At 37.6% G+C, this 68,270-nt stretch overlaps 2 long non-coding RNA genes and 1 pseudogene across 4 annotated transcripts; all 3 read left to right on the plus strand.

The window, feature by feature from the left end:
* The first annotated feature begins 7,779 nt into the window (after window positions 1–7,779).
* Window positions 7,780–16,948, plus strand: LOC121749045 (annotated as a pseudogene).
* A 16,701-nt stretch (window positions 16,949–33,649) lies between these two features.
* LOC121749059 lies at window positions 33,650–57,285 on the plus strand. 3 transcript variants are annotated; one of them, XR_006039627.1, is made up of 4 exons: window positions 33,650–34,019; window positions 34,110–34,208; window positions 55,903–55,977; window positions 56,161–57,285. It is a non-coding gene; the product is annotated as an uncharacterized LOC121749059 (long non-coding RNA). The 3 variants fall into 3 exon arrangements; XR_006039626.1 differs by lacking the exon at window positions 33,650–34,019 and having other exon boundaries at window positions 34,053–34,208; XR_006039625.1 differs by lacking the exon at window positions 33,650–34,019 and having other exon boundaries at window positions 34,053–34,208; window positions 55,903–57,285.
* A 558-nt stretch (window positions 57,286–57,843) lies between these two features.
* Window positions 57,844–60,161, plus strand: LOC121749052. Its single transcript, XR_006039624.1, has 2 exons — window positions 57,844–58,332; window positions 59,380–60,161. It is a non-coding gene; the product is annotated as an uncharacterized LOC121749052 (long non-coding RNA).
* Window positions 60,162–68,270: the final 8,109 nt, after the last annotated feature.

The raw sequence follows: 68,270 nt of genomic DNA on the forward strand, positions 1-68,270 counted from the left end.
TTATATTTTTTTTCATCCCTGCCTTTTTAATGATTTATTCTATAAAAGTTTATCTATAGCTATGACTCGTCGACTAGTCTACTAATGTAGTTGTACACATATCTTCCTTTAAAATAAAATGTCCATGCATGCATTCACTCACACACGTCACTACTTTTTTTTTCTAATCAATTTTTTTTATTTCAAAAAATAAGCTCTTTTGACAATATATACTCCTGCATATACGCTTCAAAAAATAAGCTCTTTTGACAATATATCTACTTATGTAAATATTTCCTTTACGCTGCATATACGTAATAACAATGAACTATTCTATTACTTCAATTAATTTATAAAATTGCATATATATATATAGGGGAGTGATCAAGATATAACTAATCTTAAGTGTATAACTAGAGAACAAATCTCAGCCACACATCTTAATGGAACAAATATTATTTATTTTAATATTATAAAATAGGCCAAGGGTATTTTTGGAAATTACATTATCAAATTCAAATTTACGTGATTTCCTTTCTTTCTCCTTCCAAATCTGCGATCAAATTTCCTTCGATTTGGGGCAGCGCTGATGCAGGCACTGGCGACGTGGCAGAGTTGGGGCGGTTGGTTGTGATGGGCGTCGCATCGTGTTGATGTTGGTGGTGGTAGCCGTGATTTGGTGACAGCGGGAGCAGAGCTGCGTTGGTGCGCCACGGATTGTGTGCGGCGGTGATGTTAGTTGAGAGAAACTCCGTCCAAGGACACTGTTGTTGAGAGCGATACGGCAGCGGCTGCGGTGTGTTAGTGATGGATGATTTCTTAGGCTTGTGTTTTTTGGATGGCATTGTTGGAAGTAAGGTTTGTGGTATGAGAATGTGGTGATGAAAGGGGATGTATCATGTATGTATATTGGTAGGTGGCCCTTGGTCCCAAGCTTGATCAATTATTCATTTTATGAAATGTAAATTGTTTAGTTTGAAGAGATTTTCAAAAAATAATTTCGTTCGGTGCATACATAATTAGTATGGATAGAGTTGAATGGTGGAAATATTATACTAAGAAAAAGAAAGGATGGAGCTTGGGGAGCAAGTACTTATAATTGTTTTTACTTTTTAGAGACCACAATGAATTAAATATGGCCAATTTTACTTCACTGTTGTTAACAAACACATCACTATTAGCATGATTTTACTTCACTGTTATTAACAAAACGCGTCACTATTAGCGTGATTTTACTTCACGGTTGTTAAGAAAGCACATCACTCTTAGACTGATTTTACTTCACTCTTGTTTACAAAACACATCACTCTTATTCTGATTTTACTTCACTCTTGTTAACAAAACACATCACTCTTAGTCTGATTTTACTTCACTCTTGTTTAGAAAACATATCACTCTTAGTCTGATTTTACTTCACTCTTGTTTACAAAACACATCACTCTTATTCTGATTTTACTTCACTCTTGTTTACAAAACACATCACTCTTATTCTGATTTTACTTCACTCTTGTTTACAAAACACATCACTCTTACTGTGATTTTACTTCACTCTTGTTTACAAAACACATCACTCTTATTCTGATTTTACTTCACTCTTGTTTATAAAACACATCACTCTTACTATGATTTTACTTCACTCTTGTTTACAAAACACATCACTCTTACTTGATTTTACTTCACTCTTGTTTACAAAACACATCACTCTTAGTCTGATTTTACTTCACTCTTGTTTACAAAACACATCACTCTTAGTCTGATTTTACTTCACTCTTGTTTACAAAACATATCACTCTTAGTCTGATTTTACTTCACTCTTGTTTACAAAACACATCACTCTTATTCTGATTTTACTTCACTCTTGTTTACAAAACACATCACTCTTATTCTGATTTTACTTCACTCTTGTTTACAAAACACATCACTCTTACTGTGATTTTACTTCACTCTTGTTTACAAAACACATCACTCTTATTCTGATTTTACTTCACTCTTGTTTACAAAACACATTACTCTTACTATGATTTTACTTCACTTTTGTTTACAAAACACATCACTCTTATTCTGATTTTACTTCACTCTTGTTTATAAAACACATCACTGTATGAGTAAGATCATTTTCCCAAGATTGAAATGTTCAATATGCTTTTAGCTAAACACCCCTTGATAAAACATTAATTACAATCAGCGAAAGTTGAACTATCAATTAGCCTTTAAATAAAGTGACATGATAGCAAAAATATTTATAAAAGTAGATCATCAAAAATAAAGTTTGAATCCATAAGACACTTGTCTCTCCTGTCATTAATGATAATTAAGTAAACCTACTGATTAAATAATGCTTAATCCAAACAGTGAAACAATTTATGTTGACAGATAAGTGGCGTCGTTTGCATATTGACGACCATGACGCCGACGTGTGCCTATTTTCAAATACTTCCCCCTCTCACAATCACGCTCCTCCACTTTCTCACCATCACGGAAATTGAGAGACAGAATGAGAAAGGCAACCCGGAAACTCAGAAATGGTCTCGCCGGTTCCGGCCGATATCGACATAGCCAACTCCATCGACCCTCTTCACATCTCCAAGATCGCTCAGGATCTCAATCTCAGCCCGCAACATTACGATTTGAATCGGACGCGCGATCTCAACCCCCAAGAGTAGTATGAAGCGGGAAGATGAGGGAATTTGCAGAAGAGATTGAGATAAAAATTTACGGAACCTATTTTTTCTGTGCAATGACCATTATACCCCCTCCTTGTTATTGTAAAGTAAATATGTGATAGATGGAACTAATTTCTCCTTTAAATTCCAAAATCACATGTATTAATACTAGCCCTTGATTTTCTTGATCTTGTGCCTATGATTTGTTCTCTAGTTATAGGTTTAAAGGGCTCTTGCTCTAGATCACTACCCTATATATATATATATATATATATATATAGGGTTTTGATCTATGCAAAACTGGATTTAAATACAGAAACGCAGAACAATATCATAATTAGGGCACTTTTAGGTCATAATTAGGTAATTTGTAGGTCATGCTAACAAAGCATGATCTAAAACGATCTTAGTATGACATTAAATCCAAATATTATAATATGACCTAAAATTGCTTAATTATGACCTTCCGTGTTTTTGGTTAATTATTGACCATTAGATCATCTAATCCTAGGGCTGAGATTTGGTCTGCATTTCTGGATTTAAACACATACTTATTTTGATCATCTCCCTATATATATATATATATATATATATATATTGTACGTGTCACGTATATATATGGATTTAACTATATTTTATCACAATCACCACTTATTAAATATTATCCTCTATGATATATTCTTAATATATCCCTTATCAAAATAACAAATATAAAGCAATAATAAATAAAATATATAAAAATATTAATGACATGGTTTAGATTAGGGATGTTACAAAACCTGGGACGATGCATAGCAGTTTTGAAACTCGGTTCGCTTGGCACTTGGGTCGAAGTCATACCCGATGCAAGTTGATAAACTACCGAGGCGCTGGTTTGTGTCATCGTTCATCTTTGTAATCGCCTCCAAGATCGACACTAATGTAGCCCCTGACTTTTTCTGATTGGTTGTTCAAGGCAGTCAGGCTTCTGTAAGAGCTTTCAGCTCTAATATCCGGGTTGAGGCTTTCTTGGATCTCCTCTTGGGTGTACAGATCGTCTAGATTGACATTGTACACATCAGAAAGAGACTCTTGAGTGGAAGAAGGGACAACACCCATTTTGGCATATGCTTAGGTCATGCCCTCGCCCCGCAATCTGACTGCACTATCCTTCCCGTATACATATTTCCAATCCTCGTATTATGGCCAAGCCTTGTAACTCATGTTACGTGCATTAGAGTCAACCTACAAGGCGAAAAAAATAAATCTTCAAACTAATAGAGACAATGGTGCAAACCAATATGTAGAATAACTTTTGAGAGATGGAACGAAGTTAACCTTCATAATTTGGGCCTACTGCTCGTCATTGTATTTTATCTTCCAGTCTCCGTCTGAGTTGAACCAGACGCTGCTACAGTTAAGTATCAGAGACAATGAACGGTAGCATCTCTTCCAAGTGTTGATATTGGAGAAAATATGAGGCTAGGCTTTCATAGACTGTAGCTAGGAGTTTTGTTTCACAAATTCTTCAACACGCGTGAGGTAACCAACTTGGAAGCCATTATCGGACTTCCAACGATTAGTCACGACTCACAAGGTCCTTCAGCTCTAGTATGAGGACTTCATCCTCACGAGGGGACCAAGAGTGCCTTTGACCTGTCACCCTTCGCTCCACCAAAACGACCACCAACACCCAACACTTGAACGATGACGACATGCACATCAATATGTTACCAACAAGCTACACGGTAATTGCAGGGCATATCTTACCGTTCATGTTGTGGCTTTTCTCTTCCGGCATTCTTTGATGTCAGACATTTTTCACGCAACACAATTGGATTTCAGACTATAGTATCATTGAAAAAAACACAAAGATCGTCACAAAGAAGTGTCGTGAGAGGGAGAACAATATAACAAATGCTCGACACCAAATCATGTCCGGCTACTGAAGGCATGAAAATCATACATTGGAGAACATGAACACATCACAATGTCTTCACAACTGTAATAAGAGACGCCAAGCCTACTCTGACCAATTTAGCAATATATGAATACAACACACAACATGAATCAGACGCTCAGTTAACCACAAAAATCTAGCGATGAAGAGAGTTAGCAAGTCCACTTACCTTGCCCGTGTGCCCTGAAAAAGACCTCCCGATGTTCTCGCCGTCAACGTGTTTCCACGCGAGAGATGTTCCCTCGGTGTGTTTCATGGGTTCCTTTTTCAGATCCATAGGGGAATGCATGCAGGAGTAAAAATTTGGAGGAAGAGGGGAAATATAAATGCCGATTTGTAAAGGGCATGTTGGGAATTAATACATTATATTAAGGATAATTGTGTCATTTATGTAGCCCACATAAACTAACTGTAGACAACAAATCAAACACAATTTTATAAAGTTCTATACACTAACATAAACATTGAGCTAACATTACATCCTCTTGAAAAATATTTATTAGCGACATTGATAATCAAGCACACCCTTAATACCCAAGTGCATCTAAATTTGTGGAATTTTCTTTTATCGATTTTAAACCTTTTTTCACTATCCTATTTTGTTCGGAAATAATTATTTTTAATTAATTTCATCAATTAGTTTTTCATCTCTTACAAAAATAGATTGTCATTTTATTACAATTATTATATATTAATTATTTTAGTTTTATTTTATAGATTTGAAAATTATTATTCTGACTATTCGCAATATAAAATTAATTAAGAGTAAGGATTGATGATAAAAATATTGAGATTTGGATAATCTAGTTTAACCAAATTCAAATACAAACTATTGTATAAAATTTGGTTCATTTTTTATATCAACACAAATTTTGTTTTCTCAAAATTCGAATTATTTGGACCAAGTAATATAACTTTTTAAAAATAAAACAAAATTGATTAGAAGAAGACATATGTTTATAATATTAATTTTATATAAATAATTTATTATAATTTTTAAAATAAAATGTATATATTGTTTATGTGTAATCATTAATAGAGATTCAATAATGTTCTGATCAAAATATGATTAAATATATTTTCTTATGGTTAATTTTATTTAATTAATAATTTAAAATTTGTACCATGAAAATAGGGTGTTAGAAATAAAGGGATAAACTTCGCAAGCTGTACAGGCGGTACTCTAACTATTACAATCGAATGGAAAATAACAACAATAAATGGAATGAAAATTACAACGGAAATAATAAAACAAACCAACTATAAGTCGAGTCGAGGGAAGCCCTATTTCCGCAAGACAAATTACGCCCCCGGCTAGTGCTCACGGAATGACGTATTGCCCCCAAAGATAAAACAATTTCCTCCAAGCGTGTAGAAGCACCTCAAACCCGCTAGGCACCGGCGAACTTGATGGAGTTCCGAGAATCGAGCTATGCAATGTTCCTAGAATGCACACTATAATGTAGAGAGCTAGAGAGTTTAGAGAGAATGCTTGTTGTTGGTGTATCTTCCACTCCAAGATCAAGCCTATTTATAGGTTAGAGAAAGCACTTGAAAGGCCTTGCAATCAAAGATCTCTTTATGTATTTGGCCGTACATGCGGTACTCTAACTATTACAATCAAATGGAAAATAACAACGATAAGTAGAATAAAAAGTACAACGGAAATAAAAAAAAAACCAACTATAAGTCGAGTCGGGGGAAGCCCTCTTTCCACAAGACAAATTACGCCCCGACTAGTGCTCACGGAATGACGTATTGCCCCCAAAGATAAAACGACTTCCTCCTAGCGTGTAGAAGCACCTCAAACCCGCTAGGCACCGGCGAACTTGATGGAGTTCCGAGAATCGAGCTATGCAATGCTCCTAGAATGCACACTATGATATAGAGAGCTAGAGAGTGTAGAGAGAATGCTTGTTGTTGGTGTATCTTCAACTCCAAAATCAAGCCTATTTATAGGCTAGAGAAAGCACTTGAAATGCCTTACAATCAAAGTATCTCTTTATGTATTTGAGGTTACTTAAGATGAAAGGCCATAAGTCTTGGCCACATCAAAGGTCTCCCATATTTTCCACATGTTTCCAACACATTCTCCACATGTTTCCAACATATGGATGTAACACTCGGTATAATATTAGTTATAAATAGTAGTACTAGTATTTTATTTTTTTATTCCATTTTTATATCTCGGTTTTGAATTTCCTTCGTCCTAAGAGCATCAGTAGTGACACGAAATTCCCGGTGGAATTCCCAAAAACATCTCCTGCCATATCATACGGACTTCCCACTGCACTGCCACGTCATAAGGAATTCCAACTACACAGAGGCGGACATCCCCAAGGACATCCCGAAGGACTTCCCACAATTAAAAAAATTCTAAAATTAAACAATTTCCGGAAGTAAGAAATTTACAGAATTAAATAGTCGACACGGATACAGAGAAAATGCAACCACTTTATTTAAAAAAAACATACTTCATTATAAAAAAAATACATAATTACTAAAAAAAATTACTTTATTAAAATAAAAACTGGTTTCTCACTCCTCGGATTCCTCGTCGCCGTCCCTGCCGTCGCCGTTACCGTCCGACATGTCTCCGAACCCAAAATCGCGCCACATACTGTTGATGAGGGGTTTAAGCGACCGCTTGTAATGGGGGTCGGTCGTTTGGCGCCATTCAACCATTGCACGTAACAAGGTTTCATGTGCCGCGATGCGGGCGAATGAGGGGTTTTCGGGATCGTTTTGGGCGGGTACTGCCGAATGAAATTTAACGGGACGTATTTATAGAAATTAAAAAAAAACATTTAATGCAATAAAAGGGAATTCCGCTCGGACGTACGTGGGAGTCAACGCAATGATGGACGCCCGTGCGACGTCGCAGCGGAATTCCGCATAAACGCCGCGGAACTGCGGTATCCTCGGCGGAATTCCGTATCCGTGCCACCATGCACAATGGTGGACGTCCGCCGCGGAATTCCGGTACGCCGGTCGGAATTCCGCCGGGACGGACGATATTGCTGACGCTCTAAAATTGGCAGCTAGCCCAAAATTAATTCTTATCTAAAATAAAATAAACTTTTCACCCAAAATCACACCGCCCCCTCTACCGATAAGTCCAAAACGGTGCGTGCGACTTCAACGGCGGTCGTCCGTACGGCGAGCTTGGCGCGAGCGCGGTTGGTTCGCGCGTTTCCCCCCTTTTGCTTTACGATTTTCCGGAAACTTGAATGCTATGTCTATCACTGTAGCAAATGTGTTTCAGGGCTGAAACACAACCTGAAAAACGAATTATATTCACATGCGAGATAAAAATAATTTAGTGAGATGTTCGATTTCAAAAATCACCACATTCTGCATGCTGTTAGTAAACTTGCTGCTTGCTTTAACTTCTGGCTGACGCACTTGCATTGAGTTCCATGCTATCGTTTGTTTATGTATTCATCGATATTATCGATTGCTCCGTTTGGTTTCGTGTATACTGCCCAAAGATCCGAGGGAACTGGTTCGTATAATATCTACTGTTATATAAATGTTGTGTTGGTTAGGGTTGGTGGAATATAGTTTGATTTTGTGTATTTTGATGGCTATAAAATGATCAGTGGAAAGAGAGAAAACTGAGTGAAGTTGAGTGTTCGCTACTCCTTATGCCATCATTTTGGGGCATGATTTTTTAAATTAACATGTACTATATTGTGCCATCTATTGATAACTTTAAACAATCCGATCATACATTGGTATAATTCTTTAGGTCCCAAATTGATTGTAGAAGCCTTATAACAGTCTATAAGATTTGGTTGCATAACATTCTTCACCGTTTTTGTGACGGATAGTCAACTTGTCCATATATGCTTTGACTATATCTATTCTGCCTTATCCTGTCTTTCTTCCTAGTTTGCGCATCTTCACTGCTGTTTACTTTTATATTGATTACCACTTTTCATGCAGTTGCACCTACCGATCCCTAATGTGTAACCTGTAAGGTGCAGTGAATACACAGCTGCATACTAAATTCAATTAGTCATTGCTTGTATCTGATTTGAAGTTGCATTCTTAACCTGAAGTTCTTGATCTATTTGTGAATCTAGTTTCATTTAATGGAAATATGATATATGATCATTCTCCTGTTGTCTATTTACTATTAATTAGCAAGAACATATCTATACTATTATTGTTTAGCCGTTTAACATGCCTTTTTCATTTCATGTAGGTTTTTCATTTCTTTACTCATGGGAATGGACGAAAAACCAATACACAGGCAAACCTCAATATCGAAGCATGCTTTTTTTGATCTCTCTCATGTTTCTCCGTTGGTTTTCTTATATCTCCTTAAAGAATGTTATTCTTATGGTAGGTCCTAAATTCTATCATTGTTCATATCCAAATTCTATGAGTATGCTTATGCCATAGGGCATATATCTGTTGGTCTTTGGCTATACAGAGTGCGTCATTATGTGATCAATTTGAACTATGGCATAAACAAGGACTGGAATATTCTGGACTTCTGGTCTTATAGATTTGTAAGAAAATCTAACTTTGGAGTTTGGAGCCTTCGCGTCTGGCTTTTGAATATGGAACTTTGTTTTGTCTATATACTTTGTGGACTGATTATCTTGTTTTTCTCAGAGTTCATTCTATTTTGCCTCAAATTGATTTTATGATCATTGTTATTTGTTCCTATTCATTTTCTTTTTGGTAATTAATTGGCTTTTGATTAGTTGGTCATGTTTCATTTGAGCTAGAAGATTATTTCAATTTCAACTTAAAAGCTTAGCATTTTATCAACTGCTCTTTTTTTACGTTTCTCAGAGTAGCGATGCAAACAGCATATGAGGAGAGTTGTATGAACCTGATTTGTCCTGAAAAAAATTAAATGACCTGAGATTATTTTATGGTGCAAATTATTCCTTGGCTGTAAATTTAACATGGGAAAAGGGGGGATGAGAAAATTCTCTCTCTTTTGATTCCTCCTTTTCCCCCTCATTTTCTAGAAAAAAGAATTTAACCCTTATTCCTCCTCATTAGGTGTGATAATATTATTCTTATAATTGGAGTGAATATTATCTTTCGTTGGAGTGAAAAGGATGAATAAGAAAGGGCAAATGCACCCTTACTAGTTAAAGTTTTCCTTATTTTTAATATAGTTATTTATTGATGTGCAGAAATGACAGTATCTTTGTCTGAGATAATAAGGTGGTGGTACCTTAAAATTCTTGATATCTTTACACCATTATTATTATTGTGTTACTATGCAGTACTCCCCCGCCCATGAAAAATAGTCTCATTTTGCCATTTTGGTATTTTCACAAAAAATAGTCTCATTTTTAAAAATGGATATTTTCTCTTTCATACTTTACCCACTTTTTCTCTCTCTTCCATACTTTACTTACCTTTTCTCCATATCTCTCTTACTGTTCCTACTTTTTCTCCTTCTCTCTTACTTTACTAATTTCTCATTAACACACGTGCCCTCCACAAATGGGACTATTTTTGCATTTGAAATGGCATGAAGATTATTCACTAATTCAAGCTTGGACGTGGTTCATCTTTACCCAACACATTTGAGTGTGTATTTAGTCAGGGTTAATTTCTATGTATGAAGAATAATTAATTTTGACAGGAACTTGCAAAGCAACCACGAAGTTCCGTGCATTACAACAACAATTGTGTCTAGTTTTACTCAACAATTGCCAAATTGGACCAGCTACTTGGATTGCTCACTGCCTCTGCATGCTGCCTATGTTCCAACCATACTGTGAAGGCTTCAGCCATTTGGTAATATCTGCTCTTTGTCGTTTCTTAAAAGCGGGCAGCAATGATGAAGATGTAGTGGAAGCAAAAGAGTGTGCTGCCAAGTTATTTCTGGACATTGTCAATGGCACTCTGGGACATGACAATGGAGTCCTTATCAAGATTATTAAAGTTTTTCAAGTCAATTTAACAGATATTGATAATGTGATGTCTGATGGATCAATGAAGAGCAAACCCAGAGCTGATTCAGCAAAAGAAGTGGTTGAACAATATGTTTGCAAGATGGTGGAATGCCAATCTTATATGACTGCTGTTGATCTGTTAATACACTTCTCCATCCGTGATTCTGGAGAGTCATATTTAATGAAAATGATGGGGTGCCGACAAATGAAAGCAGCAGAGTAGTGGGCAACATATTTGGGTAAGCCAATGCTGTATTTGCTCGTCCAGGAATATGTAGACCAGAAATTGTTACAGCCTGCATGTGATATCATAAAGAAAAACAATTTGCGCCAGGAATTCCCTGAATTGTATCATCAGAGTAAAGAAAGGTGAGAAGCTTTTGTTTATTGCTGTGTCCTTTACTGTTATCTAGTACTATTCACCATTTTAATTAATGGGTTCCAACTTTCAAGTACCCAATTAGAATCTTGCTAGAATAGCCATTTTTTACATGATTGCAGCTCACTTAAGAAACTAGCAGAAAAAGGTGTCTGGGAGATAGCAGAAGTGAGAGCTACTGGTGACAGAAAACTTCTTGAATATTTGGTATGTGCAAGGTGTCCAAATTATTCTATGGACTTTGTTGAATTTTTTTTCTTATTTGCTCTAGATGCATATCCCTTTGTTTTTTGAAGTCGTATGATACTTTGTCTAAACTATTTCCTCGTAAATATTTTGAGTTCACATATATACTTTTTCAAGATCAGTGAAACAAGAAAGGGAGAAGTAAACACATCGTGCTTTTCAATAAGGATATAAAAGTTTTGATTCACTTCTCAATTTGGCTATAGTGGTATAAAATAAAAAGAACAAATTAAATGAAGGGATGATTTATTTAAGTTGTGTATACTAGGTCTATTTAGCAATGGAAGCTGGCTATTTTGAAAAGGTTGAAGAACTTTGTGAACGCTATTCCATCAAAGGTTTCTCTAATTCTGAAGGTATGCTACAAGAAACATCCACGTGTGTTATATTACAATGATGTTCATTGAGTCTCAGTTAAGTAATGAGGAAGACCAAATGTTTCTGGGAAGGGTAGACGTTGTTTCTTGGAGAAAACAAACACCACTTCTGTATTTTTGAAAAATCAAAAGTTCTTTTTTTGGAGAAAACAAACACCACTTCTGTATTTTTGAAAAAGAATAAAGGCCAAAACTGGTCCTGAACATAAGCCTATTTTATGATTTTGGTCTTATACTTTATCTTTTGAATTTTTGCATCCTGAACATTTCAACTCGGATCACAATTGGTCCTACACTAACAATTCCGTCAATTTTTAAACGGTTTTAACCCGATTTTGAACAATTTTGATGGTTTTAACAGTCTCATTCGGGTTTAAATTGTTTAAAAATTGGGTTAAAACCGTTTAAAAATTGACGGAATTGTTAGTGTAGGACCAATTGTGATCTGAGTTAAAATGTTCAGGATGCAAAAATTCAAAAGATAAAGTATAAGACCAAAATCATAAAATAGGCTTATGTTCAGGACTAGTTTTGGCTTTTACTCTTTGAAAAATCAATAAGTTTTTTTTCTCCTCTACTGACTGATAAGTCTTTTGCGTGCTGGCTCAATCTGGTTATGTCCTTCTGATTTTTAGAATTAATACTCAAGTTGGTATATTCATGGGCGGATCCAGGAATTAAAAATGGTGGGGTCGGACGAGAAAAATAATATAATAATATTTAAATATATAAAATAGTAGTAAAAATACATTACAAATGAAATATCCCTATTTTATATTAAGCACGATAATTGACTTCTATGAGTATTCATATTTTGATGCTAACTTAAAGTTATTTCATTGGAAATAGTTATGAATATGTATCTTTTAGTCGTGTTCAACATTAGTACTAGAAAAACAGACGAAAGCGCAAAATCTTTATAAAAGAAATGTATCCATTAATCTTAATGAAAAGTAATTAAAATCAATGATTAAAAGCAATTATTATATTTATTAAAATTAGATAAAAAATTTATTAGTTACTACTAGTTTAAAATAAAAGTAAAAACTAATACATGATTAAAAGATAATCAATAAACTACTGGTTTATAATAATTCGAATTTTGATTTCAATATTCAAATTTAATACCCATTTTCAGTGGAATAACTATTTTCCACTGAAATGCCGCACCTTGATACAATATTCAAATTTATAATAATTCGAATTTTGATTTCATAGTTAACTCTTTAAAAAACGGGGTACTACTTTAAAAATGTGCATACATGTACATTTTTTTAATCACGTTCATCAAAGTATTTAAAAGTCAATTTTTGAAAGGGACAATGCTAATAATTAATTTTCCCTATTTAAAGTGGTTGTACTTAAATATAACTCTAAATTTTGTACTGAGGTATCACTTGCTTAGATGATAATAACCAATAACCAATAATAATATTAATAATAATAAACACATTTGAACTAATATATATTAGTTCAAAGACCTCACTTTACTAAAAGAAAACTGTATGATCTTACAAATTAGAATGTAATTACGTGGAATTAAATCATATACTCCTCATATAGAAGAAAAAGAACTCCATTGGAGTAATAAATGTATGTTGTCCTCTCAAAGTGGCGCATATTTTCGCATCATAAATCAAAGCACGCAAGTATACCATTTCTTCCCATTAAAATAAAAACACAAAATTAAACCAAATTACCATAACCTAAACAATAACCATATCAATTAATATTCTAAAAAAGACTAAACTAGCCTTCTTCTTCATCATCATCAGCACATCTTCATCAGAAATCCTTGAGCAACTTCCTCACCTGCTCAAGCGTCACAAACAGCACCACCGTAAACGGCCCCTGCCTCGATATCGTCGGAATAAACCCCTTGTAAAGGGCGAACGGCCCCTCGGCCTGATCGTCTTCATCGGAAAAGCTGAGCTGCTTGAGGTCTGAGGATGAATCATGGGGCAGAGTTCCGGATGCCGTGGGGTCGGGGGCTGTTGGGAGGAGTCTTCCGGCGGTTCTCCGGGGACGGCGGTGGGGTTGGCCGACCCCGCGCGACCCCACCTGCATCCGCCGATGGGTATATTAGCCATTTATCTTTGTTGTCTAATTATGAGTTACGACTTTTATACTCCATTTTATACAGAGCCAGAGTCAAATCTTCCGCACCGTCACTATTTAAATCTTCACAAGTTATGTATTGAGGATGTTTTGTGGGTTGATGAAGTCAATAGTCTGCGAGAGGCAATAAACTACTTTAAGAATTGCAAAGTTGTTGGTGTTGACTGTGAATGGAAACCTAATTATGAAAATGGTAGCAGACCCAGTAAGGTAACTTAGCTTTTCCATAATCGTCACATGGTGGGAGGTGAATTTTCCTACATTTTTCTACCTTTTTTCCTCTCCTAAAAAATTACAAAAAGTAGTTTCTCGCTTGTATTACTGGTCAAGATATCCATCATCTTTGAGCACCTTCCTGCTGGCAAGATTCTTTTAGTGTATCTGCTTATTTGTTATCAGATACTGCAGGTTTCCATCATGCAAATTGCATCCGAGAAGAAGGTTTATATACTTGACCTTATCAAGCTGTATGCGGATGTTCCGAGTATTCTGGATGAGTGCCTTGGCTGCTTATTTCACTCTTCAAGCATTTTAAAACTTGGTATATAGTAAAGTTTTTATGCTTTAATCAAAATCTTGAGCACTGAAATGCAAATTGGTTTTGAAGTGACACAACATAATTATGAAGTTGCATGGAATTAAAAAACAATCTGCAATAGTAATGTAATAATACTAGGTGAGCTGTGAGGAAAACACCACATTTTCTTTTTTGATGTCTCCTAACCAGCTGCTACACCCTGAAACAGTCATCTTGAAAAGTTCCCTAAGGCTATTTTGAATTTGATATGTGGCTAAGAGTTTGTAAGTCTGTTGAGTGTACATGTACACAAGATTCCCACAGATATCCATTTGACATGTGGCTAAAAATGGACCTCTACCTATGTCATGAGTCATTACATCTACCAATTGATGTGTACTTTCTCTTGTAGTACTAGGTTAGACTAGGATCTATTCTGCCTTTGGCCTAGGAATTTGAATGTAATTTGCTTAATGTTGTGACATAGAGCTAGGCTGTTTGCAATTCCAATAGCAGTTATTTTCTCACAAATAAGCACTACAATGTATCTCCTAGGTATAACAAATACTGCCAATGGGAATACCTGTACAATTTGGATACTGCATAATATTTTTTAGATGCCCATGCCTAGAGAACATCGCTCCTTTGCCTGGATAAGGCTTTAGATGAGTTGGGATAAGATCTACTGCATTCACCCTACAGAAGCTGTGAATCCAATTAAGTAGTTCTTGCATCAGTGACACAGACTCAGCTTGAGTTTCTCCTGTCACCCGGTCGTCAAAACTTGGGTTATTTGCTGCAGCCTTTCTCTTGTATTGCTTATTTTTTCTTGCCAGAACTATACATCTACACAGATCTAGGCTAAAAACTATCTTCCACCATCTAACTCATAGGTATTGTTGGAATCTATGTATGGATAAGAGGAGGTCAATGGTTTAGGTTCAGCCAGGAAAAAGAGAGCAGAGTAGCTTTGCATATTGATAAGTTGGCTGAATTCACAGTCGATAATTTTTCTGAATGAATAATTTCAGATATCTCAAAGAGACAGATAACTGCAGGATTGATGTGACTATTCATTTGTGCAACTAGAATCAAGAAAGAATAAGATAGATAAGGTGGAAATTTTTTCAGGGATCTAGTTCAGTAAATACAGGACACGTAATTAATCAGAACAGTAGAAATATCTTCATATCTTGGCATATTTGCTAATTCCAATTGCATTATTTGATTTATCTTGGTGACACTTGTATGCCACTTTGTTTATTTGTTTGTGTTTTTGACTTGCATGCAACAATGCAACATGTAACTATTTTATTGCTCTACATTTTTGTATGCCTTTCCGCGTTGACTAGTGTGGATAAGATAAAATTAAAAATACTGACTGCATGTTTGAAACTGCAGGCTACAATTTCCAATGTGATGTTAGGCAGCTTGCACTTTCATATCGAGATTTAAATTGTTTCAAACACTGTGAGATGCTTCTTGATATCCAGAATGTTTTCAGAGAGCCAAAGGGTGGTCTTTCTGGCCTGGCTGAGGTAACTTTAACCAGCCAGAAATATTTTATCAAATGTATTGAAATGCCATCATAGTCAAGGGACCTAATTTTCCTCTGCTATTATGATGTTGGCCTAAACAGAAAATTTTGGGCATCAGTCTGAATAAAACAAGACGAAATAGCAATTGGGAGCAACGACCTCTGAGTCATTATCAGGTGGGTGCTTCTGTGTATGATAATTTGAATTTGGCTTCATCTTGTGATATTAACATCTTTTTTGGCATAATGTCAACACAAAACTGTTTCCAAGGTATAGAACTAAGTGAGAAGATGAAGATAGTACTAATTTTTACCTTTGAGCTACATAATTCAACCGAAATATATAAAACTAAGATACAATCTGATTGTGTCTTTCGTACCTACAGTAATGCAAGGGGAATATATTATTGATGTTTAACCTAGATAGATAGGCCAGTCCATTGTTTATTAAGATAGAATCTTACAACTAATGCGGTAATTAGAATCTGTCAACTAATATTGTAGAGTACCACACATATTTGTGCAATGCTATTACTTGTTATACTGAATATTTTCATTTTTTGTCAAAGAATTGGTCGAATTGAGCCATGTATCCCATATATTTATGGATTGTCATTGCAGCTAGAATATGCTGCACTTGATGCTGCTGTTCTCCTCCACATATTTTGGCATGTAGGCAGGCACTCCCAGCCTGTAGGCACCTCAGATGGAAATGCCAAGATAGAATGGAAATCACAAAATGTATGGATCTCTCTCTCTCTCTCTCTCTCTCTCTCTCTCTCTCTCTCTCTCTGTGTGTGTGTTAAAGCCAGTAGTTGTGAGAAGGGACTTGCACTTGGATTGTGACGATCATTATAAGTTATTCGGAGTCTTTTCTGTTTGCTCGTTTCTGATCCATCTTTCAATCTGAACAGATATCCCATATGGACAGCTCAAAATTGCCCAGGAAGGATGTTAAAATTGGAAATAAGCCAGACACTCTGATGAACTGAACATGGAGGGTGAAGCAAAACATCCATCAAGTATAGCCAGTCTTGTACAGAGCCATTGAGGCAATTGACAGTTTAAGCTGGTATACACTTGCCATAACGCAGAGAACTTTTTGCGAGAGGAATTGTAAAGTTTTCAACCTTTATGCGAAACAATAAACAAAAATATGACAAATTGATATCAGATTGAAGATCTAAATAGAAGGTCGAATTTCTGTATGCTCAAATGAAAATCTTAATAATTTTGTTCATTTTGGATCTATGAAAAGTATTACTATTGTCCTAATAATAAATGACAACGCTGTGGTATATAAAAATCATGATTATGAAAGAAGCACTGTTGTACCAATAAAACAATTTCATTGTCAAAGGAAACAAAATGTATAAGCGATACAATATTTTCATATACTTATTATCCATTTAGCTGTCCAGCCCTTAAGATTTGGAGGGGACGTCAAACATGCAAGTTAGCTCCTTCCAGATTTTCTTCTTTGAACCATATTTAAAGCAGATTCACAAGAATAGTAAAATGTTCACACTACACAATATAGACTTTATATGCTTACAATAGATTCATCTTCTTACATAATCAACGTTTCTTAGGCCATCCACAACGCTGTTCCTATACCGTTCCTAAACCGTTCCTTAAACCACTATTTGAGGGCCCCACTGTACTTTTTTACTCCATTCCTTAACTAAGGAACGAAACCTGCAACCCTCGTTCCTTAACCGTTCCTTAACCGTTCCTTAAATTACTATTCATTCAATTTCATTTTTTTTTAATTTCAACTCAATTCAATTAAAAAAACAAACACATTTTATTAAAAAACACACAACATTAAAACAAAGTTACAACTTAAACTTAAAAAAATAAAAAGCACACAATTAAAATCATAAAAAAATAAAAGTACACAATTTTAATAATTTCATCCGCCAAAGTTTGCCCAAATGTGCTCAATTAGATCATGTTGGAGTTGGGTGTGGGCGCTAGAGTCGCGTGTCCTTGCACGAATAGATAACCGTTCTTGTATAGACGGATGCGCTCCACTTCGAGGCGGACTACTCGCGTGTCCTTGCAGAATTTGAGCAAGCACATTCGCCCAGTGCTATCTCCGATGTGGAGGTATTCGTCGAACATGTCGGCCGTTTGTCCAGTCGCAAGCTGGCGGATTGCTGCAGTACATTTCTGCAGCGTCGTGTGGCTGGGACGTCCGACCGCGTCGAACCCTTCCTGGAAGAACTCTTCCCGGGCTGCCAAAGTATTCGCGATGTGGAGAAATAACGGTTTCCCCATGCGGAAACGGCGACGGAAGTACGTATCTCCCCAAACCGGGTTATCGCAGAAGTAGTCGCGTACTAACCTTGCGGCGGCTTCCTCCCGGTTACGATGGATGTACGTACGGGAGCGACGTTGGGGCGGAGCGGCTTCTTCCGCCTCCCGTCGTCGATCTTCTTCAAGTGATTGTTCCAATATTTGACGCATTTGTTCATAAGGATCCATTAGTTTGATTAAATTTGGGAGAAGGAAAATAGAGTTGATTTGAGATGAAAATTGGGGTGGAAATAGAGAGAAATAGATGTGTGTTTGTGATTGAAATGAGTATGAAATAGGAGTATTTATAGAGTAAATAAATAAATAATAAAAAAAAAACAAACGGCTATAAAATTAACGGTCTCATTACCGTTAATAAAAAAAAATTTTATTTTTTTTTATTAAATTCGAAATTTTTTTTAAAAAAAATGAATTATTGCGTCATCGGGACGAAGCCCACTCGCGGGGCAGCGAGTGGGCTTCACGCGTCGAATGGGAGTCCGCCACGTCGCCTCGGCGCGTGGCGGAACGTTTCGTTCCGCGTTCCGGAGGAACGAAACGCGGCACGGCATGGGAACGGTGGCGGCACGGAATGGCGACGGAACGCACGCTGCAACGCGTGCCGCCGCGAAACCGTTCCTCCGGAACGGCATAGGAACGGCGACGGCACCGCGTTGCGGATGCTCTTAGAGCGTGTGAGCTTATATTTTCAAAGTGTTTGCTAAAATACTCCCTCCGTCCCACGTTACTTGAGGCGTTTCTTTTCAGCACGAGATTTAAGAAAATTGTGTTTAATGAGTTAAATAAAGCAAAATAAAGTAGAAGAGAGAATAAATTAAGAGAGATGAGAGAAAGTAAAGTAAATAAATAATAAAATAGGTGTGATTAGATGTTTTATTTTTAGCCAAAAAATGAATAATTCAAGTAACTTGTGACAACCCAAAAAGAAATACGACTCAAGTAAAACAGTGTATTCTATAATAACAATTCAGTTATTAAAACACTAAGTTCGTGTCAGGCCATTTGATAGGTTAAATGAGAGCGCTTAGACGCCAATTTTGAAGCGGAAACAAAATAATGTGTTTTATTCAATGAGTCAATATAAAATAGATTTTGAGACGAAAGATAAGTCTAAAAGAATAAAAATTCAGTATTAATCATCGAACTTGCCAACCTACACCTGGACTTGCGGACCAACACTGGGACCTGAACTCATGCACTTATGTCGATCACTTTATGCACTTTTGCACTTCCATTACATTATTATGCTATTAAAGACGGTGTCGATCAAAAAAATGTAAATTGTATTATGCCACAAACTTTGGCCCAAAAATGAAAATTAAATAAAATAATATTTTAATAGTATATTTAAAACTATAAAACTTTTCATGTGTACTAGTTTCTTCTATTCCCTCCATCCATTGAAAATATAAACTTTAAAGACACCCAAGTTTTAATACACAATCGGTAAAGTAAAAGATATAAAAAAAATAATTGAAGTATTGTTAGCGAAAAATATGTCTTGCCACATTAGAGATGAAAAAAGTTTATAAATTAGAAAATTCATAATTTTTAGGAACACACTAAAATGGAAATAGTTTACACTTTTAAGGAATGAATAGAATAATATATAAGGCTTGAGGGCATCAATAGCGCATAGGAGCGATAGTCACAAATTGGCCCTAGGTCGCAATGGCCCATTCCAACATGATGCAATAGCTACACTGATGGGATGGTTTTTGAGGTGACCATACTTTGGATGCGTCTAGAGAGTATTATTATTTCCATCTCCAAATCTATGCCAATACCAAAATTTCTAGTTTATTCCAATTTTTAAAAGTTTGGGTGTGTGTTAAGTGTTGTATTTTAGATTTTAAAATTATAAATTTTTATTTCTAATGATGATTCAAATTTTGCAACAGCAATAGAAAACGACGCTAGAATTACGTGGTTCGATCCACAACGGATCTACATCCACAGACAAAGATGGAGACGTTTATTTCAGATACAATCAAGTAATCAATACAACACACAATCACTCTAGCTCACTACTCAATCTAAAAACTTCGCTCGATTGTGAAGAAACTCACTTAGCTCGCTAATCTTGAATTGTGTAAACTACTCTCTTAACCTCTCTGAATCTCTCAACTCACAGAGATATACAAAAGGGGAAAGAAGAAGAAGTGTAAAATTGTTTAAGTGTTGTTCCAACTGACTTGAGCTAAAGAGCTCACTCAACTGATTCTGTTACTTGGGCTGGTCTTACTGGGCTTCAAGTTGTTTGGGCCTTTAACCTGACTTGGACTCAACTTGGTGATCCAGCCATATATTCCCAACAAACTCCACCTTGGCCGCATCCACCAAAAAACATCTCCACCTTCCTCTAAGTTCCCTCATCTCCGAGCAGTCACATTAACCAAGTCCAAGCAATTCTCGAACTTAGCACTTGACAGAGCCTTAGTCATCATATCAGTTGCATTCTCAGAGGTGTGAACCTTTTTCACTGCCACTACCCCTTTGCCAATCTCATCCCCCACAAAATGTAACTTGATATCAATGTGCTTACTCCTTTCATGAAAAGCTTGGTGCTTAGCTAGGCTAATGGCACTGTTGCTATCACAAAATATTGTAACCGGTTCTTGAACAACCCCAAAGTCATTGAGTATCCCCTTTAACCATTTTGCTTCCTTGACTACCTCTGCCAACGAGATATATTCTGCCTCGGTTGTGGAAAGAACAACTACTGATTGAAGGTTGGACTTCCAGTTGATGGCAGTTCTATATAACTTGAATATGTATGCAGATTGAGACTTTCTACTGTCAATGTTAGCTGCATAATCCGAATCCCAATAGCCAATGAGCACATCTTCATCCTTCTGACTGCAAAATAATAGCTCAAGATCTTGTGTGCTCACTAGATATTTCATAATCCACTTCAATGCTTGTCAATGCTCACTGCCCGTGTCAGCCATAAATCTGCTCGTTAAACTGATGGCATGTGATAAGTCAGGCCTTGTACACAACATCATGTACATTATGCTCCCCGCTATGTTTGCATAGGGAATTCTAGACATCTGCTTCCTTTCCATCTCAGATGTGGGCTTCTGACTGATGGAGAGCTTGAGATGCTGGCTTGTGGGTGTTAAACACTTTTCTGGAATCAATCATCTGAAACTTTGTCAACATTTTCTTTATATAGCTGTGCTGCATTAACCACAACTTCTTGGCATTCCTATCTCTGATAATGTCCATGCCAAGTATTCTCTTAGCATTCCCCAAGTCTTTCATTTCAAAAGCGTTTTCCAAATCCTCTTTCACCTTACTTATCTCAGCCTTACTCGCACCTGCCACGAGCATATCATCCACATAAAGAAGTAAATAGGCAACTGTTGCGTTCCCTTTATACCTTATGTATACACAGCTATCAAAAGCAGATTTTATAAACTCCATCTTCTCCATCTGTTTATCAAAAGCCAAGTACCACTGTCTGCTACTTTGTTTCAGGCCATAGATACTCCTCTTCAAACAACAGACTTTCCCCTCATCACCAGGCTTTACAAAGCCTTGCGGTTACTCCATATAAATGGTCTCCTCCAACTCTCCATGTAGAAATGTCGTTTTGACATCCAACTGTTGAAGTTCCCAATTCCTTTGAGCTACAATTGCTAGCAATATTTTGATTGAGCTGTGTTTCACAACAGGAGAGAAGACCTTAGTGTAATCAATCCCCTCCTCCTGTGTGTAACCCCTTGCAACCAATCTAGCCTTGAACCTCACACTATCATTTTCAGAAGCCTCCACCTTTTTCTTGTAAATCCATTTGCAAGAGATTGGTCTTTGCTGAATTTGTGACCTGAGAACAAGAACCCAAGTCTTGTTTTTCAACAGAGAATCTATTTCTTCATTCATAGCCTTTATCCATTTCTCCTTATCTCTGCTTCCAATGGCCTCTTTGTATGTGTTCGGCTCTGATATCTCCAATTCTTCAGCAACACAGAGTGCATAATAGACAAAATCAGCATCTCTGTACCTAGCTTGTGGTCTGACATCTCTTCTTGTTCTGTCTCTGGCCAGCAAGTAATTGTCAAGATTAGATGGATCCTGACTTGATTCAGCAGGCTCAGTAGGCTCAATTTCTCCTTCATCTGAAGAAAAAGTCTTATCCACCTGAGTAGCAGCCCCATTGTTACTCTGAGGTTGGAGCTGCTCCAAATCAACATCTGTGTGTGGTGGAGTTTCCTCTAATACTTTATTCTGTTCAGTATGTCTGTAAGGCATCACTGACTCATCAAATATCACATCCCTACTGATAATAATATTTTGATTTCCAACCTCCGTGCACCACAATCGATAGCCCTTGACCCCATCTTGGTATCCAAGGAAAACACACTTCAAGGCCCTAGGCTCAAGTTTTCCTTGCCTTATGTGAGCAAAGGCTCTGCAGCAAAAAATCCTCAGTTTTTGGTATCCACCAAGGCTCCCATACCATCTGTTATCTGGTGTATCATTACCAATGGCTGAGCTTGGACACTTATTGATAAGTTTTGCTGCAGTAGAGACAGCTTCTGCCCAGAAACTCTTAGGTACACTAGATGTGATAATCATACATCTCACCCTTTCAGGTAAGGTTCTATTCATTCGTTCTGCAACACCATTTTGTTGTGGATTTCCTGGTGCGGTTCTATGCCTCTTAATGCCCTTCAATTTGCAGAAAAGATCAAATTCCTTTGATAAGAATTCTAGCCCATAGTTTGTTCTCAGGCATTTCAGACCATGCCCCTTTTCAACCTCAACTGCCTTACACCATGTTTTGAACTTATCAAAAGTATCTAACTTCTCTTTCAGGACCCATATCCAGACTTTCCTACTTAAATCATCCACAATGCTCAAGAAATACCTCCCTCCACCAGTTGATTTCTCTGAACTAGGACCCCATAAGTCACTGTGACAATAATCCAATGGCTTACTGGAGTTATGTTTCCTTGAGCCATAGGGTAATTTCTTTCCCTTTCCAAGCAGACAAGATTCACACATTTTTACTATTTCTTGCTGATTACAGCTGAAGACCCCATTCTTAATCAGTTCCTTCAGCCCCTTTTCACCAACATGTCTAAGCCTCTTATGCCATAAGGCCAGACTATCATCCACAGCAGCACAAGAACTACCAATAATTACCTCAGCTTGCAGATAGTACAACCTATTCCTCCTAGATGCAGTCATAGCAGTAGAATTTCCCAAAAGAACTTTCATACACCCCTCATAACAAGTAAAAGAATACCCCTTCAACTCTAACACGCCAAGAGATATAAAATTTCTTTTAATGCTGGGTATGTATCTAACTCCAGGTCCCACTTGTATATTGTATTTGGCCGTCAACAGTTTAACAGAACCATCATTCATTTTAAAACGAATGTTTACTATTCCTTTGATAGAACATACCTCATTGTTGCCTAGCAACATTGATCCATCTGCAGTAATGAGCCCCTCGAACCAGTTTTTGTGAGAGCATATATGAAAAGAACATCCACTGTCTATGATCCAAGATTCTGTAATCTGCTTCTCTGTTACATTCATCACATGCGCTGCCTCCAACTCAGCTGCACAGTCAGCCGTGTTCTGGTCAAGATTGCCTTCAGCCTGCTTCCTTTTCCAAGCAAAGCAGTTTTTCTTGAGGTGGTCAGGCTTTTGACACCAATGACACTTCCTGGTCTCTTCAGTTTCATCCCCCGACTTCTGACTCGCATTCTGAGACTTGTTTCCTTGATTTTCTTTTCCCTTAGAATGCTTCTTGGGCTTAAACTTTTTTACAATGAGGGCTTCTGAAGCTTGATCACCCCCGAAGTAGATGTTTTCTGGAGTTCCTTCGCTTTCAAAACACACTGGACTTCATCAAGTGTAATAGCCTTCTCCCTCCCATACAACATTGCATTCTTCAAATGGTCGTATGACTTCGGAAGAGCATTCAACAGGAGAATGTCCTTATCGTCATCATCAAGATTTACATCTATATTCTCGAGGTCGTCGATGGCCTTGTTGAATTCATCGAGTTGTTCTCCAACCGGCTTCGCTTTGACAAATCTATACGAATATAGCCGCTGCTTCATGTAGAGGCGGTTAGCGAGGGACTTTGTCATGTAGAGGTTTTCCAACCTCGACCAAACACCAGCCGCCGTAGTCTCCTTCGCAACCTCTCGGAGGACTTTATCTCCGAGGCAAAGAACGATAGCGCTGTGTGCCTTTTCAAACATCTCCTGTCTCTTAGCCATGACCTTCGCATCTTCATCGGCTTCAGTCACCGGAGTCTTGGATTTGATCGCATCAGCTAACCCTTGTTGGATTAACAAGGCCTTCATCTTGATTCGCCATAATCCGAAATCGTTGTGCCCTGTGAACTTTTCAGCTTCAGTTCTTGGCGTCGTCATCTTCCCACAGACGGCGCCAATTTGATGATTCAAATCTTGCAACAACAATGGAAAACGACGCTAGAATTACGTGGTTCGATCCACAACGGATCTACATCTACGGACAAAGATGGAGATGTTTATTTCGGATACAATCAAGTAATCAATACAACACACAATCACTCTAGCTCACTACTCAATCGAAGAACTCCGTTTGATTGTGAAGAAACTCACTTAGCTCGCTAATCTTGAATTGTGTAAACTAACTCTCTTAACCTCTTTGAATCTCTCAGCTCACAGAGATATACAAAAGGGGAAAAAGAAGACGTGTAAAATCGTTCAAGTGCCGTTCCAACTGACTTGAGCTAAAGAGCTCACTGAACTGATTCTGTTACTTGGGCTGATCTTACTGGGCTTCGAGTTGTTTGAGCCTTTAACCTGACTTGGACTCAACTTGATGATCCAGCCATATATTCCCAACATCTAAAATCATGTAAAGTTTGAATATTTATTTATTTATATCTTACATATATTCCAGCTTACATAATTATGTAAACATAAGTAAAAAAAATAATGAAAGTACTTAATTGTGATTTATAAAAGAACTTGGGGCTAATTATAGGCTAAAACTACTTGGTAAAAGGCATAGTCAAAATCAGCTTAGAGCAACTATAATAGCGTCCCTTAACCAGCTCGGGCATGTCCCGCCGGGCAGAATGGTTAAGGGATACCGATGCGGGTGAATCATCCCAAAGGGCCTCTTGGTGTTGAGGGAGGAGCCCCCCCTATGTATTATGTTGTGGTGGAGCAATGACGCCCACTTGCACCCCACGAGTGGACGTCGTTTTGACTGTTTTAAATTTCAATTTTTTTAATTGAGAAAAAATTAAAATCAATAATATTTTTTCACTTTCTCAAGTATTATGGTTTTTTCTTTTTTATTATTTTTTTATCCTTAAATTCTCTCAAAATCACCTGTAAATACCATATTCATCACATAATTTTATTCACGCACTCTTACTTATTTCTCTCTCTAAAAATTTTAATTTGTATTCTAAAAATTAAATTATGTAATTTTTATTTTTTACAAATATGTAATGTAATTTTCAATTTTTTATTTAAGTTTTATTAATAATTTTTTTTTATAAATTGTATTTTTAAATTGAAAAACAAAATAATAAACCTCATGAATAGTGAAGATAATGAATGATTAAAGGATGAGTAATTGTAGATGCTATCTCTTAAATAAGGAACGTGGTAAAGGGTGAGGTGAGTCATGAATAATGAAGGAACGATTAAGGAATAACTATTGTGGATGATTAGCTTGACTCACACGCCTACGTTGCCTGTTGCATAACATTGACGCGTTCTTAATCCAACCCAAATATGGAATTAATACTAATTTAGTTAAATTATTTAATCATTCTTTAAACCGACATTGCTTGATCGGATCAATCTGGACCGTCCATCAGACCTCAGGTCTCTCTATAAATACCACACCCTCTTTCGTTACCCAAATCATATCCAATCTGATTTAATCCTTATGTCGCCATTCTCCCTCTTCTGATTTCATGTTTGCTCGAGTTAATTGTTGGTTTGTCGTCTAATTTCCGTTGATGCTTGCAACTTTGGTGATCTGGTTGTGTTTTCCATCGGATTTCTACCAACCTTTCTAACTTGTTTGAGCGATAATAGACGATCTAGCCGATGGTTCAACCTACTTTTGATATTTGTGGTTTTCTTTAGATTCTTCTGCTGATTTGACCTACTCGGTTGTTTGCAACGGTTGAAGATCAAAAGCGGTTATCGTTTCAAGTTTTGATGGTCCATTTAGGTTATGATATATTCAGCCGTGGTAGTTCATGGGCTTACTTTCGTTTGTATCTGTAGGGAGCAATCCCTTGGGTAGCTCGAGCTTGTGATCTATAGGTTCTGATGGACTTATTGGCAATTTTTGGAAGCGCTTATGGTTTTGATGAGTTTACTTATTATCTTGTCTACTCAAGAAAACATTTTTTATCTTCGAGATATGTTCATGAATTTTGTCGGCATGTTAATTTTCGTGATTTTCGTTCGTCAATCTTATGCCAAAGGTTCTGTTTCCTTGACTTGGTGTCTCCATGACCTTAAATTGCAGATTGGAATTGTTGAAGAGGGTTGCAGACATTTTCTGTTGAGGTGGCTAGATTTAATAACTGCTTAAGCGTGCGATTTCTTTCTGTTTTACTTGAACGGTATTTCACCCTGTTCTCTTGTGTGCTGCCCTCATGCCCATTCACTCACGGTGTCTTGGTTTTGCGACCACATATATTTGAACATTTACTAGTTCATGGTGCCATTCGTAGATATGGTGTCACTTTTGATTTTGTCTGTCTATTGAGATCTTTAGGTATGATCAATGATGCACTTTTCTTCCTCTCTCTGTCTCTTCGTTTTCAGTGTCGTTTGGAACATATGCTCTCACCAATCTGTCATATTTGGTTTATTTTGTTTTGATTCCATAGGTAGACCGTAGACCATCCCTCATTCATCTAGTGTTTTATACCCAGGTTGTCTAGAAGCTTCAGTGACCAGATAAGTATCTTACAATTGGTCAAGTTTTGGCTTATCAATTCCCTTTTTCATTTGTATTCATTGCTATTTAGCAACTTCAGGTCTGTATAACTCTGATATATGTTCAAGCTGGAGCTATTTTTGTCTGTTTATGTAGTGCTTGATGTGGGAGTGGAGTAGTGGTCTCATGTCTATACAGTCTATTAGTATATTTTTCTCCATGTTCTCCCCTCTGCTTATATTTGCCCATCTATTTTCAGAGGTTCGACTTTTAGGTGGTTCTAGTTGTTGACAATGGAGAGGTCTGGTTTGACAAGCTTATCTCTTTCTATTTGCCCTCATAAATCCTATATCAAATCATTTTTTTTGGCAATCTAACGTTAGGTGATTGACAATTCTGTGATTGTTCGTCCATCCATCTAAAAGTGTGCAGAGTCCTATGTGGATCCCTAATTATGCTGTTAAATCAGGTATATACTTGTATTAGCTAGTGTTAGTGCTAATGTATCCTGGGTTATGCTTTGTTGGGCATTTTCCAGTGCTAGTGCATGTGCTGATGGCTGATTTTGAGGAATGATAACATCTATGCGAAGGTTTGACAAGAATGACAAGAAATATGGTTGTTGTTTTTCAGTGTGATAATTACATCATTACTGTCAGTTTCATTTAATTTTTCAGTTGACGTCCTGTTATTTGATTAGCAGCTTTGAGCGAGTCATATGGAGCCTTCTTTGTGGTTGTTGCTATTATTTCCCTCTGTTATTTGTTGGGCATGCTCGAGTGCTAGTGCATGTTATTGATGACTAACTTTGAGGGGTCAAAAACATCTACAGAAAGGACTGACAGAAAGTTTGTGGTTTTTCTGTCATATCATTCCAACATTCCTAGTGCTTTCATTTTTCAAGCCAATTCCAGTTATTTGCTCAGCAGCTTTGAGCCAGTCATGTAGGTACCTTCTTTGGGGTGGTTTCGCTGTGCTACTTTGATTTGCCTTGAAGATGGCTGTCTTGTCAGTTGTCACATTTTAACATTATATACTTGTTGTAGTTGGCTGTCTTTGTGAACAGGTTCAATGCGTGCTTGTTTACAGTATGCAGAGCAGTATAGTATAGTGTTTTTTTTTTCTACTACATTCTGTCTTCTGCCTAAACCCTCCTTCCCCTGCTTATTATTATGCTCTTGGATTTCCAGATATATGATATCCGGGGTGGTTTGTAGTCAGCTTTCATCAGAACAGTTTTGACTTTTGCCTGGTTTTGTTCCCTTTGTTCTGTTTCCATCATTTTTTAGTTTTTGTAGATTGGATATTGTTCTCTCTCACCCTGTGACAGGAAATATTAGGAAGAAGTTATATGGTTCCATTCAAGTTGGATCTTATGGTGTGGCTATATTGGTCCTGTTGTTGGAATAAAACTCTCTTTATTGCTGGCATTGATATAGTAGTATTTATGGAGGGTAGCAGAGGGAGTATTTCTACACCATCCTCTTGCTTATTATTGTACTCTTCAATTTCCAGAGATCTTTGAGTAGTTCTTGATCAGTTGCATCAGAAGTCAGTTTTGGTTTGAAGCCTGGTTCCCTTAGCTTTGTATTATTCATACACCACTTATCTTCTTCCACCTAGAATTTCATCTTATTATTATCCTCTTCAATTTCCAGAGATCTTCGGCGGTTCTTGATCAGTTTCAATCAGTAGAAGGCTGTTCTGATTTTGTAGCTAGGTTTTCTTGCTCTGTTTTCTCAAATTTTCTTTGCTATGTATATGGAGATTGTTTTCTCTCACCTTGTGACAGTGAATATTAGGAATAATTTATGGTTCTATCTGAGTTGATGGATCTTATGGTGCGGCTATCTTGAACCTGTTGTTGGAAAAAACATGAACTCTTAAATGCCTGCATTGATACAATGTTAATGGAGTAGCAGAGGGAGTATAGTGTTTGTTCTACGCCATTTACCTTACTCCTAGACTATCCTCTTGCTTATCCTTATCCTTGTTGATTTACAGAGATCTTGGGTGGTTCTTGATCAGTTTCCATCAGAAGGCAGTCTGGTTTGATGTTTGCCTCTCTTTGCTCTGTTTCATCAAGTTCATTTTCTATGTAGATATGGATATTGTGTTTTTCGACTCTGACAGGAGAAACTAAGTGTAAATTATGGTTAAGCCGTCTTTGTCCTGTTGTTTGACAAAGACTACTGTCTGATGGCATTGATATCATGTTTACGGATCGTAGTAGAGGGAGTAGTACATTCTTTTATACACCATTTTTCTTCCATGTAGAATTTCCCCTTGCTTATTGTTATGCTCTTCAATTTCCAGAGATCTTTGGGTGGCTCTCGATCAGTTTCCATAAGAAGGCAGTTCTGGTTTCATGCTTGGTTCTCTTTGGTCTGTTTTGTCCACTTTACTTTTTTCTGTAGATGTGATTGCCTCTTTCTTCACTGGTGACAGGTGATATTGAGTTATGGTGCAATCCAAGTAGGATCTTAAGATATCGGATGCTGGCATCTCCATTATGTTTATAGAGGCTGACAGAGGGAGCATAATATTTTTTCTAATCCATTTATTCTAATATCTGGACTTTCTTGTTGCACATTGTTATGCCCTTTTTTTTCAGTTCTCATCTTTTGATGGGTCTTAATTGGTTTTCACTGGAAGGCTGTTCTGTTCTGGTTTGGTAATTGGTTTCCTCTGCTCCATCTCAACCACTTATTTTTTCATGTTGTGTTGTGGATATTGTTTCTGCCTCAAGCCTGTGAAAGTTGATATAAAGAACAAAAAGGTACCATAAAGTGGGAAGATTAAGGGCTGATATATTCAGTATATTAAGTTACGTCACCTTATTGCTTCAAAAAGTTTGTGAGATAAGCCAAAGTGAGAATTTTCTGGAGGATTAATTGAGCTTCATTTCTTTTAAAGATCGAAGTAATGATTAATCTTGTGCCAAACTGTTCTTCTGGAGTAATGGCTATGCATTTTTCATATGTTCTGGTACTAGCCTTCTTTTTTGCATCTGCCTTTCTACATTCCAAATCACCTATTTTTTTCTAGAACTAATGCTAATTACGTACCATTTAGTATCTTCGTTTTATTCACAATCTATGCAGGGTGATGCATCTTATCTCTAGGTGTCACTTCAATTGAGGATCACTTTCTTAGGAGTCCCTGTATTTCAAAAAACTTTTTACTCTAAGAGTTCCTCTCCTAATTTTTAAACTGTTTCTGACTCATGCATATATCTTTTCTATGTTTTTTGCTGTGTTTTTTTGTACTCTATTTGCAGAGGATCGACATCCAGTTGTTCCTTCCCAGTGACAATGGATATATATCGTTTGACAGTCTTGCCCGTTTCCACTTAATGACAATTTCCATATTAGAATCTATCCTTTTGTTTGACCCTTTGAAGACAGGGATGTGACACGTGACAATTTCCATATTAGAATCTCTATCCTTTTGTTTCTAGGGACGTGTGACACAGTTGATGATGCAAAATTATCACAACTAGTAGCAGCTCTTCTTCATTCATATACGTACTTTTGATTTGCAACTGTGAGTGAGTGAGTGATGATTTACCTCATCTTGTGCTCCCTATGCTATGCTAGCGATGTTTGTGAGTCTGTGAGATCAATGTGCTACTAGTGAAGGACTGATTGGGTTTGCTCTGTTAGGTCTGTCTTTTTGTTCATTTGGAGGTCGTCAGGGGTCTTCCATATATCTCTTCAAGGTGCTTGTTTCAATATTTTCGTACATTTCCCATGGAACATCCTTACATTGTTGTGGTTGTTTGCTCTGGCTCCCACCATATCTAACACTGCTTGGAGGTCTTTGTTTGATGTCTGCACTGAATGCTCAACTAAATCCTCTGACAGGGGGAGTGAAGTAGCTGTTATGCTCCATTTTGTCTTCTACCTTGTCTTTATGCTTATCTATGGTTATGCTCCTTAAATTCCAGAGGTTTGGTCATTGGGCAGATCTCTATCAGATTCAGGGCTTTTTGTGGCTAACAGAAAGTTGTGGCTACTACTTCGACTGCGTCGAATTTAGGTGTTCGGTGTCCTGGGTATCCATCTTTTAGTCTTTCTCCTGTGGGTTCAGTCTTATCTGCAGTGATCTTTTCTCTTGAGTATGTCGTGATTATTTCTTTGCTGCCACGGTTTATCCAGTTTGCTAAGTGAAACTTTTGGACCATGAATAGAACTTGATGCTATGATAGAGTCGCCAAAGTGGTGTAGGACATTGTTTGATTAGAAGCTTCTGTACTTTTTTGCTGCTTAATATGATTTGATTGCGAGGGATTTTGTTGGTCCAGCATGCATGACAGTTCATGGTCGTTTTATGTCTTGTCCTATTTTAGGATAATATTATCCTTGTTACTGTGGAGCTGCTATTTCTGGTTTGGATGCTCTCAATTCAGAATCATGCTTAGGCTGACTTCTAGTAGGCCTTACAACATTTTAATAGTACATCTGTTGCTTGCTAATGGCTATCTTCAAGCCCTATCTATATTGGGAAAAAATGCTTAGGCTGACTTCTAGTAGGCCTTACAACATTGTAATAGTACATCTGTTGCTTGCTAATGGCTATCTTCAAGCCCTATCTATATTGGGAAAAAAATGCTTAGGCTGACTTGTAGGTCTTACAACATTGTAATACATCTTTTGCTTCCTAATTGCCATCTTGAAGCACTATAGTGGAAATAAAATGCTGTTCGTTTTGATAATTACTGTATTTATCTTCAGTCCATTTCTTAACAGCTCCATTGCATACTTGTTCATGTTACATGATTGCAAGCATCTCATGGTATTTAGACTTGGCTAATTTAGGATGTGCCCTTTGCTTGTACGGATTATATCAAGTCTATGCAACTGAACTATAAGGTGACTATTAAGGATTATATTTTTAATACATGATGCTTGACAACTTTTTTTGAGTTGTACATTTGCTTGATAATTATTCTCTGGGGCATGTTTTCCAAAGCCATAATTTTCATTTGTTGTGAAGGTAGTGGCTAACCTTGTTTTGAGTCTTGAAAAAGTATTGGATGGTGGTTCATCTTCTGCATCTACTTGAAAATAATCTTATTTATGAAATTAAGTCAGGGTCAGATTTGATAGATACTGGCTAATCTTTTAAAAGAATAAGCTTGTTTGACTTAACAATTTTGAGCTTATTATTTTCTGTCATCCTTAAAAAAAATCCTAAAATTAGCTCGTTGTTCCTATTGTTGCCAGGATACTCTGCTGAACTGCTAGTATTTGTCAAGTTCTTTTTTCAATACAGTTCATTCTCTTAAACTACTACTTTATACTTTGCATGTTTTCTGCTACTGTACCTACCTACCTACTTGGAATTGTTCTTTCCAGTTAAAATGTTCTTTTGTTTGATAATTTGTGTTTGTTCTCTTTTCTACTTTATCTGTTGAGCAAGTTCTTTATTTTCAAATGATACATGTTTGTTCTAAGTGGCCAGTCGATCCCATCTCTGTGTATGTGATTCTTCTAGGTGCTTGCTTCCTTGTTGAATTCTCTGTCTAGTACTAGGTAGAGTCGTGTAACTCTGCCTGTGATGGGGTATGCCCCTGCGCAGCCGGTCCCAAGCCCGGTAAAAAGAGGAGGGGTGGCATGGATGAGTTTTCAAGTTGTGTAAATTTAGAACATATGAATACAATGTGTCTAAAACGCTTCCTTTGCCCATGCTTTTCGTAGTATCTCATTATTGATATGTGTTCGTTTGGGAAACACATGCACTTTTACAAGTCTTCCTGTTTTAACAAGCTTAACAGAAGAGTAACAGTCAGTGGTTGATGTAGAGTGTGGGAGGGGTTGGCTGATCCCTTGGATCACCAGGACCACCTAAATATCCTTATGATCTGCAAGAAAATCCATGGGCTTACGATCTGCTGGAAAATTCATGGCCCCCCTCCTGATCTGTAGAATTAGGAAAAGAAAAGATGAAGAGAGAAGAAGATGAGGGAAAGAGATGATGATGTATGAACTGCATCATTTGTTGAAAATGGCGAAGGAGAAGAAAAATGTTTTGAGGGTTAACAGAAGAAGTTGCAGGCTTTATTTAGAAGAAAGAGATTGACAGTCAATATTTTGGGTGTTATTCAGAAAAAAATAGAAAGGCAATCATTCCAAAATATGGAGAATTTACTAATTTAGGTATTGTTCTCGGTCTATTAGTTGTATCTACAAAATAAGTAATTTGTTTTTCACATGTGTTTTGTGCATTTGTTTGAAATGAAGACCCTTCATTATTCACCAATTTTCCACAATTTCATGTTCCAACTTCCAACGCTGTAGTATATAATACTATACCAAAACAATTAAAAGGTAAGTTAAATGAATGTATAAAACTGCAACGGTAGATTCAACAAATAATTTTAAAATTACCAGTGAAGAAGAGAAGATTCAAGCATTCTGATTATGGACGGAGAAAGTATAAAATTAGGATCCATTTTTTTTGTTTTCACTATCTTTCTATTCATGTTCTATTACATTTTCTGAAACACGTGTCAAATTAAACTGCGCCTACTATTAGTGACGCAGTAAATACTATATTTTGATATATTTTCAAACAAAGTAAATACTCATTAGGTGAATTTAGTTTGAATGTTAATCCTATTATTTGTGGATAGAGAAGTACGGAGTACTATATTTTGATATATCTTCAGACAAAGTAAATGTCAAGAGAAATTAGTTTGAATGCCAATCTGTTTTTATTTATTAAATAAATATTTGTTAGATATATAATGTTATAATGCTGGTATGGTATGTCTTGTCTTAAGATACTTTAATGTGCAGTAGTAGAATAATAATGATCAAATGATAATTTTGAATTATCTGCCCCCTACCAAAAAGGGACTAATTATAAAAGGTAAAAATGGCATTAAAAAAATATTATTTGAGCCTCTATAATGATACAATCCTATTTGCAGAAGGGAAAAATATCATGTATTTTCAACGTTACCTATTCGGCTCTTCCTGCTAATTAATTATTTTCTACTAACCGACTTGTTTTGATCCAATCAATCGTAGCCGTCCATCTGCCGCCAACTCCAGCTATATAAACTTCGGTAATTACCAAAATCATCAATCTACTTCTTATTTTCCATGTTTATTATAATGTCTTGAGGTTTTGTGCTGCGATTTATATTGGCCACTAGGTTTTGTGTAATCGACTGGATTACTTCCTCCGTGTGGTGCGATTTCTTTTTACTTTCCCCAATCTAGTATGGCGGCGAGGATAGATGGGTTTACGATCAGTAAGCTTCTTTTGTTGTGATTCTTCTTCGATATTGATTATTTGGTTCAAGTTTTGAAGGTGTTTTTATATCTTAAACGATTCGTTTGTTTATGGTAGTGCAATCGATTTGTTAGTTCGTGATCTTTCGTTTGAGAAGGTTAATTTTGTCTTTTTGTCTATGTGAAATTCTATCCATTAATTTACTCATTGTTTCCTCTTCTATGTTGATGTTCTGTATTCGCTCTACGCCGGTGAGCAGCCTCAGTATCATACTTCAATTAAGGTTTTTTGTGATTTCCGCACATCAGTCATATGCCAAAAGTAGGTGATTCCCTGACTTGGTGTAGGACGTTTTCTCCTAGTGTCTCCATAAATAAATTGAAACAGGCTGTTTGTTTGGTATATTGAGTCATCTCTGGCAATGAAAGTATGGTATTTTTTAACAACTTTATCTTCTACATAGACATTCCATGTGCTTATCGTTATACTTTTCAATTTCCAGTGTCTTACCGGTGGCTGTTTCTTAAGATCATCCACAATAGGAATAACCCAGCCATAGCCTAGCCACAAACTCCTCCTGCCACATCATCAATACTAAAAATTCTCCTGCCACATCATAAATAGCCCAGCTATAGCCTAGCCACATCATAAATAGCCCAACCACATCAATAGCCACATATAATAACAATTATATAAAAATGAAATAATTAACAATCACACAATATACATAATTTAATTTACGAGACATATACGAGAAACATTAATAATACTATTAAAATTTTAAAAAGTACAATAATTTTAAAAAGTACAATAATTTTAAAAAAAGTACAATAATTAACAAAAAATACAATAATTCACTCCTCTGCTCCGTCGTCGTCTCCTCCGTCGTTGTCGGCACCATCGCCTCCGCCTCCGTCGCCACCATCGCCTCCGTCGCCGCCGCCTCTACTCCCGGAGGCTTCCCTCCGTGCCGCCTCCAAATCCTCCTGCATGCTCAGGAGCAATGTTTGAAGCAAATTCTTCTCCACGGGGTCCACCGCCGCTCGCCATTCGGCCATCGTCTTGACCATCTGAGCGCGCGTTTGTTGACGCGCGAAGAATTTGAGATCCGCTGTGGATTGGCCAAGGGGGATGCCGACTGGACCTCCTGGGAACCCCCGGCGACCCCCCTCGCCTCCCGTTGAGCCCGCTTGTGCCCAACCGGGCGAGTTCGGCGAGCGAACGAACGAGGGGTCGGGACCTCCTGGGCCGTCTTGGGGAGGTCGTGGGAACCACCGCTGCTGCCGCTGAAATCACCGGTATAGTTCAGTCGTTGCTTCTTCGGCCATCCAGCGTCGACACCTACTCGGAACTTCTCGGAGTCGTTCAGCACAAGATAACAGTTCCAGTAGGTGAAGTCCTTATACACCCCCTTCAGGGGGAAGGCTTTCTCCGCTATCCTCATGCAGTCTTCCTCCGTTTGGCCACTGCTCATCATGCGGAGGGCGTTGGTGTACAAGCCTGAAAATCGGGAGACCGCAGCCCTGATTCGGTCCCACCCCTTCCGGCAATCCTCCCCGGTGCATCGCCTCACCTCCGGGCAAAACCTCTGGTAGGCTGCTGCTGTCTTGCCCCACAAGTTGACGATCCTCTGGTTGTTCGAAACGAGAGGATCGTCGCAAACACTCACCCACGCCTTGGACAGCGCGACGTTCTCCGCGTCCGTCCACCTCCTCCGTACCAAGCTGTCGTCCTCACCCGGCTGCGAGGACTCGCCAACCCTCTTCCCCTTGCTTTTCTTCTTTGGGGCGCCACGACCCTTTAAGAATCAGATACAAACTATCCAAAGCCCATATCTGTAATGATGGTTATTGTTTCAAAAATATTTTTACAATTGTTGAAGATATCACTTACAATATGATTATAGGAACACCTTTCCTAACTCAAATCTATCCTTTTAGTGTCGATGATAGTGACATTACTACCAATATCCAAGGAAGAAAATTAAAATTTAATTTCATCTCCCCCATTTTGAAACAAGAAATCCTTAACCTTAAAAAAAGTTCTATCTTTAGACAAATCAATAAGATAACCCAAAAACAAAAACAAATAAATTATCTTAAAGAAGAAATTCATTTCCAAAAAATTGAAGAGCAACTCAAAATTCCTAGATTTGTTTCAAAAATTAAAGAAATAGAAAATAGTTTTATCAAAAGAGTTTGTAATGAAGTCCCCAATGCTTTCTGGGAAAGAAAGCATCATGTGATTAATTTACCTTATGAAGAAGATTTCCACGAAAGTAAAAATTCCTACGAAGTCAAGACCCATTCAAATGAATCAAGAACTTCTTGAAGTTTGTAAAAAAGAAGTTAAAGACTTACTAGATAAGAGACTTGTAAACCCCTCTATCAAAGACTTAGAAAAAATCCTTCAAATTGGACAGAAGAACATACCAATGTGGTTAAAATCATAAAGCAACAAGTTAAAACTCTATCTTGCTTAGGTATTCCTAATCCAAAAGCTTTCATGATTATTGAACAGATACTCCGAACATAGGCTATAGAGGAATATTAAAACAAAAACTGGATTCAAAAGAACAATTGGTAAGATACCAATCTGGTATCTGGAATAATGCACAAATGAATTATTCTGTTATTAAAAAAGAAATTTTATCCATAGTTTTATGCATTCAAAAATTTCAAGATGACCTTTATAACAAAATATTTTTAATTAGAATTGATTGCAAATCTGCAAAAGAAGTCCTTACAAAAGATGTTCAAAATATTGTCTCAAAACAAATTTTTGTCAGATGGCAAGCCATTTTATTTGTCTTTGATTTTGAAATTGAGTTCATAAAAGGTGAAAATAATTTTCTACCTGATTTTCTAACCAGAGAATTTTTACAAGGTCGCAATGACGGACTCTAGGATGTCCAAGAAACAAAGTATCAAAGATTATGAAATCTTCCCCTCAAATAAAACCTCAAAGGCCTTGGTTTCATCATCGGCTCCTCTCACTCCTAAAAAACCCAATCAAAGACACCTTTCAAATCAAATTATTCCAAACAGATTTTCCCCACTTCAAAATATTCCAGAAATCCCTTATAATACTGTCATTACCTCAAATATTCCAAAGTCCACTAATATTCAAATCCCTAATGCTCCTGAAGAGTTCAAGTATTTTCCCAAAGAATGGCATGAAGATTGTGGGATGACCCCTTTCACTGATTTTCCAGCCAAACTCTCTCAAATTGATTTCATAAGAAACCGTTTTCTAAATTCTTCCCAACTCTGAGAATCGGATGATTGTCTAAAAGATCAAAAGTATTATGAGTTTATTCTGGTTGATTCTGATTCAGTTGAAATAACTCTTAACTACAATAGATCTAAAGAAATTGAGTATTCAAAATGTATTATCAAAAAAGTCCATACTACGACCACCTTTGGTGGCCTTAGTGAATTCAAAACTTTCAATCACCCAGCTCAGGGGTATAATTATATCGATTATAAAAATGCTGGTTCAGAGCTTTCTTACTAAGATATTATAACCACTCCTGGTTCATGGCCTTTCATCATAATTGTGAAAAACAACTTCCAATTTGGTTTCCTGATTGGTGGAGGAAAATGAGATCTTCTATCCAAATTCTCCCCCTTGAAGTTCAAAAGGGTTTCCATGTCTTTGCTGAATGCTCTACCTTCAAAAACTTTCAAAAATTTATTATGTTCCATGCGGAGTTCAAAGTTCCTTGGATTTTTGCCTGGGATTTCAACTTTGAGAAAATTTATCCAGACCATTCTCCTTACTCTTTAACAAGAGTCTTCAAAATCAAATGGTGAGCTAGGTTCCAAAATCATATTGGAGCTGAACTGGCTGTCAAGCAATTCTTTACCACTGGTGAAAATGTGGTTTATCAAAGAGAACATAAAGGAAAAGATAAGGCAGAGAAAACGGAAAAAGCTAGCAACTCAGAATCAAGACCTGATAGTTTTTTGGATAGCCTTCCAGAACACATCAAGAATGATTTCTTTGATTTTATTGCACAAAAATCTGTCTCCACAAAATCCAAATCTGAAGAATCTGTCTCTTCTGACCCTATTGGGGGTCAAGACCCCTTTGATTTCTAAAATGGCAGGTTTCCCCTTCAAAAGAAAGGCCACAGGAGCCTTTGCAAAATATCTCATCAAGGAAATCAAGATTGGGATAGGAAATGTTGATTCTCTTTGTGAAATTGCAAAATTCACCTTTGATGCTCCTCCAGAGGAAGTTGATTTTCCTTACTTAAGGGAGATTATTGATGCAATCATTCATCGAAGAGCCATACTCAATCAAATGAAAAGAGATCTCAATGTCATCCTCATAATCACTGCAGCTTGAAGATGAAGCCTCGCTGTATGATAGAATATGCTATGGAAGCTAGACGGTTACAAGAAGCAATAAGAAGTGAAAAAGAAAGTCTCCAGATCATGTATGAACACAGGTTCCGGAGAAGTCATCACTTTGATTATTACTATGACGATGAAGAATTTAGGCACTGCCAATATATCAAAAGATGTGAGAGAAAACTCAGAATACTCAGCATCGTTCTTGCAGCATGAAGTCAAAATTGTAGGTCACTTTTCTGCTTCCAATTATGTGAATAGTGAATAGTGACTTTTGTAATAATGTTTGTACTATGTAAAATACGTCACTGCTTACGTTTATGTAAATTACTGTACAATTGGAAGTAGAAACCCTTTATTTATAGCCAACAACCCTGGCTAAAAAGGTGTACAGTAATTTACATAAACGTAAGCAGTGACGTATTTTACATAAGACAGCCTTCAAATTGCCTTTCTTTTGAAGGGAAAACCTGCCATTTGGACATTATGAATGGAATGTAATGTCAAAGGCAATTAAGCAGTGACGTATTTTGCAAAGGCTCCTGTGGCCTTTCTTTTGAAGGGGAAACCTGCCATTTTAGAAATCAAAGGGGTCTTGACCCCCAATAGGGTCAGAAGAGACAGATTCTTCAGATTTGGATTTTGTGGAGACAGATTTTTGTGCAATAAAATCAAAGAAATCTTTCTTGATGTGTTCTGGAAGGCTATCCAAAAAACTATCAGCTCTTGATTCTGAGTTGCTAGCTTTTTCCGTTTTCTCTGCCTTATCTTTTCCTTTATGTTCTCTTTGATAAACCACCTTTTCACCAGTGGTAAAGAATTGCTTGACAGCCAGTTCAGCTCCAATATGATTTTGGAACCTAGCTCACCATTTGATTTTGAAGACTCTTGTTAAAGAGTAAGGAGAAGGGTCTGGATAAATTTTCTCAAAGTTGAAATCCCAGGCAAAAATCCAAGGAACTTTGAATTCCGGATGGAACATAATAAAATTTTGAAAGTTTTTAAAGGTAAAGTATTCAACAAAGACATGGAAACCCTTTTGAACTTCAAGGGGGAGAATTTGGATAGAAGATCCCATTTTCCTCCACCAATCTGGAAACTAAATTGGAAGTTGTTTTTCACAATTATGATGAAAGGCCATGAACCAGAAGTGATTATAATATCTTTAGTAAGAAAGCTCTGAACCAAGCATTTTTATAATCGATATAATTATACCCCTGAGCTGGGTGATTGAAAGTTTTGAATTCACTAAGGCCACCAAAGGTGGTCGTAGTATGGACTTTTTTGATAATACATTTTGAATACTCAATTTCTTTGGATCTATTGTAGTTATGAGTTATTTCAACTGAATCAGAATCAACCAGAATAAACTCATAATACTTTTGATCTTTTAGACAATCATCCGATTCCCAGAGTTGGGAAGAATTTGGAAAACGGTTTCTTATGAAATCAATTTGAGAGAGTTTGGCTGGAAAATCAGTGAAAGAGGTCATCCCACAATCTTCATGCCATTCTTTGGGAAAATACTTGAACTCTTCAGGAGCATTAAGGATTTGAATATTAGTGGACTTTGGAATATTTGAGGTAATGACAGTATTATAAGGGATTTCTGGAATATTTTGAAGTGGGGAAAATCTGTTTGGAATAATTTGATTTGAAAGGTGTCTTTGATTGAGTTTTTTAGGAGTGAGAGGAGCCGAGGATGAAACCAACGCCTTTGAGGTTTTATTTGAGGGGAAGATTTCATAATCTTTGATACTTTGTTTCTTGGACATCCTAGAGTCCGTCATTGCGACCTTGTAAAAATTCTCTGGTTAGAAAATCAGGTAGAGAATTATTTTCACCTTTTATAAACTCAATTTCAAAATCAAAGACAGATAAAATGGCTTGCCATCTGGCAAAAATTGTTTTGAGACAATATTTTGAACATCTTTTGTAAGGACTTCTTTTGCAGATTTGCAATCAATTCTAATTAAAAATCTTTTGTTATAAAGGTAATCTTGAAATTTTTGAATACATAAAACTATGGATAAATTTTTTTTTTAATAACAGAATAATTCATTTGTGCATTATTCCAGATACCAGATTGGTATCTTACCAATTGTTCTTTTGAATCCAGTTTTTGTTTTAATATTCCTCCATAGCTTATGTTTGAAGCATCTGTTTCAATAATCATGAAAGCTTTTGGATTAGGAATACCTAAGCAAGGTAGAGTTTTAACCTGTTGCTTTATGGTTTTAACCACATTGGTATGTTCTTCTGTCCAATTTGAAGGATTTTTTCTCTCAATGGTTTTTAAGAAAATTCCTAAATGTTTTATATGTTGGTCAAGATCTTGGGAAAAGATCAGAACATCATCTATGTAGACGATGCTAAATTGACTGTGAGGATTTAAGATATCATTCATGATTTTTTGAAATTCCGAATGAGCATTTTTGAGACCGAAAGGCATTACATTCCATTCATAATGTCCAAAGGGAACTGTGAAGGCTGTCTTATATCTATCCTTCTCAGCAATTTGAATCTGCCAAAATCCAGATTTAAGATCGAATTTGGAGAATATTTTTGCATTGTAAAGCCTGTTTATCAGACCTCTTTTATTAGGAATTGGATGCCTAATCCATTATAAAACATTATTAAGGGGTTTATAATTAATAACAAGTCTGGGGGTTCCTCTTTCTAATTCTGCATGTTTCATGACATAAAAAGCAGAACAACTCCAAGGAGAATTTGAGGGTCTAATAAGTTTCTTATCTAGTAAGTCTTTAACTTATTTTTTACAAATTTCAAGAAGTTCTTGATTCATTTGAATGGGTCTTGACTTCGTAGGAATTTTACTTTCGTGGAAATCTTCTTCATAAGGTAAATTAATCACATGATGCTTTCTTTCCCAGAAAGCATTGGGGACTTCATTACAAACTCTTTTGATAAAACTATTTTCTATTTCTTTAATTTTTGAAAAAAATCTAGGAATTTTGAGTTGCTCTTCAATTTTTTGGAAATGAATTTCTTCTTTAAGATAATTTATTTGTTTTTGTTTTTGGGTTATCTTATTGATTTGTCTAAAAATAGAACTTTTTTGAAGGTTAAGGATTTCTTGTTTCAAAATGGGGGGAGATGAAATTAAATTTTAATTTTCTTCCTTGGATATTGGTAGTAATGCCACTATCATCGACACTAAAAGGATAGATTTGAGTTATGAAAGGTGTTCCTAGAATCATATTGTAAGTGATATCTTCAACAATTGTAAAAATATTTTTGAAACAATAACCATCATTACAGATATGGGCTTTGAATAGTTTGTATCTGATTCTTAAAGGGTTATTATAGGCTGTATAAAGTTTTTCTTTTGTTTTGTCACAATACTTAGTAGGAACAACTCCTTCTCTGATAATATTCTGGTCAGTACCCGAGTCAACTAACGCCATTATGCTGGTTTTGAAATCACTGATAACCAGGGTTACATTAACATGCCATTTTTGATAATTCATTTCTTGGATGATTCTTATGGAATTATTTTCTGAATTTTGTTCCGGATTTTCCCAATTATTAACTTCTGTATTATTTTCAATGATAGAAAGTCTTGTTTCCAATTCAAAATCCTTTTCTTTAAGTTTAAAATTCTTCATTAATTTGTTTTTTAAGATTATTAATTTCACTCTGAAGGTCTTTTGTAGTTATTTGTTTTGATATACTTTGATAAGGATATTTATCTCATAGTTTGTTTAAGCTGTACTGTTCCTTGATATTATTTTTTAGAAGTAGACGGCTCTTCAAGAATTAAGTCTTTTAACTTATTAAGATAATCATCCCTAGTTTCAGTGTCAGGGATTTGGTGAAGGAGATCTAGAATAGCTTCTTTCTTTTCTTTAGAAATGACATTGATGCAAATTTTGCAAATATCTTTTTCATTTTCATTACTACTATGGTAATTACTACTTTCAGAGGTGTTTTAAATTTCTTCAATTTCTGACTCACTTTATGAGTTGGAGGAACTATTTTCTTCTCTTAAAAGGTTATTAATCTGTTTACTTAGTAATCTAATGTTTTTATTCCTTTTCTTCCAACATTGTTCTTCGGTGTGACCCAATTTTTTGCAATACTCACATTTTATTTTATTCCTGTCTTTATCCTTAGTTGGTTTGAATTTTCTTTTTGGTTTTCTAAAATTACTTTGTGGAGTTTTGTAATAATCATACTTTTGAGAATCTTTCTTGAATTTTCTAATTTTCTTTTTGCTTTTAGACGAAGGAGCCTCATTTTTTTCAATTCCAAACATCTCGCAAAAACACCTTAATTCATTTTTGGCATTTTGTTTGTCTTTTCTATATTTGTTTTGTATTTTTATTTCCATACAAATGGCTAATCCTTCTTTTTTGACGAAAGCAAATAATTGACCAAAAGTTATATTTTCAAAAGGGATATTTTCAGAATTAATATCATCTTTGAGTTTTTGTATTATTCTTTCACTAAACAGTTTGGGTAATCCTGCTATGAATCTTTCTTTCCAGAAGGCTTGATTACAATCATTTCTTTTGAGGACATGAGTTATGAAGACATCTTTATACCATCTGTAATCGGATAAGGAAGGGCATCTAAGATTATTTAAAACCATAGAAGAGCTATTACATTCTTCCCTAGGGTTTCCGACAAAATACATGGAGATGATAATAATAAGGAAATCACAAGCATCGCTTGCTTCATGTATTTCTCCATCTTGATCTTCGGTATTAATAACATGATTAAGAATTTCTTCTTTGCTTTCTAGGCTTAAAGCGTTATCCCACCAATTTTTAAGTTGGCATGTAAAGCCATTAACAAGGAGGACACATGCTTCTTTTTCAGAAATACCAGCATATCTAAATGCCATTTTTGCCATTCCCATTTCTTGTAAAGTATTGAGAATTTCATATTCAGGTTTTCCATCAATATTCCATTCAGTAATTGAGGTTCCGTCATAACTGGACTTATGAAATTGTCTTCTCTCTTCATACAGCAAATCTGCTGGCGAAGGCCTATTATAATAAGGTTTATTACTGTTAAATCTTTTTCCTTTGAAAATTTTATTTATTTTAAGAGGGGAGTTATTAGAATTTTTGAAAACATTTTCTAGTTTCTCAACAAAATTATCTTCCTTTTCAAAGGAAGAGTAACTTGATTGTTCAGTACTGGACTCATGGCTTTTATGAATAACATTTGTAGTTGACTTGGTTGATTCAGCAAGGTTTCCAGAGATCCTATTAAGAATTTCCTCTGTTTTTGAATTAAAGGAAATATTCTTATTTTTTAAAATATCATTGCTTTTGAAAAAAGGTTTGGAAGTATCGTTAAGGATACTTTGTCTATTAACAGTAGATGCTTTTGATGAAATAGTATCTAGTTGGTTTGCAATGGTATTAAGGATTTGGTTTGAATAATTATTTTGTTGGATAATCTTTCGGAATTCTCTGTTTTCTTCAGGGTCAGTAAAAGTCTAGAACAATTCTACACAGCAGCATCTAGAACAACTCTTTCTTATCCTAAAAGTCTAAGACTTTGACTAGCTGCAATTTCTTGACAGTTTCTGCTTCCGCTCACCAATTCCATTGACAAGGAATTCACATCAATTCTTCTTAAATATACGTATTGATCATGTTTCTACTTCGCATTTAATCTCTAAATTTTTTCTCTCCCCAAATTTTACTTGAATTTCAGGTACTGCTGCAGTAATTCAGTCTTAATTGCAAAATTTCGTTCCAGTTTTCATTTTTGTTTGTTGAAATTCTCTGTGCGTTTTTGCTAGTTTAAGTCTTAGACTTTTAGGATAAGAAAGAGTTGTTCTAGATGCTGCTGTGTAGAGTTGTTCTAGACTTTTAGTGACGCATGACGCTCATGCGTCTTTCCCCTTAAAATAAAAATAAAAAAACAAATGACGCATGTCTCTCATGCGTCTTACACAAAGACGCAGCTCCGTCATGCTTTTCATTGAAGGGAGTGCGTCTCTCCCAAAGCAGGACAAAAAAAAAAGTATAGTACACTTATGGAATGTTAATTGTAGTCTAGAATAACAAAAGAATTATCCCCAGGATTTCTTATTCCTCAATGTTTTTGCGGAGGGGGCGATTATGGGTTTTTTCGGTCAATCCTTAATGAAAATTCGACGCTCTTGGCCGCCGGGAAGGGGAGACCGCCCCCTGCTGCCCACCTGGATCCGCCACTGACTCCTGGTTTGGTGCTTGGTTATTTTTACTCTGTTTCATCAGTTTCTTTTTTGTTACCTGTATATTGTGCTGGGCCTCAACATGTGGGAAAAATTCTATTTTTGTTCTTGCATGCTAATAGAATTCCATTTTAATGAAGGGCTTTAGTTTTATTCCGACTCAGGGAGTGACGCATAAACGTTATGCGTCTTTAATAAAGAAACGTATTATAGTTATGCGTCTTTGGGCAATGACGCACAAATCTTATGCGTCTTTGGGTAATGACGCACAAACATTTGGTGTTTCTTAATGACGCACAACTATTATGCGCCTTTACTTAATGACGCACAACTCTTATGCGTCTTTGCTGAATGACGCATAACAGTAGTGCGTCTTCCAGTCGGGTTTTAAGGGGGCAGAACGCACACAACAGAAGCAACGGAGCACTCAGCAGTGGCGACTTCATCGTTTTCAACCGTTTCCGACGGATTTCAACTGTTTCCAAACATATTTCGGTAATTGTCCTTCAATTTGGCTACATTCATACTTTGTTGCTTAATTTGTGCAGGTTTTCCCTAATTTAGCAAAGTTATGATTTATGATGAAATTGATGAATTTACGATCAATTTTTGTTGTTTTGTTGCCTATTTGTGTGTTTCACATGTATATAATTCAATGGGTAGAAGTAAGTGATTCAATTTTTGTAATTGCGCCTCTTTTTACTAAGATAAAATTTGAATCTTGATTATGTTTTCAAATTGGAATGTAGCTTGCTGTTTTTCAATTGAAGTTGCAATTTAAGTTGGATTGTTGAGTTTTTATGATAAAAATTGAATCTTGGTTATATTTTACAATATTTTTCAAGAAAATTTTGGGTGAATGTTTTGAAGCAGATGACATCTTCAAGTTCTGAAAAACTGTTATGTTATGGACCTGAGGATCCATCATTACTCTTTCATCAAAACGAAAACATTTCAGCCTCATTGTTGGCAAATGGCACATCAAATGTTTTTAGATTTCGTCGGACAGAAAGTAAGGTTTGGACAGTGCAAATACATAAAAATGTGAAGTATTGGCTTGATGTATGGGGTTTCAAAGGCGTGTTGGAATGTGAAAGGCCGATGTGGATGGACAACGAGCTTATCACTGCCTTAATCGAGCGTTGGAGGCCCGAGACACACTGTTTCCACCTACCAGTTAGAGAAGTTACCGTAACCTTACAAGATGTGCAAAGCCTGTGGGGTTTGAGAGCAGACGGTCGTGTTTTCACTGACCGTGACTACCCTAACGGATATGAAGATTGGCCCAGCAAGTGTCGAGATGTATTGGGATGGATACCTGACGGAGAAACAGAAACGAAGCAGGGCGGTTTGTTAATGACATCTCTTATCCACCAAGCGACGATACCTTTGGGTGATGGGCTGCATGATTATGCATACATCCAAAGGGCACGTATACATGCCCTGATCTTGTTAGTGACATCTCTTACACTAAGACGCATAAGGGTTAATGCGTCTTTAAAAACGTATAATGGTTGTGCGTCATTATGTAAAGACGCATGATGGTTATGCGTTTTATTAATAAAGACGCATGATGGTTTTGCGTTACTCCCTAAGTCGGAATAAAACTAAACTCCATTAAAATGAAATTCTATTAGCGGCTTAGAACAAAAATAGAAAGTGCTCATCTCTTGTCACATGTTGAGAGCACTTTTTGTTTTTGTTCTAAGCCGCTAATAGAATTCCATTTTAATGAAGGAGTTTAGTTTTATTCCGACTTAGGGAGTGACTCATAACCATAAAGATTCTTTATTAATAAAACGCATAACCATCATGCGTCTTTACGTAATGACGCACAACCATTATACGTTTTTAAAGACGCATTAACCCTTATGCGTCTTAGTGTAAGAGATGTCACTAACAAGATCAGGGCATGTATACGTGCCCTTTGGATGTATGCATAATCATGCAGCCCATCACCCAAAGGTATCGTCGCTTGGTGGATAACAGATGTCATTAACAAACCGCCCTGTTTCGTTTCTGTTTCTCCGTCATGTATCCATCCCATCCCAACACATCTCGACACTTGCTGGGCCAATCTTCATATCCGTTAGGGTAGTCACGGTCAGTGAAAACACGACCGTCTGCTCTCAAACCCCACAGGCTTTGCACATCTTGTAAAGTTACGGTAACTTCTCCAACTGGTAGGTGGAAACAGTGTGTCTCGGGCCTCCAGCGCTCGATCAAGGCAGTGATAAGCTCGTTGTCCATCCTCATCGGCCTTTCACATTCCAACACGCCTTTGAAACCCCATACATCAAGCCAATACTTTACATTTTCATGTATTTGCACTGCCCAAACCTTACTTTCCGTCCGACGAACTCTAAAAACATTTGATGTGCCATTTGCCAACAATGAGGCTGAAATGTGTTCGTTTTGATGAAAAAGTAATGATGGATCCTCAGGTCCATAACATAACAGTTCTTCGGAACTTGAAGATGTCATCTGCTTCAAAACATTAACCTAAATTTTTTTTGAAAAATATTGTAAAACATAACCAAGATTCAATTTTTATCATAAAAACTCAATAATCCAACTTAAATTGCAACTTCAATTGAAAAACAGCAAGCTAAATTCCAATTTGAAAACATAATCAAGATTCAAATTTTATCTTAGTAAAAAGAGGCGCAATTACAAAAATTGAATCACTTACTTCTACCCATTGAATTATATACATGTGAAACACACAAATAGGCAACAAAACAACAAAAATTGACCGTAAATTCATCAATTTCATCGTAAGCCCTAACTTTGCTAAATTAGGGAAAACCTGCACAAATTAAGCAACAAAGGATGAATGTAGCCAAATTGAAGGACAATTACCGAAATATGTTTGGAAACAGTTGAAATCCGTCGGAAACGGTTGAAAACAATGAAGTCGCCACTGCTGAGTGCTCCGCTGCTTCTGTTGTGTGCGTTCTGCCCCCTTAAAACCCGACTGGAAGACGCATTACTGTTATGCGTCATTCAGCAAAGACGCATAAGAGTTGTGCGTCATTATGTAAAGACGCATAATAGTTGTGCGTCATTAGAAGACACCAAATGTTTGTGCGTCATTACCCAAAGACGCATAAGATTTGTGCGTCATTGCCCAAAGACGCATAACGTTTATGCTTCACTCCCTGAGTCGGAATAAAACTAAAGCCCTTCATTAAAATGGAATTCTATTAGCATGCAAGAACAAAAATAGAATTTTTCCTACAAGAGATGCAAAATAAATTTTAGTTCTGTTGAAGGTGGAGCTTAAGGGGGTTCTGGCTGTGTTGGACATGGGTCAATATTTGATGCTGGCGTTGACCGAGTTTATGAAGGGTGGCAGAGGGAGTATAGTATCTTTCTACTGTCGTTTTTCTTCTTGCTGGACATCTCCTTTGGGTTATGCCGTTCTGTGTTTTTACAATGTAGGGAGTATACTAAAGTGTTTTTGTCTACTTTGTTTTATCTTCTACGTCGACCTTTCCAATGCTTATTGTTATACTCTTCAATTTCCAGTTTCTGGTCGTTGGCAAGTTCTTAATCAACCTTCACGAAGAGAGTTCTGTTTTAATGCTGCATTATCTTTTCTCTCTTTCATCAGTATTTTGTTTGTTACACAGATGTAGATTTTATCTTCTACGTAGACATTCCCGGTGCTTACCTTTATACTCTTCAATTTACAGAGTGTTATCATTGGCTGGTTCGTAATCAACCTTCCATGGAAACCAGTTCTGTGTTGGTGCTTGGTTACTTTTACTCCGTTTCAGTAGTTACATTTTGTTACATGGATATCGGGTTTTGGCCTAAACATGTGACAGGAGATGCAGAATAAATTTAGTTCTGTTGAAGTGGAGCTTAAGAAGGGCTATCTTGGTCCGGCTGTTGGACATGGACCAATATTTGATGCTGGCGTTGACCGAGCATATGAAGGGTGGCAGAAGCAGTATATAGTATTTTATACTTTCGTTTGTCTTCTCGCTGGACATTTCCTTTGTTTATTGTTATGCTCTTCAGTTTCGTGATGTCAGATATTTGGGTACTTCAGTTTTCAAGAGAAGGCAGTTCTGGGCTTTTACATTGTGACAGGGAGTATAGAATAGGGTTTTTTACTACCTCGTATCTTCTCCCTGGACCTTCCTGCCCTTATTGTTGTTCTCTTTGTTATCCAGTCTCTGACTATTGGGTGGATTCTTCATCAGGCTTCGCTGGAAGGCAGTTCTAGTTTGAACTTTGATGCTTGGTTAACTGTTCCCTCTAATCTGTTCTAGTTTGAACTTTGATGCTTGGGTAACTGTTCCCTTTAATCTGTTTGTTTATTTACCTGTGTGTATATCAATTTCAGCCTTTGTCACGGGTAGTTGAAGTGGACCAATCTCTGATGCTTGCATTTATGGTGTTTATGAAGGGTGACATTTCTCCTGTCATTTATCTTCTAGCTGAGCTTTCTCTTTCCTTACTATTATGCTCATCAATCTCCAGATGTCTGATCTTTGGGTTGTTCTATCAGTTTCTAGGGGAAAGCCGTTCTTTGTTTGTACTGTTTGGCAGAGGGAGTATAGTATTATATTTGTTAGGATTCGCACACACAAGGCTTTCACACACTCAATAAGATCACACACACACTCACTGTTGTATGAGATCACACAATGCAGAAAACACACACACTCACACTTTGAGTATTGAAGATGATAATCTTGGAGAGAAAACTGGAAAACTCTTTATTGTTTAAACTCTACTCTAAACTACATACACGGTGAGCTATTTAAAGCTCTATAATCAAGTAGCAACTGCTACTAACTAACTACAAGAAGAATCAAGAAAGCAAGAAGAATAACCGCTACATCTCAGCTAACTAACTGCTGCTCCAACGGCTAGTTCGGCTAGGTTGCTTCTACCTTCTCGGTTCAAGACCGAACTCCTTCCTCGGTTCAAGACCGAACTCCTTCCTCGGCTTACGACCGAACTCCTTCCTCGGCTTACAACCGAACTCCTTCTCGGCTTACAACCGAACTCTTCCTTCTCGGCTCATTCCAGCTCAACGCCGAGCTTCCTTACCGAGCTTCCTTACCGAGCTTCCTTACCGCTGAGCTTACCGACTTCTGCCTTCTTCTTCTCGGCTAGTTCCAGGCTAGTTCCAGCTCGGTAAGCCGAGCTTACCGAACTCCTTTCTAGCCGAGCTTCTTCCAACTGAAATGAGCACTCCATTATTACAATTCTCCACCTGAGGGCTCATCTCAGTTCTTGCACAAACATTGATCAATTTCTTGCAATGATCAAACTTGTCTCTACCTAGAGACTTTGTTAGCATGTCAGCCGGATTGTGCAAGGTGTTAATCTTAATCACCTTCACTCTCCCCTTTTCAATCTCATCTCTAATGAAATGCAACTTTATGTCTATGTGCTTGCTCCTTTCATGAAAACCCGGATGTTTAGCCAAGCACATAGCTGAGCTGCTGTCACAATGAATCACCATTGTCTTTTGGTCAAAACCAAAATCAGAAATCACTCCCTGAATCCAAAAACTCTCCTGTACAGCTGCAGTGAGAGCTATATACTCTGATTCTGTTGTTGAGAGAGCAACAACACTTTGCAACCCTGACTTCCAGCTGATTACAGTTCCAAACATGGTGAAAAGATAACCTGTTTGGGACTTTCTGTTGTCCAGGTTTGCAGCATAGTCTGCATCACAATAGCCCTGCACAACCTCCTCAGATTCACCTTCCCAGCCATTGAACACAATCCCCCAGTCCTTAGTTGACTTCATGTACCTCAATATCCACTTAAGAGCATTCCAATGCTCCTTCCCCGGGTCTGCCATGTATCTGCTAGTCACTGAGATAGCATGAGCCAAATCTGGTCTTGTACAAATCATAGTGTACATAACACTTCCAACCACACTAGCATAAGGGATAGCCTCCATCTCATCAGCCTCTTGCTTAGTTTTAGGGGCTTGTTCCTTTGATAGCTTAAAACTCTGGGACAGAGGAGTTGATGCAGCTTTTGCATTTTCCATTTTGAATCTCTGCAAAACTTTCTCAATATAGTCAGTTTGCAACATCCACAGCTTCTTGCAGCCTCTATCTCTCTGAATATGTATGCCTAGGATCTTCCTTGACTCTCCTAGATCCTTCATTTCAAAGCTTGACTTCAGATCTTGTTTAACTTTCTGAATTTCTGTCATAGAAGGCCCTGCAAGTAGCATATCATCCACATAGAGTAATAGGTAGGCAACGGGAGTCCTGCCTGCCTTCTTGATGTAGATGCAATCATCATATTCTGACTTGGAGAAGCCAATCTTCTTCATCTGTGCATCAAACTTCTTATTCCACTGTCTAGGACTTTGCTTAAGTCCATAAAGACTTTTCTGTAACAGGCACACCTTGCCTTCTTCTCCAATCTTCACATAGCCCTCTGGCTGTTCCATGAAGATAGTTTCCTCTAGATCTCCATTGAGGAAGGCTGTCTTCACATCAAGCTGTTGTAGCTCCCAGTCAAGCTGATTCACCACAGCCAATAGAATCCTAATCGAAGTGTGCTTCACAACAGGTGCAAACACTTCATTGAAATCGATTCCCTCCTGCTGTGTAAAGCCTCTAGCCACCAGCCTTGCCTTGAACCTGATTCTGTCTTTATCAGTGGTTTCTACCTTCTTTTTAAACAACCACTTGCAACTGATCAGCTTCCTCTCCTTTCCATCTGTATTCAGCTTGGATTTGTCCACCAAAATCCATGTTTTGTTCTTGAGTAAAGACTCTATTTCCTCATTCATGGCTTCAATCCATCTTTCTCTATCTTTACTCTGCATAGCTTCTTTATATGTGAGTGGATCTGCACCATCAATACCTTCAGCTGCACACAGAGCATAATACACAACATCAGAGAACTTTGTTGGTGGCCTTGTTTCTCTTCTAACTCTGTCCCTTGCAAGCTGATAGTCTCTGATAGAGTCTGATATAGACTCACCAGCCTGGTTGCCCTGAGTTGGAGCCTCTTCTTTATCTGAATCAGACTCACTCCCTGAGTCAATAACTCCACCTGCTCCTAGGCCAACCGCCACAGGCTCCACCTTGAAGAAATCACCCTCATCTTCATTGGAGTCCGGCTTATCTTTCAGGAATGGCATCTGATCCTCCAAGAACACCACATCCCTACTCACCAAGACCTTCTGCTTACCGGGCTCAATACACCAGAGCCTATACCCCTTAACACCCCTCTGATACCCCAGCAAGATACATTTCAGAGCCCTAGCTTCAAGCTTACTTTGCCTAGCATGAGCATAGGCCACACACCCAAACACCTTGTATTTTGAGTAGTCACTATGAGCTCCATACCACATGTAATCAGGAGTTTCAGATTTCAGGGCAGTAGATGGGCATTTATTGATGAGATAGGCTGCTGTATACACAGCCTCACCCCAGAATCTGCTGCTCAAACCAGACCCAAGAAGTAGGCACCTCACCCTCTCTAGGATTGTCCTATTCATCCTTTCCACAACACCATTTTGCTGAGGATTACCAGGAACAGTCCGGTGCCTCTTCATACCCTTCTCTTTACAAAACAGATCAAACTCAGCAGACAAGAACTCTAGGCCATTGTCTGTCCTTAAGCATTTAACACTTCTACCCTTCTCTAGCTCAACCTCCTTACACCATATCTTGAACTTTGTGAGTGTTTCAGATTTTTCTTTAAGAATATATACCCACAACTTCCTTGTATAGTCATCAATGATAGCTAGATAATACTTTCCTCCACCAATTGAACACACCGGTGAAGGCCCCCAAAGATCACTATGTATGTAGTCTAAAGGGGCTGTAGAAGAGTGAATACCTGTAGGATAGGGTGCCTTCTTAGCCTTTCCAAGTATACATTGCTCACAGGGGTCCATCTTGTTGAAATCTCCAGAGATCAGACCCTTCTTGATGAGTTCTTTCAAGCTTCCTTCGGCTGGGTGGCCCAATCTCTTGTGCCATAGCATTATGGAATCATCTGACACTGCATTGCTTTCTCCATCAACAGCCTTAGCCTTCAGATAATAGAGAATATGCTCTCTGTCAGCCTCCATCATCACTGCATCTCCAGATTTCACAAACAATTTTCCTTGACTCATCAATATGGTGAACCCTTTCTGCTCCAGCATTCCCAATGAAATGAGGTTCCTCTTCACTTCTGGAATATACCTCACCCCAGTTAGGATCTTTATAGAGCCATCTTGTAGGCTTAACTTTACCTTCCCTATTCCTTTGATCTGACAAATGTGGTTATTACCAAGAACAACCGTACCCGATGCTTCTTGAAGATCATGAAACCAGCTTCTATTGGGGCACATATGGAAGCTGCACCCCGAGTCCATTATCCACCTATGACTGACCCCACTATCACTGATATTCATGAGTTGAGCCGGGGGATCAGCACTCTCCACACAATCAGATTGATTGTGTCCCTCAGAGGCCATCTTTCTCTTCCATGCATGACAATCTTTCTTCAAATGTCCAGGTTTCTTGCACCAATAGCAAGCTCTGGTTTCCTTCTGAGCATCAGAACTTGAGGGTTTAGGGCCCTCAAACTTCTTCTTGAAGTTCTGCTTCTTGAACTTCTTCACATTCAAGGCCTCTGCAGCTTGAACATTGGAGCTTGCAGAGCCTCTGTTGGCTGTCTTCTGGAGTTCTTTGGCCATCAAGGCTGAATAGACTTCTGCATAGGTGATAGGTTTATCTCTTCCATAGATAATTGCATCACTTAGCTGGTCATACGAGCTAGGCAAGGCATTCAAGGTGAGAATGGCCTTATCCTCATCTGAGATCTTGACATCAACAGATCCCAGGTCATCAATGATCTTGTTGAACTCCTCTAGCTGCTCAATGATGGACCTATCTCCAGAAAAACTATAGGCATACAGCCTCTTCTTGAGATACAGCCGGTTAGCCAAGGATTTGGCCAAGTAAACTTCATCTAACTTGTCCAAGATCTCCACCGCAGTCTTGGCTTCTTGAACTTCCCTCAAGACCTTATCTCCAAGGCACAGAATCACTGCAGAATGTGCCTTGAGCTGCATTTCCTCCATCTTTGCCTGAGCTTTTTCATCAAGCACTGGAGCCTTTCCTTTCTCCTCTGGTTTTGCAAGAACTGCCGCCAAGCCTTGTTGAATTAAAACCGCCTTCATCTTCATCTTCCACAGGCCATAATCATTCTTGCCTGTGAACTTTTCTGCATCAAGCCTTGCTGCCATCTCTGAAACCGTTTGATCCTCTGCAAATCAGTTTCAATATCCCTTTCCCACAGACGGCGCCACTTGTTAGGATTCGCACACACAAGGCTTTCACACACTCAATAAGATCACACACACACTCACTGTTGTATGAGATCACACAATGCAGAAAACACACACACTCACACTTTGAGTATTGAAGATGATAATCTTGGAGAGAAAACTGGAAAACTCTTTATTGATTAAACTCTACTCTAAACTACATACACGGTGAGCTATTTAAAGCTCTATAATCAAGTAGCAACTGCTACTAACTAACTACAAGAAGAATCAAGAAAGCAAGAAGAATAACCGCTACATCTCAGCTAACTAACTGCTGCTCCAACGGCTAGTTCGGCTAGGTTGCTTCTACCTTCTCGGTTCAAGACCGAACTCCTTCCTCGGTTCAAGACCGAACTCCTTCCTCGGCTTACGACCGAACTCCTTCCTCGGCTTACAACCGAACTCCTTCTCGGCTTACAACCGAACTCTTCCTTCTCGGCTCATTCCAGCTCAACGCCGAGCTTCCTTACCGAGCTTCCTTACCGAGCTTCCTTACCGCTGAGCTTACCGACTTCTGCCTTCTTCTTCTCGGCTAGTTCCAGGCTAGTTCCAGCTCGGTAAGCCGAGCTTACCGAACTCCTTTCTAGCCGAGCTTCTTCCAACTGAAATGAGCACTCCATTATTACAATATTATTTTCTAGTAATTATTTTTTTCGTATATAGACTTTCTTCGCGTTTATCTTTACTCTTCAATTTCCATTATCTGAGCGTTGGGTGGTTCTTAGTCAGCCTTCAGCAGTTTACGTCGGAAGGCAAGTCTTGCTTGATGCACGAGTGTCTTTACTCTGTATTAAGTTTTTTGTTTGCTACGTAAATGTGTATAATAATGTTTTTGTCTTCATTGCAAAATAATTGTTTCCGTCAAAGTAGGAGCTTTAGTGGGACTGTCATTGTGGACGCTGTCACATCTCTGATGCTGGCAAGGATTGTGCTTATGGATGGTAGCAGAGAGAGTACACTATTTTTTTGCTGTCATTTATCTTCTAGCTGGTCTTTTCCTTTACTTGTGAATCTATCAGGGTAGGAGCTGATTGAAGGGCTATCTTCGTCTGGTTGTTTGACATGTGCCAATACTCAATGTTGGTGTTTGAAGTGTTCACGGAGGGTGGTAGAGGGAGTATAGTACTTTTGTATTTCATTCATCTTCTAGCTGGATTTTCCCCTTTCTTATTACTATGCTGTTCATATCTCCAGTTGCCTTATTCTTCTTTCTCAAGGAAAGGCGGATTGGTGTTCTACAATGTGATGAGAGGGAGTGCATTATAATATTTTTCTGTGCTTATCGTTTTACATTCGTTTCTAATTTTCTGCAGTCATTTATCTTCTAACTGGACTTATCTTTTGCTTATTATTATGCTCTTTGATTTCCAGATGTCTCTGCATGGTTCTATAGGAAATTCGGTTCTGGGTTTGATAGAGAGTATAGTATGGTATCTTTAAGATGTTATCTTTTATGTAGACATTCCTGTGCTTATCATTATACTCTTCAATTTCCAGTGTCTTATTGTTGGCTGGTTCTTGATCAACCTTCAGTGGAAGCCATTTCTGGTTTGATGCTTGGTTATTTGTACTCCATTTCATTAGTTTCTTTTTTTTTGTTAAATTGGATATTGTGTTTGGCCTCAACATGTGACGGAATTTACAAATAAATTTTGGTTCTGTTAAAGGTGGCTTAAGATGGTCTATCTTGGTCTGGCTGTTGGACACGAATCAATTTTCAATGCTGGAGTCGACAGTATTTATGAGGGCTGGGAGAGGGAGTGTAGTATTTTTCTATGTTGTCATCTTCGTGGTGGACCTCCCTTTACTTATTTTTATGCTCTTCAATTTACAGATGTCAAATATTTGGGTTCAGTTTTAAAGAGAAGGCAGTTATGGGCTTATACAGTGGCAGAGGGAGTATAGTATGGTATCTTTTATATTTTTCTTCTACGTAGACATTCCCTGTGCTTATCATTGTACTCCTGAATTTCTAGTGTCTGATCTATGGATGCCCTTGCGCTGTTTTATTTCAAGTTTTTTTTACTTGCTGTTTCATCAACTTTTGTTTGTTATAGATATGGGCATTGTTTAACATCTCAACCTGTTACAGGCGATATTAAGAACAAGCTATGGGTTTATCTAAGTTGGCTCTTACGGTGTGGCTGTCTGGTCATGTTGTTGCCTGTTGGACATTGATGTAGTGTTTATGGAGGGTTGCATAGGGAGTATAGTATTTTTTGTTCACCACTTATCTTCCACCTAGATTTTCATCTTATTATTATCCTCTTCAATTTGCAGAGATCTTTTGTGGTCCCTGATTAGTTTGCATCAGAAGGCAGTTCTGGTTTGGTGGCTAGGTTCCCTTTGCTCTGATTTTTCAACTTCTCTATGTTATTTAAATATGGAAATTGTTTTTCTCTCACCGTGTGACAGGATTACGAATAATTAATGGTTCTATCCAAGTTGGACCTTATGGTGTGCCTATGACAAAACATGAACTCTTAGATACCGGCATTGATTTAGTGTTTATTGTAGGTAGAGAGGGAGTATAGTGATTTTTCTGCACCATTTATCTTCCACTTAGAATTTCCTCTGGCTTATCTTATCCTTATCAATTTCCAGAGATCTTTGGGTGGTTCTTGATAAGTGACCATCTGAAGGCAGTTCTTGTTTGATGCTTGGCTCCCTTTGGTCTGTTTCATCAACTTCTATTTTTTTTTATGTAGATATGGATATTGTTTTTCAACTCACCCTGTGACAGAAGGAATTCAGAATAAGTTGCGGTTCTATCCAAGTTGGTTCTTCTGGTATGGCTGTCTTTGTCCTTTTGTTTGACAAAGACTACTCTTTGATACTGGCTTTGATATAATGTTTATGGCGGGTAGTAGAGGGAGTATATCATTCTTTTACACCAATTTTCTTCCACGTAGAACTTCCTCTTGCTTATTGTTATGCTCTTCAATTTCCAGAGATCTTTGGGTGGCTCTCGATCAGTTTCCATAAGAGGCAGTTCTGTTTTCATGCTTGGTGTCCTGTGGTCTGTTTCATCCACTTTACTTTATTATGTAGATATGGTTTCTTCTTTCCTCACCCTGTGATATGACAGGCTGTCAGTGGTACACAATAGTTTTTCCAATTCATTTATTCTTCTATATAGACTTTCTTGCTGCTTATTGTATGATTTACAATATCCAGATCTTATCTTTTGATGGGTCTTAATTGATTTTCATTGGAAGGCCGCTCTGATTTTATAATTGATTTCCTCTGTCCCGTATCAACAACTTTTATTTTTTTATATTGTGGTGTGGATATTTTTTCTGCTTCACCCTGTGACAGATGATATAAAGAACAAAAATGAACCAAAAGTTAGAAGATTATGGACTGAGCTATTCAGGAGGGATAAGATAAGTCACCTTATTGCTTCAAAATGTTTGTGGGCCAAGCCAAAATGAGATTTTTCTTGAGGATTAATTGAGTTCCATTTCTTTTAAAGAAAAAAGTAGGACACTTACCATTAAACTCTTCAATTTCCAGTATGTTATCATTGCTGGTTTTTTTTATCAACCTTCAGTGGAGGCCTTCTAGTTTGACGCTTGGTTGTTTTTACTCTGTTTCATCAGTTTCTTTTTTGTTACATGGATATTGTTTTCGGCCTCCACCTGTGACTGGATGATACAAAATAAATTTTGGTTCTGTTAAAGGTGGAGCTTAAGATGCTGTATCTTGGTCTGGCTGTTGGGCATGAGGATCTTCTGGCGATGCAGTGTTTGTATGAGGGGGTGGGGGTGGGGGTATAGTATTTTTCTACGTTGTTACCTTCTTGCTGGACATTCCCTTTGCTTATTGTTATGCATTTCATCTTTCCAGATGTCAAATATTTTGGTGGTTCAGTTTTCAAGAGAAAGCAGTTCTGGGCTTTTACAATTGCAGAGAGAGTTTAGTTTGATATCTTTTAGATTTATCTTCTTTGTAGACATTCCCTGTTCTTATCGTTATAGTACTTCTCAATTTCTAGTGTCTGAGCAATGGCTGGTGCTCAATCAACCTTCAGTGGAAGCCAGTTTCAGTTTGATGCTTGGCTATCTCTACTTTGTTTCATCAGTTCCTTCTTTTACATGGATATTGTGTTTGACATCACCCTACGAGAGAAGATACGATCATACAAAATAAATTTGATTATGTTAAACGCGGAGATTGAGGTGGCTATCTTTGTCTGGTTGTTGGACAGGATTAGGAACCAATCTTTAATACTGGCCTTGACTTATTTCACTTGGAGCTTGAGGTGAGCTATTTCACTTAATTACCTCAAAACTGTTCACCTTTCTTGTTGTAACGTGATCATTTTCCTTCGGCTTATGTGTTCAAAGCTGATAAGAAACCCATGATTTCACTGACTAACATTGTCCCACCAATTGTTCAATTCTCCTTATATAGGTAATGAACAAATTGTACGAGTGTCCATGTGAACAAAATTTTCTTAGAACTTCAGTTACGTATTTGATATGGTAGTAGATGACTGCAACTGTTTAATACAAGAAAAATACAGTCTTGCATGGAGGATGTAGATAGGGGGCTGGGTTGGTCTATGAATCTTGGTTATAGAAGAAATGAACAACTAGTTGGCTCTCTACTTGAATTTGTATGAACTTTTTAGTCCAGTGAATCTATGCGTGTGCTTTTACGTACATTTGTGGATAGGTAGAGTCATGTAACTCTGCCTGTGTGCTGGGGTTTCCTGCCACAGCCGGTCCCAAGCCCGGGAAAAGAGGAGGGGCGACAAAATAATGTTGTAAGGTGGCCTTTATGTGTCTGTTTTTGCACTGGTTATGATTTTCTCTTCCAAACATACACACAATTCTAATTCTTTATACTATTACTGCATTACGGAAGCTCTTTTCTTCATTCCTTTGCGTGTGGTTTAGTTTCGTCTGCTTGATCTCTACTTGTGGTTATGTTTGGTAATTACCATTATATCTTCTTATATTGCTGTTTGGGGACTTTGATATATCTTCCCATTTACCCGGAGGATTTACTCCTGTTGTATGCCAAGTTGGCAGTCAGTAAGGTTTGTGATGCTCTCTTAAAATCTGATTATGGTAGTTAATAACCCATATCTGATGCTGCCATTCTAGTATTTATGGAGGGTGGCAGAGGGAGTATAATTATTTTCTTTGGAATTCTGTGTTCTAGCTGACTTTTTCCTTGCTTACCATTATGCTCTTCAATTTCCAAATGTATGCTCTTTGTGTGGTTCAGTACAGTGTTTTTTCTACTACATTTTATCTTCTACACTTTCCCCATGCTTACCGTTATACTCTTCAATTTACAGTCTCTTTGCGCATGCTGATCAATATACTCTTCATTGTTCAGTCTCTCTGCCATTACCAAGATGAAGATGAAGTGAGTTGTTGCCACTGTGATTAGCACTAGTATTGAGGTTTGAGATTGTTGCCACTGTGATTAGCACTAGTATTGAGGTTTGAGATCATTTGAGATGTGATTAGTAGCGCTGTTGAATCAGGATATCAAGAGCCAGTAAGACCTTCGTAGTTGCATTGAAAGGGAGAGTTTATGTACTGGTGATTATGAGAGATACCTTTTTCCTGCACCAGGTTAGCAAAAGGTGTGTTGTAGAAAGAAAGTAGTTGTGGCTGCGAGGACGGTCCCTGTTGGAGTTGACTGTGGTTGATGTGGCTTGGTAGACTTGATACACAAGGGGGCCTCCTCTATCACACCAAAATCCAGAGGATCCATCTATATCGTGCCAGAAATGATTGTCATTCCTTTGATTGGCAATGTGAACCTTGTTAGCCCTCGGCTACGTGCCATCAGTATTGACACCAATCGCCTTGGCCCACTCCAGCCTCGATTCAGCAAGGCCGCAACATCATGAGTATTTAAGGCTCAAACCCTGAGGCATGGACAGCATGACCGAATCATACTCTGATAGGCTTTAACGCTTATCAAGAAAGTATCTCACAATTTGTGTAAAGAAGAATAACGAAGCCCTAGTTGCTCCAACTATGGGCTTCTTGAGTTTCAAGAAAAAATACTTTATTTCTTTATTCTTGAATGATTTTTTTGACTCTCTAATGGATTCTTTATATAGAATCCGGACCCTGCTTGATTCGACTTTTACAATTCGGGAAAGAATCAAGAAGAAAATCCAAAAGGAAAGAATAATAAAGTTCTACCAAAAATAAAGCATAAGGCAACAAATCAAAATAAGGAAAAAGTCCGTTACTAGTGTCTAGTGAAGTCGCGGTATTTGGCGGGCTGTGAAACGTTCCTCTTCGGTCTCTCCTTCCTCGGGCCCACATCGCGCATCTTCTTGCGTCCTCGTTCCTTCGCTCTTCCTCCCTTCTCCACAGTCTTCGAAGCTTCTCCCTCAGGCAGCTCATCTACCTGTCCCGTCGGTGCCGTTGGAGCTAGGACTCCCTCGACATCCCTATCAACTCCCCCCCTCATAAGGGCAGCCTTGTCCGCGAGGCTGAGATTGGGAAAATGTTGTAGCAACTCGCGCTTCGACTCCCAAGTCGGATTAGCCAGGTCCTCAGACCAATGCACAAGCCATTGATATTGAGGCACCCCATCCATCAAAACATCCGTTCGGCCGAGGCTGTGATCGGTGTGTCAACTGGTCTACCGTGGCGAAAATTCGGAGGTAGCTGCTGCAGGTGAACAAAATCAGTGATTGGCTCCACAAATGGCTTGAGGAGAGATACATGGAACACGTCGTGGATACGACTCTCAAGCGGCAATTGTAGGCGGTACGCGACTTTGCCAATGCGCTCCACAATCGTAAAAGGCCCATAGTAACGTCGGCTCAATTTTGCAGAAATAGGTTTGCCTACAGAAATCTGTCTATAAGGCTGCAGCGCAGCCACACTTGCTCCCCCTCGCGAAACTCCAAAGATCGACGATGCTTGTTGGCGTATCCCGCCATCCGTCATTGGGCTTCAGCAAGATTCGCCTTCAGTTTTCCCATTAATTCCGTCCGCTCGTCCAACTCTGCCGCCACCGCTGCGTTATCCGTTGGTCTAGCTGGTGTAGCAAAGATGTTTGGTGGATCCCGACCATACAATGCCTTAAAGGGAGACATCCCAATACTAACATTCACACTACAATTCATGGCCAATTCCGCCCAAGGAAGAAATTCAAACCATTTCTTAGGCTGCTCGAAAGTGAAAGCTCGAAGATACTGCTCCAAACTGCGATTAGTGGCCTCGGATTGACCGTCGGTCTGTGGATGATAGGCGGTAGTAAACTCAAGCTTCGTCCCACTCATAGTTAACAACTCCTTCCAAAAATTACTCATGAAAATCGGGTCTCTATCCGACAGCAACTTGTCTGGAAAACCGTGCAATTTAACCACCGTATTGACGAAAACTCGTGCGACAGTAGGTGCGTCAAACCCCGTATTCAAAGCTCCAAAGTGTGCATATTTGGAAAGCCGATCGACGACCACCATAACTGCTGTAAAGCTGTGGGAATTCGGTAAACCCACAATGAAATCCATCGATGCAGCCGCCCATACTGAATCTGGATCGGCAATGGTTGAATGTGGCCCGATGGTTTATCCGTTACGTATTTCGTAGCTTGACAAATGGCACAAGCTGCCACATAGCGTCGCACGTCCTCACGCATGTCGGGCAAGAAAAAAGTTGTCGCAACACGAGCGAAAGTCCGTTTCTCGCCAGGGTGTCCCGCCGTCTTGGCTCCATGTGATTCCTCCAAAATTGCGCTCCGAACTGCCGAATCGCGACTAAGATAAAACCTTCGTTTGAAGAGCAAGCAACCGTCCGCTGCAGACACATGCAAAGGGGCCTTATTCTCGGAAATTGCTTTGTGTAGAGCCACCAGATCCGGTAATGTTGCGTTCTCCTGCCGGATTGTCTCCATGATCGTCGGAATTGGTCGCGTGAAAGTGACAAGGAGCTCTGACTCTTCCACTGCGGTGTCCGGGTCACGACGGGATAAGGCATCCGCTACCTTGTTCGAAGCCCCAGATTTGTATTCAATAGAGAATTTAAAACGCATGAGTTTTCGGAGGTAAAATTGTTGATCGGGTGTCTGCACTACCTGAGATCAAAGATCCTTTAGGCTGCGTTGATCACTACGAATCACAAATTCCCGGCCTAGTAAGTATTGTCGCCACTTCTGAATAGCCTCCACAATCGCATAAAGCTCCTTGTGATAGGTAGAAGACAATCGGCGTCGCGGCCCCAATTTCTTGCTGAAATAGGCGAGAGGGTGACCGTTCTGAAGAAGAACTGCTCCAATCCCAAACTCTGAGGCGTCCGTCTCAATTACAAAAGGGATGTCGAAGTCGGGTAAGTAAAGAACCGGAGCAGCCACCATTGCGGCTTTCAAAGCTGTGAAGCTATCGTCCGCCTCCGTGGACCACGAAAATGCATCTTTTTTAAGCAAATCAGTGAGGGGGGAGGCAATAATCGAGTAATGGTGTACAAAACGCCTATAATAGCCGGTTATGAAGGGGTTCGTAGCGGAAGCGTGCGTTCTAACGGATCACATAATACGGATCTATTTAGCAGATTATTCAGACAAAATCTATTCGCGTAATTATCACATGTATCATGCTCATAACTTGAATTTCAAACATGCTTTAGTACAAATAATCCCTAAAACATGCTTGCTACGGAGTTAGCCAATTTACCGATTTGATTCTCCAAAGAATCGTCGATTGCTTGCACCTTCTCCACGATGATCTTCAATACTAGACCACGGATCTTCTGACTGGCGTCCCGAACTGTATTCCGACATCAGGGTGGGCTGATCTTATCGAAACACTAGGACTCGAATAAAGAAGACAGAACTTTCTCACGGAGGAGGAGCTGAATATCTCACGGAGGAGAATTCACTTTGAAAAAATCGTCCTTTTCATTATTATGGAATGGACGAAATTTTCATGTCCATTAATTGTGTATTTTCTGTCTCTTTTATTCTCCTATTTATATTAAGTTCATATTGGGCCCAGTCAGGGATCTATGGAAGATTTTGGATATGAGCTCCCCCAATTAGCTTTTTACTAATTAAATTGAACCTATAATTTAATACAAGCTTATATTGGAATATTACGAGCATCCACTACAAACGTAATATTGAACTCTCCATCCAAATCCGAAATTACAAGTAATTCGGGTTTCCATTTTATTTATTATTTATTTCTCGCGCTTAAGATATAAATGCCCATTAATTAATTAAAGTCTGCTATGGACTTAATTAATTAACATCTTATTAATTCCAAGAGTAGACTTAGCAAGAAACACTTATTTATTATTCATAGAGTAATAAAACTCCAACTGGCCAGTTTCCGAATAATAAAACCTTGTTCAAGCTCCTCTTGAGGACATTATCAAACGAGACTCACCTCGTGCACGATTCAATATAATAGCAATCCTAGCACCGCTAGATAATGATCACCACTACCCAATATACCTGGATCGTTGGGTGATGAAAAACCCGCACCTTTGGTAAGTCAAAGTAGTAGATACTCAATACCGTATGCTCAATGCCAACGTACATTGATTAAGAAATATATATTTATCAAGACCTCGTCTTTCAGTAGATAGCATAAAGACTCGTCTTGCTGTTAGATCCATTCAGTGCTATACCAAACCAATGTCATCTTATTTCAATAAGGCTTAGAAATAATCGGACTGACATTGCAACCTTTCACGATAGGTAGCCAAAGCCTATCTAGGTTGTGAAATTCTTCTTTTTCTTTTGCAAAGCATTGCATAGAACCGACTGTAGTTACCTTAAAGTGGACGACGCTCACAACCAGTCTACTAAGCAAAAGACTTAGGCTTTGTTTACTTCTTATGCATTTAAATGTTTATAAAACATCTTATAAACGCACAAGTAATCACAATGTAATAATATATTGATTCTATTCGTGCAAACTGCTCGAATGATACTGAATCGGGTCAAAAGTGGATTGTAGAGTTTTTCCGTACACAAGCAAGATTCTATTCGTGCGAAGTTGCTCGAAACATGCCTTTTAGTATACTAACCCTAACAATCTCCCACTTATACTCAAAACATGCTTTCGAGTATACCCACTACCAAAAACTCTCCCACTTATACACAAAGCAGGTCTCGGAGCTAGATATATCGTACTACCATTCATTTCACATCATGTTTGAAACATGTTGCCACAAAGGCAATTTATGTGAAAAATCTGCTTGGTTGTTCTCTGATAATATCTTTTCCACCACTATGTCTTTGTTGCGTACTTGATCTTTAATTAATTTCATCTCTCTATGTGATTGCTTAGCTTATGATCTTGTGTTCCCTTGAGTTAGCCTTTGCTAGAGTAAAAATGCTCATCGGCATACTCAAACTTACGATCAAAGCTTCTAGGAGTATACTCCTAATGTAAACACACATAATGAGGATGACTTACTCGATCACTGATTAGTCATGAGACTTAGTCAGTGTAACCCCAAGGACATTACATGAATGACTAGTAAACTAGAATATAGCGATTAGTCTTTCTCAAGTACTATGGTATATCCATTACCTCAATCAAAGTCCTTTGCCATGGTTAAAATGATATATGCTTGCTATGCAAAAGCACAACTAATATCAAACTTAGTACATATCATAGCATACATGAGACATCTATCTGCAGAACTAGTCTCATTCTTCTTGTTCTCACTAAGTGTCAAATGACACTTGACTAGAGACAGGGCAATTCCATCTTGAAAGGTAAAAACCTTTGCATGAAATTTCCAATGCTAAAATGTTCCTAGCAATGTATAGATATAGGATTCTTAAGAGAATCTCAACATTCTTTCTAGCAATCTTAAAGACTTAGATGCTTAGAATGTAATTAGTTTCTCTTAAATCCTTTATCTTAAACTGGGTAGACAACCAGTTTCCTAGCTAGATGCCAATCTTAGTTGTTTGCAACTTTTATAGATTTCATCATTGTAGAGTACCAATAATACCATATTTAATACACTTTCAACTTCCTTGTGCTTACAAACACACTTAGGGCACATGTCAAATTCGAAACATTTGACAATCTCAGCAAAACACTTATCTCTGATTTAGATGCTTGCCTAAGACCACAAAGGTCTTCATAAGCTTCCAATCATGTGTTTCTTGCCATTTATTACATACCCATTAGGATGTCACATGTAGATAATTTCCCCAAGACTTCTATTAATAGAAAGCTGTCTTGACAATCATCATACATACATTCTAATTTATGTAAGTTCCGATAGACAGTAGGATCGAACAAATCTTGGCACAAAAACAACAAGAAGATGATAATTCTCTTTGGGCATAGCCCATTGTCATTGTCTAGCCATTTGAGATCCACGTTTACACTTGCAAATGTACTAGCTCCCACTGACTGACACAACCTGTAGGTAGTATTGCAAGTCTTGTAAAACATGTTGTCTATCTAAGATTATAGTTTGGAATCTATCACCTTTTCAAAGATGAATATCCAAATGAACCAATTCTACATTGTAGTTAAAGGGATTATGTTCAAGTTAATCTAAGACTGAGTCTTGCGACACTGTTAGACCCATGAACTTGTTATGTTCCTAGGAACGCTCCCACTATGACATAGTTCTAACAATCTTAGGTGTTGAAGTTGATTTTATTCGTGCATAAGCTTCTAATGGTATTAGTCCTTGGTAACGTGGAAAATTCGATATCTCTCTTTATCCTGAGAGTTATCACGCTGTTAGGCTTTTAGTTCCTTTCTTGATCTTCATACAAGAATTATATCTTTGAAGATTACAGAACTTATAATGTTACATCATTTGGGACAACCTTAAAACATACCTCAGTACTCAACTCCAATTACTTGGATACCTTTCCAACATGCATTGGAACAACATTACACCTTGAGATGTGCTAGACTATAGTCGCTCTAGTCCACAACTCGTGTTTTGTAGAAGGTACTGATGATGGTAGTTTCTTTAAGGTGTATCTCGTTACATCTAACGCTTATCACATCAATGATAAGATTTTCATGAGTACAACTCATCACTTGATCAAACTTGTCTTAGAAAGACTTCGATTCCTTCTTACATAACTATCCCATTCTTTGAAAGAATGCTTGGATTCGTTAATGGAGATTAGACTTCCACTACTGATCATAACGCTTTGCTCGTCTCCTTATTGGTGTAAGCCATTGAGACTTGCTAGTCTTTCTACGTTGCACTTCTATAAGTATTCTGAATCAAATGATTCTAACTCATAGTGCATCGAATAGACATTCTCGACATTCAAGCTATTTAACAAATTGTTAAAATCTTGATAGTCTAGATCTGTTTGAACAATAACTAAGTATTTTCTTTGGCCTTAAGACTAAGAGCCATAAATACTTTATCATTCATGTTTAAGAAGTTGATGTGTTGTTTAATACTCATTCTTGTTGCATCTATATTGTTTCAATACTATGATGCCTTAAACATCAACCATAAAACAATAATTGAGCATTAACAGCTCTCACTGTAACAAAAACCTAACTGGATCAAGATCTCTTATTTAGAAGTTGCATTGTCACGTAAGCCATTGTCCTTCTTTAAAAGAGGTCAATCCAACTTACAAAGCATCTTCACTCGCTTTAAACAAATTTTGATGACAATTCAGACTTTCTCATTTCCATATCTAGTCTTTTGTTCAAATGAACCAGGACTTAGGAAAAATGTAGCCTATACGAATTATGTCATGTTACTTTCCTCTAACACTAATATAACGACTAATATTCTGAAGGTTTTCTATTTTTCGGTTAAACCTTCTTTTAGTCATTTCTTATTACTCCAGGCGATGACTTGAATCAGAAACTATTTGAGTGATCAAAAGATTCCTCGAAATATTCTGTCCCTTTAGGATATTCCAATCGAATCATCTTGACAGATTCTATTGATATCCATCTTTCATCGTCACTAACCAAGACTTGTCGTGCTACTTAGAAGAAAATAGCTTGACCTTATTCCTTAAAGAACTTGTCAAGTACATGCAAAAAGCATTCTCGAACAATCTTCGTGGAATTATGTCGAGGAAATGAAGGACATGAATCATTGAGTATAAACTCCAAGTTTTAGCGATGAGAATCTTATCCATTTTCATTTCCAGTCCACATAATTTTGGCATTCGAGTTCATTTCTTTAAGGATCGCAGACAAAATTTGAACGACATAATGAAGATTTGGCATATAAACTTATTATCACATACTTATGCTCAATACATAATCGCAAATAACCACAAAACAATTATGTATCTTGCAACTGTAAAATTAAAATTTTGTACCCTCCAGAGGAAGTCAATACGCATTAAAATCTTACAATTTTACTGGTCACAACACCGACGAATAGTCCAGAGACCACAGAGTGGCATGGCCGCCTAATGTTGCCTAAGCAAGACCACCGAATTTAGCATTACAGAGTCTCATTTCTACAACACACTCACATAACAATGTTCATGTGCTGCTAACAAGATCAAGCTATCTCATAAATTCTGTGTGAACTTCTAAATCTCGTAGTTTCTTAGGATTATTGTCCCCACAGAGCAAGTGACAATAATATTGGAAACCACATTCTAGTTCATACTATTTATTTTCGAGAAATCCGCCCTTATGAACTCGCTATTTCTTAGGATTATTGTCCCCACAGAGCAGGTGGCGATAATATTAGAAAAAGCTTCATTAATTGCAGACCAATTGATGGTGACCATATACAACGCACTTGTTGTAATTATCGCTTAGATATTTTATATGGTTTTGCATAATTATCACATAAGCAGATAAAGCAGATAATCTACTTACAAAGATAAACACCAAATAAACAGATAAATTCATTTAATGCATGACATTTAAACACACTGGATAATTAATGATAATTATTTAATCTAGTCAAGGGAGAATCAATTAAATAATTATGTTTTATCTTGGATAATTATTATCCTTAATCATTCAGGATTTATAAAGATAGTGTTAACTATCTAAATCCATTTATGATTAATCTAGATTTTATTTCGATAAAATCAAATCCTTCAATTCAAGATAACGTTGATCTAGGATTATCATTATTTAAATCGTTCTAGGATATTACTAGATAGAAACGATTCCATCATAATCCATACGATAAATAAAATATAACCAACCAAGATTTATACAAATCTTAATTCTATTTAGAATAGACATCTAGAATATATCAAACATTACTTAGGATT

Source organism: Salvia splendens, chromosome 1, assembly GCF_004379255.2.
Source record: "Salvia splendens isolate huo1 chromosome 1, SspV2, whole genome shotgun sequence".
NCBI lineage: Eukaryota > Viridiplantae > Streptophyta > Magnoliopsida > Lamiales > Lamiaceae > Salvia > Salvia splendens.